The following is a 72,089-nucleotide window of genomic DNA, read 5'->3' as shown; positions in this document are numbered from 1 at the left end:
TTACTTTCAGATATGTCTATGTCTCCGATAGTTAATATTCTAGCAAACAATCCTCTCATCGGTCCAAATTACACCGAATGGAAACGCCATATTATGTATATTCTTGACGCTGATGAGCACAGTTTTGTGCTTACTACTCCACGTCCCGCGCCCTTAACTGATGAGTCCACTGATGCGGAACGAGAAACGCATAAAAGGTGGCACAAGTCAAATAATATGGCCAAGTGCTATATTATGATGACTATGTCACAAACTTTGCAACTCCAGCATCAGGTCATGAATGACGCGGCTGAAATCATGTTAAACCTCAAGGAGGTTTATGGGGAGTCCGAGAGGTCTGCTCGTTTTAATTTGATGAGAGAAATCTTATCTTGTAAGATGAGCGAGGGCAGCTCGGTGCACGATCATGTCATGCATATGACAAATTTGTTTGACAGGCTTGATCTGCTAGGAGGGGGTATCGAAGGCGAAGCCAAGGTCGATATCATCCTCAACACTCTCCCCAAAACCTATGAGAACTTCCGACTCAACGTCGTTATGAGCAAGGCCAACTATACTCTCAATGAGTTATTGAATGCTCTAGTTTCGGCGGAGGGAGTCATGGGCACGCGCAATGGGAAAGAGGTCCTTGTTGCTGCCAAGGGATCTACTTCTTCGTCGAAAGGCGGGAAAAAGAAGTGGAAAGGTCCAAAAGGCAAGCATGACCATGAGGCTAGTGGGAGCGGTAAAGCCAAAGTTGATGGCCCTACCGGCGGCGTGAACAAGCCAACGGCCAAGGGAAAGTGCTTCAAGTGCGGCAAGGTTGGGCATTGGAAGAAAGATTGTCCAGTGCTCAAGGCAAAGGGACAAGGTACGTCACAAGTTTTGGTAACAGAAACATGTTTAGCTTCGTTTTCTACTCATTCGTGGGTAGTGGATACGGGGGCAACTGACCATGTTTGTTACACCTTGCAGGGGTTCAACCCAACAAGGGAGCTAGCAAGTGATGAGATCACCATCTCCATGGGCAATGCGTCGAAGGTCGCAGCTGTTGCTATTGGAGATTTATCTTTATGTTTTGGTGATGACATTTTAGTTTTGAGAGATATTTTATATGTGCCGGAATTTCGGCGGAACATAATTTCTGTTTCAAAATTGTTTTTGAATGGATATTCTGTTATTTTTGATAGGGGTGTTTCTATCATGAGAGATAACAAGACTATTTGTTCTGGAATTTTGAACAACTCTCTCTATACTATTACATGTCCAATTAATAACTCTGTCCATGTTGCATCTACATCACAAATCCTTCCAAATCCGAATAAGAGGAAGTATTATTCTCATGAACAATATACGCATGCGTGGCACCTAAGATTAGGCCACATCAATCTAAATAGGATCCAAAGGCTCGTTTCAAATGGAGTCTTGAAAGATTTTCAAGTTGTTCCATTTAGAACCTGCGAATCCTGTATAGAGGGAAAGATGACGGCAAGGCCTTTTAAGGCCAAGGGGAATAGGGCCTCGCATGTGTTAGAATTGATTCACTCTGACTTGTGTGGACCGATGTCCACTAGAGCTCGTGGAGGGTATGAGTACTTCGTCACTTTCATTGACGATTACTCAAGATATGGGTATATTTACCTACTTCAACGCAAGTCTGAATGCTTTGAGAAATTCAAAGAATTCAAGGCAGAAGTGGAGAAGAGAAGGGGTAAATCTATCAAGTCATTGCGGTCTGATCGCGGTGGCGAATACCTCGGAAACGAATTCTTACAGTACTTGTCAGAATGTGGGATTACATCCCAATGGACTGCACCGGGTACTCCCCAACAGAATGGTGTAGCAGAGAGAAGAAACAGAACTCTTATGGAAATGGTACGATCAATGATGAGTTATGCATCTTTGCCTATTTCGTTTTGGGGATATGCCTTGGAAACAGCGGTTTATTTGCTAAATAGGGTACCGTCCAAATCGGTTCCTAAAACTCCTATCGAGTTATGGTCAGGGCGTCAGCCCAGTTTGAACCATATAAAGGTATGGGGTTGTCCTGCATACGTGCTAGACAAGGAAGCGAAGAAATTGGAACCCAGGTGCGAATTAATGCTGTTTGTAGGATATCCTAAGGAAACGAAAGGTGCTTATTTTTATAATCCTAAGGATCAGAAAGTGGTTGTTAGCACCAACTCACGATTCTTGGAGCATGATTATATAAATGAGCACAAGTCTAGGTCCGAGATTGTCCTTCAAGAAATCGAAGGCAATGGACAGGCGATTCCATCACCCCAGCCAAGTGTGCAAGTGAATGCACCACAAGACACTGCACAAACCATTGTCACAGCTGTACCACCACCGCTTCGTCGTAGTGGGAGGGTTGTAGTTCAACCCGATCGATTTATGTTCTTGGGAGAATCTTCGGATCTACTTCCTGTTGATGAACAAAAGGATGTCGACCCTGATAACTATAGACAAGCGATGAAAGATCAAGATGCAGATTCTTGGTACGAGGCCATGGTTTCTGAAATAGAATCCATGGGTGCTATGGATGTATACGAAAAGACCGAACTACCAGATGGCTTTTTAGCTATAGGTAGTAGGTGGGTATACAAGAGAAAGAGAGATTCGGATGGCGAAGTCGCAGCTTTCAAAGCTAGACTGGTGGCGAAAGGTTATACCCAGGAACAGGGTATAGATTATGATGAGACCTTCTCGCCGGTTGCCATGCTCAAGTCTATCCGAATACTCCTTGCCATAGCAGCCCACATGAACCTTGAGATTTGGCAAATGGATGTCAAGACCGCTTTCCTAAACGGTTTCCTTGAAGAAGGAAGGGACATCTATATGCAGCAACCTGAAGGGTTTGTGAAGAAGGGCGAAGAGCATCTTGTGTGGAAGCTTAAGAAGTCCATTTATGGACTTAAGCAAGCTTCGAGGTCATGGAACAAACGTTTTGACGAGGTCATTAAATCCTATGGATTTACTCGTTGTGAGAACGAAAGTTGCGTGTACCGTTTAGATGCCAATGGTGACGTGGTTTTCCTTGCACTTTATGTAGATGATATCCTCCTCATTGGCAACAATGTTGAGCTATTATCGGACATAAAGAAGTGGTTATCCGAACAGTTTCAAATGAAAGACTTAGGAGATGCAGCGTACATCCTGGGGATCAAGGTCGTTCGTGATCGCCAGAAAAGGATGTTGAGCTTATCTCAAGCGTCTTACATTGATACTGTGATTGCTCGTTTTAGCATGCAAAATGCCAAGAAAGGCTTGCTACCTTTTAGACATGGTATTCCTCTGTCTAAGGACATGTGTCCTAAGACGCCTAGTGAGGTTGAGGAGATGAGGAAGATACCCTATGCTTCCGCTGTAGGTAGCCTCATGTATGCGATGCTATGCACGAGACCTGATATTTGCTATGTCGTTGGCATGGTTGCGAGATATCAGTCGAACCCTGGACCAGGACACTGGACTGCAGTAAAGCATATTCTCAAGTACCTGAAACGGACTCGATATTATAGGCTAGTTTACCAGTCAGACAGTCTATTTCCTTTGGGTTACACCGATTCGGATTTCCAGGCTGACCGGGATGAGAAGAGATCTACCTCTGGTTATGTGTTTACCTTGGGAGGTGGAGCCGTATCGTGGCGGAGTGCAAAGCAGAAGTGCATTGCAGACTCCACCATGGAAGCCGAATATGTAGCTGCTTCGGAAGCTGCTAAGGAGGCTGTATGGTTCCGGAACTACCTCTTGGATCTAGGAGTGGTCCCTAATTTGCCTAAGAGTATCATAATTTATTGTGATAACTCGGGTGCAGTGGCAAATTCCAAGGAACCCAGGAGCCACAAGGCGTCAAAACACATAGAGAGAAAGTACCACATCATACGAGAAATCGTAAACAGAGGAGATGTGCTAGTAGAAAAGATTGATACATTGGAGAACCTAGCTGATCCTTTCACGAAAAGCTTACCGCAAAAGACCTATGACAAGCATGCTCGAGGGATGGGATTGCGGTTGATGCCACCCACTTAGAGAAAAACTTTCAGTATAAGTGGGAGAGATGAAGTGAAGTTTTTGTAATAGCTAGTATTTAGACACATTGTATACTAAAAGTTTTGCTTTAGTATAAGTGGGAGATTGTTGGATTTGTATACTGAAAGCAAGAACTTTATGCTTGTATACAATGATTCCTGTTATTCACTATTCTTATCTCCTATCTGATTGTGTTCATGATTGCATATGTATGTTCTTTATCTCTGTATAAGTAGATTATATGGTGTGTTGTAGATCACAGAAGACCATATAATTGGAATAACCTTAAGAGATATAATATGATCACAGCCGAAATAACTCTAGGACAAGTTATTGGTTTAGGCTGCAGTATAGATGGAAGTAGTTTGTCTTGGCTACTTGTCTATACTGGTACGTCATTACGTATTGATAGGACCACAGTTTGAGATGTATTCTTCTATCTGACTTAAGTGAAGAATCAAGATCTCGGTGACTTATAAATCTTAATACTAATAAGTATTCAGATATATATGTTAACTCGTATATCACTTTGACATACTATGGGCGAGAGTTAAATGCTAACTCGAGTACTCTGTATCTTGGGTGATAGCGGTTAATATATGATATTTGATTATCTGTATTAGTACCCGTATCCGGTATAGGATAATGACATCCCCTTAAGGAGCTCAATAAGGTTTATTACGCTAAACCCTGCAGGTTGATTAAGTTCAGGCGTAATAATAAAGTTTGAGTGGTACTGCTTAAGGAATTATTAAGAGATTAATTAATTTAAGCTGTCAGAGCTCTAATTAATTAATGGATGTCGGACATTTTAAATACGGAGATTTAATAAGTCTAAATACAAGCCCCGACTCATCACCGGCAATAAAGGGGTAAGTCAGTATCGGTTCTCTAGTGGAATGAACTGATATTTATAAATTAATTATGGTCTGGGCTGACCATAGATAAATTAATTTATTTGAGGCCCATCTTTATTCCTTGTATCTGGTCCCTGGGCTGGCCCAATGTCTCCTAGCCCAAGTAGGGCAGAAATCGTCCCTCACAAGAAAAGGAGCGCCCCATACGTATTTAATTATCTATTAAATACAGCTGTCAGCTCTCAGGAAAATACACTGATAAAATTAGGGTTTTTGAGAGCAGAGGGGGCGCAGGAAACGTGAGAGGCATTCTGTCTTGGGAATTTCCATAGCTCGTTGTCCATCCAACGTTGGAAATTGAGCGGGATACAGTCGAGAAGATCAGAGCTGGAGTCTGAATCATTCGACGCGATCATCAACCATCTGTGCATCCGATTCTCAAGTAAGTTTTCCTAACACCTGTGTGCAGCTGTTAAATTCATAGGAGCATGTTAGGAATTAATCGTTGTATGATGAATTAATAATAATCCAAGAAACGATCATCGGGCAATCGAGTATTAATTCAACTTAATATTCCTTCACAGTCAACAACGCTTGCTACACACAGAACAACTCTTTCCTCACTCAAAGACATGGAAAGACTCCATACGAGCTATGGAAGAACATGAAGCCTTCAATCTCATACTTTCATGCTTTCGGTTCTCGGTGTTTCATTCACAACAACGACAAAAGAAAGTTAAACACATTTGATAGCAAGACTGATCCAGGAATTTTCCTTGGATACTCTGAAACTAAACGATCCAGCAAAGCCTATCGAGTGTTTAACTCTCAAACTCTTCGTGTGGAGGAAACACCTCATGTTAATTTTGACGAGTCTACTGATGATTTCAAGAAACAGAAAATTGAAAGAAATGCTGAGAACAATGAAGTTTCCAGAATTAAAATAAAAAGCACCGAACCCACTACAGTGTTGGTGTGGGGACCAAGAAAAGAAGAGGATACTGAAAAGCTTCAGTATCAGAAGATCAGTAAAAGATCAGAAGGTCCAACTGGAATAGGGAACTCCAACAGCTGAAGAACAAGTTGAACCTGCTACTGCAACACCAGTTCAACACTCCCCTGCTCGAGAAACAAATGAAGGACTCAGATCCATCCTGACTGAAGAACCTCCACCCTCACCAGAAGAAATCAAGAAATATCGAAGATGGTTTGAACTCCACTCAAAAGACAACATCATCGGTGAACCATCAGACGGTGTAAAGACTCGAAGATCAATGTGCAACCTCGTCTACGACATAAACCAGAACTGCATCAACGAAGATAATAATTTCAGCTATTTCTTATCGTCTACAGAGCCCAAAGACATTGAAGAAGGTCTGAAGTCCACTCAATGGGTCATCACAATTCAAGAAGAACTCAATGAATTCAACCTAAATTCAGTTTGGGAACTAGTGGATCGCCCAGACGATGCAAAAGTGATTGCCTTGAAATAGATTTTCAAAAATAAGAAAGACGAAGAAGGTCATGTGGTGAGAAACAAAGCATGGTTAGTGGCCAAAGGGTACAGTCAAGAAGAAGGAATCGACTACGATGAAACCTTTGCACCTGTTGCAAGACTGGAAGCAGTCAGGCTTTTCTTAGCCTTTGCCGCTCACAAAGGATTCAAAGTACACCAAATGGATGTGAAGTGCGCATTTCTCAATGGAGTTCTCACCGACGAAGTCTATGTGGAACAACCTCCAGGTTTTGACGTTGTCGGACCAGAAAAGGTATACAAGCTGAAGAAGGTGCTTTATGGATTGAAGCAAGCTCCAAGAGCATGGTATGATACTCTCTCTGAGTATCTAGTTCAACAAGGATTCAGGAAAGGATCAGTTGACAGGATCTTGTTCACTCTAAAAGAAGGAGAGGATCTCCTACTTGTTCAAATTTATGTCGATGACATAATTTTCGGATCCAAATCCGAACGCATGTGCAAGAAGTTTTCTGACATTATGACGAATAAATTCTAGATGTCAATGGTGGGAGAAATGAATTTCTTTCCGGGATTACAAGTCAAGCAGACCAATGAAGGAATACTGATCAATCAGTCAAAGTACGCCAAAGAACTGATCACCAAGTGGCATTCAACACATGAAATCAGTCAAGATTCCAATGAACACCAACTGGAAGGTGGATCTAGGATCGGAAGAAAAATTTGTATCTTCAACCAAATACATGAAGGAATATTAAACTGAATTAACGTTCCACTTTGCCCTATGATCGTTTCTTGGTTATTATTAATTTACCATACAACGATTAAATCCTAACATGCTCCTATGAATTTAACAGCTGCACATAGGTGTTAGGAAAACTTACTTGAGAATCGGATGCACAAGCTGTTGATGATCGTGTCGAAAGAATCTGACTCCAGCTCTGATCTTCTCGACTGTATCCCGCTCAATTCCCAACGTTGGATGGACAACGAGCTATGGAAATTCCCAAGACAGAAATCACCTCACGTTCTTGCGCCTCTCTCTGCTCTAAAAAAAAACCCTAATTTTATCAGTGTGTTTTCCTGAGAGCTGACAGCTGTATTTAATAATACAGAAACTGAGAGGGGGCGCCAGTTATTGAGTGAGGGCCGAAAATCTGCCCTACTTGGGCTAGGAGACATTGGGCCAGCCCAGGGACCAGATACAAGGAATAAAGATGGGCCTCAAATAAATTAATTTATCTATGGTCAGCCCAGACCATAATTAATTTATAAATATCAGTTCATTCCACTAGAGAACCGATACTGACTTACCCCTTTATTGCCGGTGATGAGTCGGGGCTTGTATTTAGACTTATTAAATCTCCGTATTTAAAATATCCGACATCCATTAATTAATTAGAGCTCTGACAGCTTAAATTAATTAATCTCTGAATAATTCCTTAAGCAGTACCACTCAAACTTTATTATTACGCCTGAACTTAATCAACCTGCAGGGTTTAGCGTAATAAACCTTATTGAGCTCCTTAAGGGGATGTCATTATCCTATACCGGATACGGGTACTAATACAGATAATCAAGTATCATATATTAACCGCTATCACCCAAGATACAGAGTACTCGAGTTAGCATTTAACTCTCGCCCATAGTAAGTCAAAGTGATATACGAGTTAACATATATATCTGAATACTTATTAGTATTAAGATTTATAAGTCACCGAGATCTTGATTCTTCACTTAAGTCAGATAGAAGAATACATCTCAAACTGTGGTCCTATCAATACGTAATGACGTACCAGTATAGACAAGTAGCCAAGACAAACTACTTCCATCTATACTGCAGCCTAAACCAATAACTTGTCCTAGAGTTATTTCGGCTGTGATCATATTATATCTCTTAAGGTTATTCCAATTATATGGTCTTCTGTGATCTACAACACACCATATAATCTACTTATACAGAGATAAAGAACATACATATGCAATCATGAACACAATCAGATAGGAGATAAGAATAGTGAAAATAGGAATCATTGTATACAAGCATAAAGTTCTTGCTTTCAGTATACAAATCCAACAATCTCCCACTTATACTAAAGAAAAACTTTTAGTATACAATGTGTCTAAATACTAGCTATTACAAAAACTTCACTTCATCTCTCCCACTTATACTGAAAGTTTTTCTCTAAGTGGGTGGCATCAACCGCAATCCCATCCCTCGAGCATGCTTCTCATAGGGCTTTTGCGGTAAGCTTTTCGTGAAAGGATCAGCTAGGTTCTCCAATGTGTCAATCTTTTCTACTAGCACATCTCCTCTGTTTACGATTTCTCGTGTGATGTGGTACTTTTTCTCTATGTGTTTTGACGCCTTGTGGCTCCTGGGTTCCTTAGAATTTGCCACTGCACCCGAGTTATCACAATAAATTATGATACTCTTAGGCAAATTAGGGACCACTCCTAGATCCTAGAGGTAGTTCCGGAACCATACAACCTCCTTAGCAGCTTCCGAAGCAGCTACATATTCGGCTTCCATGGTGGAGTCTGCAATGCACTTTTGCTTTGCACTCCGCCATGATACGGCTCCACCTCCCAAGGTAAACACATAACCAGAGGTAGATCTCTTCTCATCCCGGTCAGCCTGGAAATCCGAATCGGTGTAACCCAAAGGAAATAGACTGTCTGACTGGTAAACTAGCCTATAATCTCGAGTCCGTTTCAGGTACTTGAGAATATGCTTTACCGCAGTCCAGTGTCCTGGTCCAGGGTTCGACTGATATCTTGCAACCATGCCAACGACATAGCAAATATCAGGTCTCGTGCATAGCATCGCATACATGAGGCTACCTACGGCGGAAGCATAGGGTATCTTCCTCATCTCCTCAACCTCACTAGGCGTCTTAGTACACATGTCCTTCGACAGAGGAATGCCATGTCTAAAAGGTAGCAAGCCTTTCTTGGCATTTTGCATGCTAGAACGAGCAATCACAGTATCAATGTAAGACGCTTGAGATAAGCTCAACATCCTTTTATGGCGATCACGAACTTTGATCCCCAGGATGTACGCTGCATCTCCTAAGTCTTTCATTTGAAACTGTTCGGATAACCACTTCTTTATGTCCGATAATAGCTCAACATTGTTGCCAATGAGGAGGATATCATCTACATAAAGTGCAAGGAAAACCACGTCACCATTGGCATCTAAACGGTACACGCAACTTTCGTTCTCACAACGAGTAAATCCATAGGATTTAATGACCTCGTCAAAACGTTTGTTCCATGACCTCGAAGCTTGCTTAAGTCCATAAATGGACTTCTTAAGCTTCCACACAAGATGCTCTTCGCCCTTCTTCACAAACCCTTCAGGTTGCTGCATATAGATGTCCCTTCCTTCTTCAAGGAAACCGTTTAGGAAAGCGGTCTTGACATCCATTTGCCAAATCTCAAGGTTCATGTGGGCTGCTATGGCAAGGAGTATTCGGATAGACTTGAGCATGGCAACCGGCGAAAAGGTCTCATCATAATATATACCCTGTTCCTGGGTATAACCTTTCGCCACCAATCTAGCTTTAAAAGCTGCGACTTCGCCATCCGAATCTCTCTTTCTCTTGTATACCCACCTACTACCTATAGCTAAAAAGCCACCTGGTAGTTCGGTCTTCTCGTATACATCCATAGCACCCATGGATTCTATCTCAGAAACCATGGCCTCGTACCAAGAATCTGCATCTTGATCTTTCATCGCTTGTCTATAGTTATCAGGGTCGACATCCTTTTGTTCATCAACAGGAAGTAGATCCGAAGATTCTCCCAAGAACATAAATCGATCGGGTTGAACTACAACCCTTCCACTACGACGAAGCGGTGGTGGTACAGCTGTGACAATGGTTCGTGCAGTGTCTTGTGGTGCATTCACTTGCACACTTGGCTGGGGTGATGGAATCGCCTGTCCATTGCCTTCGATTTCTTGAAGGACAATCTCGGACTTAGACTTGTGATTATTTTCATAATCGTGTTCCAAGAATCGTGCGTTGGTGCTAACAACCACCTTCTGATCCTTCGGATTATAAAAATAACCACCTTTCGTTTCCTTAGGGTATCCTATAAACAGCATTAGTTCGCATCTCGGCTCCAATTTCCTCGCTTCCTTGTCTAGCACGTATGCAGGACAACCCCATATCTTTATATGATTCAAGCTGGGCTTACGCCCTGACCATAACTCAATAGGAGTTTTAGGAACCGATTTGGACGGTACCCGATTCAGTAAATAAACCGCTGTTTCCAAGGCATATCCCCAAAACGAAATAGGCAATGATGCATAGCTCATCATAGATCGTACCATTTCCATAAGAGTCCTGTTTCTTCTCTCTGCTACACCGTTCTGTTGGGGAGTACCCGGTGCAGTCAATTGGGATGTAATCCCAAAATCTGACAAGTATTGCAAAAACTCGTTTCCAAGGTATTCGCCACCGCGATCAGACCGCAATGACTTGATAGATTTACCCGTTCTCTTCTCCACCTCCGCCTTGAATTCTTTGAATTTCTCAAAGCATTCAGACTTGCGTTGAAGTAGGTAAATATACCCATATCTTGAGTAATCGTCAATGAAAGTGACGAAGTACTCATACCCTCCACGAGCTCTAGTGGACATCGGTCCACACAAGTCAGAGTGAACCAATTCTAACATATGCGAGGCCCTATTCCCCTTTGCCTTAAAAGGCCTTGCCGTCATCTTTCCCTCTATACAGGATTCGCAGGTTCTAAATGGAACCGCTTGAAAATCTTTCAAGATTCCATTTGAAACGAGCCTTTGGATCCTATTTAGATTGATGTGGCCTAATCTTAGGTGCCAAGTATGTGTATATTGTTCATGAGAATAATGCTTCCTCTTATTCGGATTTGGAAGGATTTGTGATGTAGATGCAACATGGACAGAGTTGTTAATTGGACATGTAATAGTATAGAGAGAGTTGTTCAAAATTCCAGAACAAATAGTCTTGTTATCTTTCATGATAGAAACACCCCTATCAAAAATAACAGAATATCCATTCAAAAACAATTTTGAAACAGAAATTATGTTCCGCCAAAACTCCGGCACATACAAAATATCTCTCAAAACTAAAATGTCATCACCAAAACATAAAGATAAATCTCCAATAGCAACAGTTGCGACCTTCGACGCATTGCCCATGGAGATGGTGATCTCATCACTTGCTAGCTCCCTTGTTGGCTTGAAGCCCTGCAAGGTGTAACAAACATGGTCAGTTGCCCCCATATCCACTACCCACGAATGAGTAGAAAACGAAGCTAAACATGTTTCAGTTACTAAAACTTGTGACGTACCTTGTCCCTTTGCCTTGAGCACTGGACAATCTTTCTTCCAATGCCCAACCTTGCCGCACTTGAAGCACTTTCCCTTGGCCGTTGGATTCTTCACGCCGCCGGTAGGGCCATCTACTTTGGCTTTACCGCTCCCACTAGCTTCATGGTCATGCTTGCCCTTTGGACCTTTCCACTTCTTTTTCCCGCCTTTCGACGAAGAAGCAGATCCCTTGGCAGCAACAAGGACCTCTTTCCCATTGCGCGTGCCCATGACTCCCTCTGCCGTAACTAGAGCATTCAATAACTCATTGAGAGTATAGTTGGCCTTGCTCATAACGACGTTGAGATGGAAGTTCTCATAGGATTTGGGGAGAGTGTTGAGGATGATATCGACCTTGGCTTCGCCTTCGATACCCCCTCCTAGCAGATCAAGCCTGTCAAACAAATTTGTCATATGCATGACATGATCGTGCACAGGACTGCCCTCGCTCATCCTACAAGATAAGATTTCTCTCATCAAGTTAAAGCGAGCAGACCTCTCGGACTCCCCATAAACCTCCTTGAGGTTTAACATGATGGTCGTTGCGTCATCCATGACCTGATGCTGGAGTTGCAAAGTTTGCGACATAGTCATCATAATATAGCACTTGGCCATATTATTCGACTTGTGCCACCTTTTATGCGCCTCTCGTTCCGCATCAGTCGACTCATCAGTTAAGGCCGCGGGACGTGGAGTGGTAAGCACAAAACTGTGCTCATCAGCGTCAAGTATGTACATTATATGGCGTTTCCATTCGGTATAATTAGGACCGATGAGATGATTGTTTACTAGAATGTTAATTATCGGAGACATAGACATATCTGAAAGTAAACAAATAAACATGTAAGAACATGAAACGCATATAGTTCGTAACAATAATATTGTAACCTTTTGATAAAACAATATTAATGAAACCTCCAACGGCTCAAAGAATTCCATGTGCAAGCCACGTTGGGTGGACGTTTACACACGAACTCCTTAACCAGACTATTTACCTAGTCATTTAATTTCCATCCATGTCAACTTAACCTTTTGACAAAGGAAATTAATAGTTGGCACCTTAACTAGACCATATCATCATCAAGAAGGGACTCCTTTGGGAGTTGTACATTGTACTTGATATGATATCTAAGCAATGACCACATTTTAACCTTGAAAATTAAATTCTCGAAATTAGCATACTCACTCGGACCATGCCGCTTTCAATTTAATTTTCTTGGTTATCTTATTTAATTCCATTCTCCAAAGTACTTGTGAAAATTACACAAGTAAGCCACGTTGGGTGGACGTTTACTGCATAACTCCCACTACTTCAATGGTTTAAATATTTTTTATAGAAACCTCTTCTGACAAACTTATGAAAAACAAATATGAAGTAAGCCACGTTGGGTGGACGTTTACTCACATTGCTAATCACTTTGTCTAGAGACCGCATGTGGAGGTCTAAAATAATTTTTAATTACTATAAAAATTATTAAACAGCTTAGTCTTTTTTCTTTCAAAAGGTTTGTACATGCTCAAGCACATAAACCTAAACATGCTTCTCTAGAATGCAACATGTAAATCATGCTCGCAGAATTCTAAAACATGCTTAGGAAAACGATAAACCTACTATCATGCTTGTCTAAACGCAGTTAATAAAACATATTAACAAGCAAAGACGAGAAAAAGCAAGTAAAGAGCATAAGGGATTAACAACCACGACATGCAAAGAACATAATTAAAGAATTAAAATCTTCGTGACCCATTCGTGGAAACCCAACATCTATTCTATTACAAAAAACAGGCCCAAAACAGAATAAAAAACTTGGCCCGAACACATGGGCCCGTCAAGCTAGGGTTTGGGTCCCCTAGGGTTTGAAACGCAGCTAGGGTTTGGAAACCCTAGCCGCCACCACATCCTTCGACCAGCCGCCTCTCCACCGCGCAGCAGCCGCCTGGCGCTGCTGCAGCGCCCCGACGCACAAGGCAGCCCGGCGCTGGCAGCAGCCTCCTCGGCGTGCAGCAGTGGCAGTCGGCAGCACTCGGCCTCGCCCACCGCACGAACGCAGCAGCAGCAGCGAGCTCCGGCGTGGACTGGACAGCAGCAGCGGCAGCGGCAGTGCGTCGCCTGCCGGGCACGCTGCGCGCGCTGTGCGCAGGCACTGCCCCCATCGCTCGCCTCCTCCTCGCCCTGACCCGCACCATCAGCAGCAGACTCCGGCGCCTCGGCGCGCAGATAGCAGCTCGGCAGCAGTGGCCGTGCGACGCCCTCCGGGCACGCAGCGCGCGAAGCGCACACGCGCAGCCCTAGGCGCGCACCGCCCCCGCTCGCCCTAGCCCAGCCTCGCCTCGCCTCGTCTCGGCCTCGCCCAGCGCGCACTCGCCCGTGCAGCAGCAGCGTGCACGGTGCACGATCAGGCGCGCGCGACACACAGCGCGCAAGTGCCCGTGCGCGTGCTGCCCTCGGCGCCGGCAACCGGCACGCCACCTCCGTCTACCTTTCTTAAGTTGTTGATTCGTCGTCGTGCTCGTCTCGTTCCTCAGATTTTACAGATTACAACGGAAAAACAAAAACAATTGAAATCCTAATCTAACCACGGATTTTCTCGTGGTGAAAAACGATTACAACGTCAAACGACGTATTCCACGAATCAACAGACCACGAAGAACAACAGCAGTAAAAACAACATATATATTAATACAGATAATCAAGTATCATATATTAACCGCTATCACCCAAGATACAGAGTGCTCGAGTTAGTATATAACTTTCACCCATAGTAAGTCAAAGTGATATACGAGTTAACATATATATCTGAATACTTATTAGTATTAAGATTTATAAGTCACCGAGATCTTGATTCTTCACTTAAGTCAGATAGAAGAATACATCTCAAACTGTGGTCCTATCAATACGTAATGACGTACCAGTATAGACAAGTAGCCAAGACAAACTACTTCCATCTATACTGCAGCCTAAACCAATAACTTGTCCTAGAGTTATTTCGGCTGTGATCATATTATATCTCTTAAGGTTATTCCAATTATATGGTCTTCTGTGATCTACAACACACCATATAATCTACTTATACAGAGATAAAGAACATACATATGCAATCATGAACACAATCAGATAGGAGATAAGAATAGTGAAAACATGAATCATTGTATACAAGCATAAAGTTCTTGCTTTCAGTATACAAATCCAACAATACAGAGAAATCATTGGATCATTACTCTATTTGACTGCTAGAAGACCAGATATTGCGTATGTAGTCGGGGTTTGTGCAAGATATCAGTCAGATCCAAAGGAAGCTCACATGGATGCAGCAAAGCAGATTCTAAGATATCTCAAGGGCACGCCCAACTTAGGATTGTGGTATCCAGCTGACGACGACTTCAAACTTACCGGGTACTCAGACTCAGATTTTGCAGGATGCAAAATTAATCGCAAATCAACTTCAGGAACTTGTCAGTTCCTAGGCAACAAGCTTATATCTTGGTTTTCAAAGAAGCAGACTTCAGTTGCCACATCAACAACTGAAGCTGAATACGTTGTTGTGGGAAGTTGCTATTCACAACTCCTATGGCTAGTCCAACAACTGAAGGACTACGGGATTGAAGAAAAGGAAGTCCCAATCTATTGTGACAGCTCCAGTGCTATTGCAATCTCTCAGAATCCAGTTCATCACACTAGAGTCAAGCATATCGCAATCCGTCATTACTTCATTCGTGATCATGTGGAAAAGAAGAATGTCTCAGTTGAATGGATTCCGACCGTAGTTCGGAAAGCAGACTTGCTGACCAAAGCTCTTCCAGAAGATAGGTTCAACGATCTTTGTGGAAGGATCGACCTCATCAACCCTGAAGAATGATGGTGATCTTCAAGATTTCAACTGCAGTCACGATGGCTGTTGCTCAGTCAACTGGTGCTCCTCAACTGATGACGTGGCAATCAAAGAATATGAGTCTACATCTAAGGGGGAACTTACTCCAATAAGTCAACCAAAAATAGTAGTATCGACTGACTACAATGATCAGTCGATTAGTAAGTATCTTCAACTTACCCCGTGTATATCAGTTAATTCAGTTATGAGTTTTTAATAGTCTTCAAAAATCTTTCTCTAACTAATCAGTCTCTTTCAAAGACTGTAACTAATTGTTGGAAACAAAAATTGAACTATCCGTGAAGGACAAGTACTTTTAATTGAATTTAAAAATGTTTAAACTTGTCCTGATCCTTTACTTAACTTCTTTCCAACTCTTTTGCCTCTGAAATAAAAATCTTAAAAATCTCATTGATTTGACAAATTGCAATGATTTTTATTACTTTTTCTACCTTTTGAATCTTCCGTCCTCTGCAGTGACGGCGGACGTGAAAATTTTCTTCAAAATTGTTTTAGGCACAACTTTCCAAACAACTTTTCATCTTATCTCTTGGAAATATAGTCTATATATACCTCGTTGCCTTGAATTGTTTTCTTCAACAACTAACATCTTTCCACAGACTCTTCTGTGAGAATATTTTCTTTTCAAAAGTTACAGTAAACTTTCGTTCCGACAATGGAGAGATCAATGACAAGGAAGTCATGGAGTGGGAGAATGACGCTCACACACTTGATCTCATCGTTTCTCCGACGTCAAGCTTGTTTCTACTATCACTTATATCCAGCGATAAATATGTCTTCCCTCGTAATGCCCGGCGCTAAGAAGCTTCTTCGCTTCTGGAGGATACGGTTTGAAGTACCTCTCTCAAAAGTGGACTTCACCTGGTTATCAAGCTCATCTCACATCTTTTGTGAGCTCCCATGGCGTGCAATAACAATGAGCAGTAGCTCGTTGTCAGCCGGCGTAACCCACCGCACGCGGTCTTCTCAACAAAGACCTAGTGCAGGGTCATCGACAGTGTCCATCCTTACGACTGTCACTGATTCGATTTTCCTTTCCCACACACTTCTCAACCTTTTCTCATTCCTCTCTCTCTTAAGCCTCTTATCCTCCCTCTTCGGTTTGCATGATAGTTGCTCTTTCTCTGTCTACCTCTCTTTTTTCCTCTTCCCCACCTCCTACTTTCTTCTCCTCCTCCTTCACCCTTCACTTCTCCATCTCCATCACCTTCCTCTTTGGATCTGTTTGCGAGCTTCTTGAACCCTCACATGGTCCTCGCTTCCTTCTTCAGTCATTCCTTCCTATTTGATGTTGCCAAAAAGGGGGAAAAAACTCAGAGAAAAACCTTCTAAAAAACTGAAGTTGTTAAAGCAAAAGGATCAACAGATGATCATGAGAAAGATTAGCCAGAAAGACCCCGCGTCAACGGACGATAAGTGTGAAAGAAACAAGCTCAGGAACAAGAAGAGGAAGATCAAGATGAAGTTCAAAGGCGCAAATAGGCAAACAGCTGGAGTCCATGGGTGGTGTCCATGTGTTTTTGTTTTTTACTCCTTTGTATGTTTTGCTCTGTTCCTTGTACTTTAACTGACTTCTCATCAGTTATCTTTAATGAAATGAAATGAACTTCTTTTGATCTCAACCTGAAGACAATATCTTTTTGTCCATGCTCTGATTATTTACTTCAGTTTTGTCTTTGTTTAGTTCGTTTGAACTGTTGTGTTTTTCCTTCAAGAATGCAAGTTTATGGGTTATCTTGTTAAGGGGGAATAGTATTCACCCTGTTTAGCAACTTGCTGTTCTTGCTCTGTCTTTTCTTGTCTTAGAACTGTTGTGTGATTTTGGCATCATCAAAAAGGAGAAATTGTTGGGAACTTAATGAAATATCCTAATCCTAGTTTTGATGATACCAAAATCCTTAGGTTTCACTTGTAATATACTAGAACTGTTCGAACTCAAGTGTTAGAGTTCTTAGAGGTAGAAGGTTAGTTGAGGTGGTTGAGCCTTCTGTGCCATAGCCAGTTGAGCTCTGAGTTGTTTTTGCTGATGAGACAAGTTTCAGGCAGGCTATCTTCCCATGATACGACGTAAAGACTTTCTTGTCTGATTCCTCTCAGCACCACCTTCTTCTGGCTGTTTCTCACAGTGAATTCATCTTTCTTGATCTTCACTGCGAATCCGCTGTCACAAAATTGACTCACAGACAACAAATTATGTTTTAGTCCAGAAACATAGCTAACATTACTGATACTGGCGTTACCCATGTCGAGTACACCATAGCCTTTTGTTTCGCCAATTGAGTTGTCTCCAAATGCAACTTTTGATCCAGCTTTCTTAACGTATTGAGTGAGATATTCTTTGTAGCCCTTCATGTGCTTCGAGCAGCCGCTATCCAAGTACCATGTTTTCATCAGGGCTTTAAATTCTTTCTTCTTTTTGTATTTCCTATTTTTGCCCTGCAAGGAAGAGTGACAAACATGGTTTTCGTACCTCAATATCGCATGAATTGTTGTCTTTTTCCCCCTTGAATTGATTGTTAATATGTGTTTGTTTTCCCATTTTGAGTTTTGTTGAGTTTTGATGCTTGGTGTAGCTTTTGGAGTGATTTCAGGGAAAATAAAAGATAAATTAGAGAGTTTTGAAAACATGAGGTTGAATTTCATCTCGAGAGGAATCCCTGACCGCAAACGGCGACCAAATCGGAGTTCGGACGAGGGAAAATGGAGCCGAACAAGCGGACTGCGCATAAAGCCCAGGACCCCGCGGTCCGGGCCGTGGCCACGGGCCCGACCGCGGGCCTCTGCTCCAAAGCAGTCCATAACGTTTTTGGCGAGCACCCGCGGTCCGAGCCGCGGCCGCGGGCTTCGACCGCGGGCTTTCCTCCTTCCAGCCGCGTTTCCGGCCGCGGTGGTCACCCGACCACAGGGAAAAGGCTGGGATCCGCCCTTTGGTGGGCCCAAACGCGATTTTGAGCTAAAACACCTCTTTCCCCCTTTTTTTTCATACCATACATCACACACACCCACTTCATCTTCCCCAACTCTCCAATTCCAAACCCTAGCCTCCATTCTCTACCATTTTTTCTCTCTTCCACACACAAAAAGAACACCAAAATCAAAGAAAGAAGGGGACGACTTGGAAAGGAGCTCATCAAGATTACATGATTGAAGATCAAGATTATAGGATTTGTCTATGAATCTCTATCTCTCTATATCTTTATTTATGTTTTCTTATGACTTGGGATTTATTTTTATTATGAATATGCTTGGCTAAAATCCCTTATCTTAGGGATTAGATTAGATGGATTTGTAATGGATTGATTTCTTTGTTTAATATATATCTTGATTGTGCTTATTGTTATCTTTTCAAGTCCTAGATTTATCTCTTGTATGATTGGTTGGCCACCTTTTGTGCATTTCTAATTTGTGATTTGAATCGGGAGAGGATAATTATAATAGATTAGGAGTTTGATACATATCATCTCAATAAACCGGGAGGTTGAGAGGTGGGTGAGGGCTTATTGATCTTTTGAGCTATTGGGAGTTATAGGTTAGAAATTGACTGGGGACGGCAATTATGACCCGTAATCTACTATTTTAGTCATCCGGGAGGGGGCTAAAACTAGTGGGGAGATCGCCCTAGATAAGTAGGCCATATCAAGATTTATATTGATTTAGATTGAAGTTCATTACGATCCATCGAAATCTAGTCCCTAGGATAACTTTCCTTCGAGTCATTCCCCAATTTATTAACTAAGTTTATATTATTGTTATTTAGTTTGCTTGCTTTAATTTAACTTTGATTTAACCTTCAATATCTCTTCATCTTTGGTTGTCTAAATAGATTGAAAACAACTATTAATAGTATTTAGAAGTTTGAATTCACCAATCCTTGTGGGATACGACCTTGCTTCCCTATGTTGCAACTACACCGTATACTTGCGGCGTGGTGAAAATAATAGCGAACAAGTTTTTGGCGCCGTTGCCGGGGATTGGTTGAGTTTTTACTTTTGATATTATGTAAAGTTGCTTTTGTCTAATTTAGATATTTTTTTTATATATTAGTTTATTTATATGTTTATTTACTTTTGTTAGAAAAAATTGCCGCACAACCGAAGAAGCGACACCAAAAAAATTGAATGGATGATGGAAGGAATGAGTTGGTTGAGGAACTCCAACTACAATTGGCGATGATGCAACTTAAGTTGCGTGTTTTAGAAGCCAAAAGAAATTGTAGGCAACCATTGATCCAAAAAGCCTTCCAACCAACACGTTCTTATGGTGGGTATTATGACGTGGGGTGCAATGCCATGGAGTGGCAATCACCATTGGAGTATGAGGACCATTTCAATAGTTGGAATTATGAAAATTCTTATTCCACTCAAGAAGGCTTCCGAGGGGGAAATCGATGCTATCAAGAGGAGAAATCGAATTCGAAAGACGATCTCCTACAATGCTTCATAACTACACAAGCTTGGATAGAAAAAAGTCTAGCAAAATCGGAGGTTATGCTAGATGAGCAAAGGAGGTCTTTGGCTACCACTATGGAAAATCAAAAGTGAATTGATGATTTGTGCATGGCCATTAGCCTACAAAATGGAACCTTGTATGAGGAACCAATGCCATTGCTAAGTGAAGAGCCTCAAGAAGTTGAAGAAGAGTATGAAGAAGATGAGGATCAATTCTCCAAACCCCTTGAAGTCGAGAGCCCAACTTTTCCAACACAACCTCTACAATTCCAAAAGGATGAAGATTTCACAAGCTTTAAAGAATGCAAAGTCAAAAATTTTGTCGATCCTTACCTCGACACGAGCGATTCTATGAAGGCTTGCTTCTTTCACTTTTATTTATCTTCATCTTTTGATTTTCACTTTGATTTGTCTAATAAGGAATTGTTTGAGTGTGGTGGTACTCTAGATGGTGAACGAGATTACCATGACGTCCGGGATGTCTCAAGAATTGCAAAGCCACCATATTTTTGGGTCGCGGTGGATGGAGCATACAAATTTGATGAGAAATGGCCACCGCCTAAGCCTCCACCTTCCTTGTGAGTACTGATCACTATTTTTATAGCAACAATAACTGCAACTAAACAGTGCAATTGTAGTACGCAAATAGCAAGCAGAGTATCGTATCCACAGAGACTGTAAAACGAAATTGCACTATCTATTTCCTAAACAGACTCTAACAGTAGACAAGTAAAACAATAATGAAGGTGAATTATGAACTAAGATTAACTAAATTAAAACTAAAGAGCATATAAATAACGATTACTTAACTCAAATATATGGAAAACTCTGACCCTAGGGATGTACTTTCACTAATTAACTACATGCATTTAACCTATTGATTCAATTACCAATTTTAATCCAACCCTGATGAAAGATCACTATATTATTCACAAGCGTCTCTAACGACCACCTATGAACGTAGATTAATTAATCCTTTTTCGCATTCAAGACTCCAAGGAATAAATTAACTCCAAATAGCACATAAAGAATAGCTTCCTATAGCTTCACCTATCGCATTCAAGACTCAAGGCTAACACTATATCATGCATTCCTGAATCGGCTGAACAATTATCGCATTCAAGACTCAAACTGAACAGCTAGACATGTAAATCATTGATCAGATAATTCACAAGAGCACAGGCACCAGGAATCATGAATCACAAGTTGGAAGGCAAATTGATATCAATAAATCAAAAACACATAATCAATCAGCTATGTACAAACCCTAGGTTCAGATTAAAAGACTAGCCAGACATAATAAAATCAAACATAAACATAATTAAATTGAACGCAATTGTAAAAACAAATTATATAAAAACCGAATTAAAACGATTGTAGCGGCTTGAATCTTCAATCTTGATCCAAGCCTTGAAAACTGGAAAGCTAAAAAGTTCTAAAGCTATAAAACTGAAATATGAATGTTGGGAACTGAAAAACTAAAGCTGGGAACCCTAGATAGGTCAAAAGAGGACCTATTTATAGTCTTAGGGTGAAAAACCAAGTCCTAAACCGAAAAGAACTTGAAAAATCGTAAAAACGCGGAAGGAAACGGAAACACGCCTAAAAACGACGACCCGTTCGGCGATCGCCGAACTGGTCGCCGAATTCTGGCCAAATCCTTCATGAAAACGGCGACCGCCGTTTTTCTTCCTCCAGGCCAATTTTCAGTCAGGGATTTCGGCGATCGCCGTTATGGTCGCCGTTTTCACTCCTTAAAACGCCGAAATTCGGTGGTCAACTCCCTTTGACCGCCGAACTGCTCCTTTTCCGTCCCGACTCCAGAATCTTCGTCTTTTCTCGATTTTTGGGCTCGATTCTCTCAAAGCTCTTCTCTTCAACATGTTCCTTACACTCCATGCTCCAATATCACTCAATTCTGCATCCAAACAGTCAAAACTACACCCAACCGTGAAATCACGAAATAATAGTAAATGAACTCCAAACTATAATGAAACGGGTGTAAAATCGACTTAAACTACAGAATATAAACCATAAAAACCATGCAAAATGAGTGTTTATCAAGTACGAGACAAGTAGCCATTTTCTTCTTCTTCGTCCAAATTTATTTCTCCTTCGTGTGAAATAAGTTTGGGGGGAGGGTGAAGACGGGTTACTTATCTCATTTATCCGTTGTTTATTATTATTATTATTTTTTTTTTCTTGTTTAGTTACTTTAGTTTAGTTATGTTACAATAATTAGTTTTGTCTATGTTTTTGAGCTTTTCCTTGTCTTTTGTTTTTGAGCTTGATTGTTGAAAAACATGAGTTGGATGAAATGTGTGTTGGGCTTATGATATGAATGTTGCTTTTGAAAACGAAATTGTTGTGTTTCACTTGTTGATTTTGCATGTAGAGTTTGAACTTGTGACAAATGAGCTAAATGTTTTGCCTCCAAGAACTTGAAAATGAGCTTGTAAGATTTGAGCCATTGATTGTCATACATTCACAATCTCATTTTGTTCTTGAGTGTAAATCAATTGAGCATGTATGTTGGTCTCTAGAACTTGCCATGAGTCCTCTCTTGAAAATAAAAGTAGATGTGTTGTTAATATTGAAGTGATTTAAGGCCATCCTTGTTAGCCACTTGACTTAAATTTTGTCCAAATTCTCATGCGATCCTAGTTTACCCTCTTTGTGCCTTATAGCCTTTCTTTGAATTAACCAATGAAAAAGGGGTAGAACTTTGATTGTTGGTGGTTGCTTTGATGAAAATGGTTGGGAAATGATTGAAATTGCTTGTCTAATTTTGATTGAGTGAAAATCACTAGTCCCCTATGAGCTCCAAAAGAAAAGAAAAGAAAAAAGAGCAAAAAGAAATGTTGAATAAAAGAAGCATAAAGGGGAGTGATTTACCTTTTGAATCATGATCTTGATAAGTATTCATATGGTGAAAAAGAAGAAATGTGGGGATATTGGTTATTGATTGATTAGAAAAGAACAATGGTAAATTTGACTTGTTCTTTGTGATTGTTAGATTGTGGGATATGAGTCATTTGCCTAAAAACACCTCACCTCACCAAAGAGCCCTCATTACAATCTTATGAAAGTCCTTTTTGATCATTATTTGTAGCACATTGAAGCATAGAGAGTTAGGACAAATGGCAAGTTTATGGTAGATTGCATACATTGTTTCAATTTGAGTGCAAACACGTCCAATCTAAACACTTGAGAGTTGAGTGCATCATTGAAACATCCACCTTTGTGAGGATTCAAGCTTGGAAGGCTCTAATGTAGAACTCATTGACACTTGTGATTTCTTGAAATGCACGTCTACTTGTGATACTCATTTGAAAAAAAAAATTGAAGCCCTTGAAATGACACCAATTCATTCTCACATGTTTGTTATCTTTTATTTTTCTTCTCTTTGTTGTTTGGGGACAAACAACGCTTTAACTTTGGGGGGTTGACAAACATGGTTTTCGTACCTCAATATCGCATGAATTGTTGTCTTTTTCCCCCCTTGAATTGATTGCTAATATGTGTTTGTTTTCCCATTTTCAGTTTTGTTGAGTTTTGATGCTTGGTGTAGCTTCTGGAGTGATTTCAGGGAAATAAAAGATAAATTAGAGAGTTTTGAAAACATGAGGTTGAATTTCATCTCGAGAGGAATCCGTGAGCGCAAACAGCGACCAAATCGGAGTTCGGACGAGGGAGAACGGAGCCGAACAAGCGGACTGCGCATAAAGCCCAGGACCCCGCGGTCCGGGCCGCGGCCACTGGCCCGACCGCGGGCCTCTGCTCCAAAGCAGTCCAAAACGTTTTTGGCGAGCACCCGCGGTCCGAGCCGCGGCCGCGGGCTTCGACCGCGGGCTTTCCTCCTTCCAGCCGCGTTTCCGGCCGTGGTGGTCACCCGACCGCGGGGAAAAGGCGGGGATCCGCCCTTTGGTGGGCCCATGATAACACTCATTTTTCCATGGTTTTTTAATATTCATATGATGTTAATTTTATAGGAAATTGAGTGTTGGATGATTGTTTTGTGCTTAATTTGCTTTATCTTGTGAAACATGATTCTTACTCGAACTTTGAAGGAATTTGCAGATTTATTGAGTTCGAATTTGGAACAATGTTCTGAAATAGAAGTTGTAGATCGTCTCGATACGAGTTCGTGAGCGCAAACGGATCATAAATCGGAGTTCGGACGAGAAAGTTATGGCTGAAACAAAAACATCGCGCGCAGCAGTAAAAATTCGGCGACCCAGACGGCGACCGCCGGCCAGGTCGCCGAATTCCCTGTTTCAATTTTTGGCCTCCGGTGGAAAATTCGGCGGTCGCCGAATCCATGAAGAAATTGGCCATTTTTTCGGCGACCCAGACGGCGATCGCCGAACGGGTCGCCGTTTTTAGGCGTGTTTCCGTTTCCTTCCGCGTTTTTTACGTTTTTCCAAGTATTTTCGAGCTCAAACACTGTATTTTACCCTGACACTATAAATAGGTCTTCTTTTGACCTATTTAGAGTTCCCAGCTTTAGTTTTTCAGTTCTTAACATTCATATTTCAGTTTTATAGCTTTAGAACTTTTTAGCTTTCCAGTTTTCAAGGCTTGGATCAAGATTGAAGATTCAAGCCGCTACAATCGTTTCAATTCGGTTTTTATGCAATTTGTTTTTACAATTGTGTTCAATTTAATTATGTTTATGTTTTCTTTTGTGATGTCTGGCTAGTCTTCTAATCTGAACCTAGGGTTTGTATATAGCTAATTGATTATGTGTTTTTGATTTATTGATATCAATTTGCCCTCCAACTTGTGATTCATGATTCCTGGTGCTTAATCTCTTGTGAATTATCTGATCAATGATTTACATGTCTAGCTGTTCAGTTTGAGTCTTGAATGCGATAATTGTTCAGCCGATTCAGGAATGCATGATATAGTGTTAGCCTTGAGTCTTGAATGCGATAGGTGAAGCTATAGGAAGCTATTCTTTTTGTGCTATTGGGAGTTAATTCATTCCTTGGAGTCTTGAATGCGAAAAGGGATTAATTAATCTACATTCATAGGTGGTCGTTAGAGACGCTTGTGATTAACATAGTGATCTTTCATCAGGGTTGGATTAAAATTGGTAATTGAATCAATAGGTTGAATGCATATAGTTGATTAGTGAAAATACATCCCTAGGGTCAGACTTTTCTTATATTTGAGTTAATCGTCATAGTTTTTATGCTCTTTAGTTTTAATTAGTTAATTTAGTTCAATAGTCACCTTCAATTTCGTTGTACTTGCATACTGTGAAAGTTTGTGTAGGAAATAGATAGAGTGATTTCGTGTTACAATCCCTGTGGATACGATATCCGATTGATGTTTATACTACAATTACACCGTGTTAGTTGCGGTATTTTTGTGCTAATAAAATTAGTGATCAACTTTTTGGCGCCGTTGCCGGGGATTGTTTAGATTTTACTTTAATATTTCCAATAGGACTTAATAGTACTGCAAGATTTATTTGTTTTTATTTTTATTTTCTGGCTTTTATAAGTTGTGTTTCTGTAGGTTGCATATGAACACACGATCTCACGAGACTCCTCTCTTTGAGTTGAATCCTGAAATCAACAAGACCTTGCGCAATCTAAAGAAGCAAAACGATTAAGTTGAGGATAATACGATGGCTACTCCAGAGCAAATCCAAATTCGAGCTCTGCAAGAGCAGTTGAAGAAGCTGCTTGACGCACAGGAGACGAGAGAGGCTCCGAAACAACCAGCCATCAATGAAGCGTTCATACCACAGTATGTATACCAGGAGCCCCCACGTGTGAACGCTACCAACTTTGAGCTGAAAACGGGTCTGATCACGATGGTTCAACAGAGCCAATATGGTGGACAGGCGACCGAAGACCCTAATGCGCACCTGGCGCATTTCCTGGAGCTGTGTAGCACGGTGAAGATGAATGGTGTCCCTGATGACATTATCCGTCTTCGTCTTTTTCCCTTTTCACTGCGGGATAAGGCGAAGTCGTGGTATCATACGCTGCAGCTGGGAAATAATGTTGTGTGGGAGGACTTAGCTCATGCGTTCCTACGAAAATTTCATCCGCCTGGCCTTACATTGAAATTGAAGATGGACATCGTGCAGTTTCAACAGTACGAGGGAGAGAAGCTAGCGGAGACGTGGGAGCGATATCAGGAGAAGCTCAGAAAGTGCCCAGGTCATGGATTTGATGAAGGCACACTAGTGATAATGTTCTACAATGCCTGCGGGGAGCGTACACGGATGCACATGGATACAGCTGCAGGTGGATCTCTACTTCAGAAAAGCAGTTCTGAAGCGTGGAACATTATTGATAGTATGGCCTCGACGAGCTACCAATGGCCATCTGAGCGTATACAACTGAAGAAGGTTGCAGCTGCGTCTAGTTCTGACCCTATGGCAGCAATGGTGACTCAACAGGCAGCGATGGCTACACAACTGGCAGAGCTGACTGCAAAAATTGGTGAATTGAATGCTGGACGTCATGAGCAAGCTGTGATAGACCCATCAGGCTTGGGAAACGTCAATTATATCAATGACAGAAATTATGGGAATTCCCAGCAAGGACAGCCAGGGATGTATAACAGAGGTCAGCCATATCAGCAGGGTCAGCAGCAGTTTCAGCCAGGAGCACGTCCGCACCCAAATCTTTCCTATGGAAACCCAAACAATGCTGTGCAACCTCCACCAGGATTTTCTGTTTCTAGTGGGGGAGTCATCAATGAGCCAAAGAAGGATTCGATGGAGGACATGATGAAGCAGATGCTCATGAAGATGACTGGGATGGAGGTGAATGTTGGAAATAAAATCTCTAACATGGAGAATAATTTCTCAGCATTATCTAAGCAGGTGCAGATGTTAGAGAATCAAGTTGGTCAAATTGCCAACCAAGCGGCGGCGCAGCACAAGCCGGGCCAATTCCCAAGCAATACTACTGTCAATCCTAAGGGCCATTGCAATGCTATTTTCGAGGGCACTCTGTCTACACAAGAGATGAGGATGAGCAAGGAGCATGAATCTCTGATTGAGGAACCATACAAGGCTCCTATTCCACTTAGGGAGTACATCCCAAAAGCTCCATTCCCCCGTAGGCTGATGAAGAGGGAGGTGCTCGAAGAGCAATGTGCTGTGAAGCCGAGTAAAAAGGTGGATGCCAAGGAAGTCAAGCTGGAGGTCCCCCATTGCAAGAATGAAAAAAAGATTGTCAATCTCGAGGAGACAGAGCATAGACGTACAGTGGATGAGCTAGAGAGACTACTTGAAGAATCGGACCGGCGTGCACAGCCTCAAAGTCTCTCAAAATTGCAGGATCCCGAGGATAAAGAAGAAAAGGCAATTGTTCACACCAAGAAGATGGGGGATGAGGATAAGAAAATCTCGCAGGCGACAGCTGTGAGCACTGAGCTGCCAATGAAGCTACTTTCGAAGAAGAAAGATCCGGGTAGCTTCACCATTGAGTGCGAGATAGGAGGAGAGCTCTTTCCCGAGGCCCTTTGTGATTTAGGGGCTAGTGTCAATGTGATGCCCATCTCTGTGTTCAAGCGGTTGGGAATTGGAGATCTCAAGCCGACCTCGATGGAGATTCAGATGGCGGATAGATCAAGAGTGAAGCCGAGAGGAAAGCTTGAAGACATCTTTGTGAAGGTCGACAAGCTCGTCTTCCCTACGGATTTCTTGGTCCTCGATATTCCTGAAGATGCAAATCCGCCGTTGATTCTTGGTCGATCATTCTTAGCTACGGGGCGAGCTATGATAGATGTGCCCAATGGAAGTGTCGTTTTTCACGCAGCTGATGCACATGAGCCTTCTACATCTGTTCGTGTTAGGCGGTCTGTCATGCCTGCTGCGTTTGATGTTCATTGAGGCTGTGAGGTATCGTCGAGCTCTAGACATTAAATTAAGCACTTGTTGGGAGGTAACCCAACTGTTTTTCTTTGTTTTGTTTTCCTTTCTTTTAGTTTCGTTTTGTTTCTTTTTGTTTTGTCTTGTTCCTTTTTGTTTCGTTGTTTTGTTTGGGTTTTTGGTACAGCGTGAGCTTGGAAGATGCGGAAACTCGCGCCTTGTTCATACCACCACCATGGAGCATGTGTTTCTGTGAGTAGTGACACACATATCATCATCCCTCCAAACTTATTTTCGAACTTATGTTCTGTAATAAGTTTGGGGGAGGGGGTGAGATTAGATATGTGTATCACTTTTATCTTTTTGTTGGCTTTATTGTTTTATCTTGCTTGGTTGGTGGTGTGTGATTGTTTAGTGCTCCATTAGATTTCTGGTGAGATGCCAATGATGATTTCTGTGAAAAAAAAAATTGAATTTGATTTTCTTTGATGATTTAAGCATAATTGGAACTAATTTGCATAATTCTAGAGTGATTTTAACCTTGACTTTTGGACGTTGAATAAACCTGTGAGATTTTGAGCCATAACTGTTTTTCATGCACAGTTTATTCTTTATTGTGAGTTTTGTCATGCATGTGGTGATCTTCTAGAACTTGCCATGGTTTCTGTGTCGAGGTTGCTGTTGTGCCCAGGATTAGGAGATGATTTTAGGCCATCTTTTGTTAGCCACATTTTTTATCCCAAACACTGTCCTTGAATATTTTATCCTTTGTTATCCTCTTTGAGCCTATTTAGCTTTTATTCTTTAGCCGGATGATAGGGGGTGATGTAGTATATGGGGATCCTTATGTGGTGAATGTTCAAAGTGGGTTGTGAAAAAGAAGGGATGATTTTGTGCTACTATTTACTCTTATAAGCTCTAGAAAAGTTGAGGAAAGAAAAAAAAAAAAAAAAGAAAAAAAAAAGAAAAGAAAAAGAAAGAGAAAAAAAAAAGTGTAAAGTCGAGTGTTTATTGAGAAATTTGTTAGAAAATCGACTTTGTTTGTTGGAAATAAATGGAGAGCATAAAAGAGTGTTTAGTTCTGTTTTGTGATGATTAAATCCCTTGGTTGGAGTTGATTATGGTGACATAGTTTGGTGGAAGATGGAATTTATTCCATACTTGCTTTGTGAAGTTATAAGGTTGGTGTTCTTAATTATGTTGAGTCACTTAGCCTATATTTCCCTACCTTAACCAATGTCCCTACATTATAACCCGAAGAAAAAGACCTTTCTGATCTTAGCCCTGGCACACTTTTAGCGATGGAGATTGTAGACGATTGGCAAGCCTATGGTAAGAAATCTGCATTGCATTGAATTCGATGAGAGTGTACACGTCCCGTTCCATCAATTGAGAGTTGAGTGATACACATACCTTGTGAGATTCAATTGTTTGGAATGTCAAGGTTGATTTTGCTATAGATTGTGTTTATTGGTGAATTTTGTGCTTAATTATTGAGGATTTGATAATTCTATCATTCTTTATTATTCGGAGGCATCTATGAGCTAGATTTCTTACCCATTCGTGTTATTGATTTTATTCTTCCCATTATTCGAGGACGAACAATGGCTTAAGTTTGGGGGAGTTGATAACACTCATTTTTCCATGGTTTTTTAATATTCATATGATGTTAATTTTATAGGAAATTGAGTGTTGGATGATTGTTTTGTGCTTAATTTGCTTTATCTTGTGAAACATGATTCTTACTCGAACTTTGAAGGAATTTGCAGATTTATTGAGTTCGAATTTGGAACAATGTTCTGAAATAGAAGTTGTAGATCGTCTCGATACGAGTTCGTGAGCGCAAACGGATCATAAATCGGAGTTCGGACGAGAAAGTTATGGCTGAAACAAAAACATCGCGCGCAGCAGTAAAAATTCGGCGACCCAGACGGCGACCGCCGGCCAGGTCGCCGAATTCCCTGTTTCAATTTTTGGCCTCCGGTGGAAAATTCGGCGGTCGCCGAATCCATGAAGAAATTGGCCATTTTTCGGCGACCCAGACGGCGATCGCCGAACGGGTCGCCGTTTTTAGGCGTGTTTCCGTTTCCTTCCGCGTTTTTTTACGTTTTTCCAAGTATTTTCGAGCTCAAACACTGTATTTTACCCTGACACTATAAATAGGTCTTCTTTTGACCTATTTAGGGTTCCCAGCTTTAGTTTTTCAGTTCTTAACATTCATATTTCAGTTTTATAGCTTTAGAACTTTTTAGCTTTCCAGTTTTCAAGGCTTGGATCAAGATTGAAGATTCAAGCCGCTACAATCGTTTCAATTCGGTTTTTATGCAATTTGTTTTTACAATTGTGTTCAATTTAATTATGTTTATGTTTTCTTTTGTGATGTCTGGCTAGTCTTCTAATCTGAACCTAGGGTTTGTATATAGCTAATTGATTATGTGTTTTTGATTTATTGATATCAATTTGCCCTCCAACTTGTGATTCATGATTCCTGGTGCTTAATCTCTTGTGAATTATCTGATCAATGATTTACATGTCTAGCTGTTCAGTTTGAGTCTTGAATGCGATAATTGTTCAGCCGATTCAGGAATGCATGATATAGTGTTAGCCTTGAGTCTTGAATGCGATAGGTGAAGCTATAGGAAGCTATTCTTTTTGTGCTATTGGGAGTTAATTCATTCCTTGGAGTCTTGAATGCGAAAAGGGATTAATTAATCTACATTCATAGGTGGTCGTTAGAGACGCTTGTGATTAACATAGTGATCTTTCATCAGGGTTGGATTAAAATTGGTAATTGAATCAATAGGTTGAATGCATATAGTTGATTAGTGAAAATACATCCCTAGGGTCAGACTTTTCTTATATTTGAGTTAATCGTCATAGTTTTTATGCTCTTTAGTTTTAATTAGTTAATTTAGTTCAATAGTCACCTTCAATTTCGTTTTACTTGCATACTGTGAAAGTTTGTGTAGGAAATAGATAGAGTGATTTCGTGTTACAATCCCTGTGGATACGATATCCGATTGCTGTTTATACTACAATTACACCGTGTTAGTTGCGGTATTTTTGTGCTAATAAAATTAGTGATCAGCCCAGACGCGATTTTGAGCTAAAACACCTCTTTCCCCCTCTTTTTTTCATACCATACATCACACACACCCACTTCATCTTCCCCAACTCTCCAATTCCAAACCCTAGCCTCCATTCTCTACCATTTTTTCTCTCTTCCACACACAAAAAGAACACCAAAATCAAAGAAAGAAGGGAAAGACTTGGAAAGGAGCTCATCAAGATTACATGATTGAAGATCAAGATTATAGAATTTGTCTATGAATCTCTATCTCTCTATATCTTTATTTATGTTTTCTTATGACTTGGGATTTATTTTTATTATGAATATGCTTGGCTAAAATCCCTTATCTTAGGATTAGATTAGATGGATTTGTAATGGATTGATTTCTTTGTTTAATATAGGGAAAATTGCACCTAAATACACAAACTTTGTCGAAAATCCAAATTTGACGCGAAGTTAGGATTTTACATTTTAATACACCAATTTAAGAAGTTGTTCAATTTTGACACAATTTTGAATTCCGGCGATCGGGATATTGACGTGGCAGCCGGAATCGCCACATCACACACACACACACTCCACCCTCTCTCTCTCACACCCCACTCTCTCTCTTTCTCCACACGTCAGCTTCCCCCCACCCCACCCTCCCCGGTCGGACCCTCCCCCTCCCCCAGAACCGCGTCGCACCGCCGCCATCGAGCCCCCAGCCGCAAACCTTCCCTCCCGCCTTCAGCCACTTCCCCCTCCCAGAACCGAGTCGCACCCGCCGCCACTTCCCTCACCGGCTTCCCCCACCACCATCACTCTCTCTTACCGCCTCTTCCACCGTCGCCCCTGCTCTCCCCACCACCACACCTCTTCATCCACTTCCTTCACCCCTGCCGCTGGGCGGCGACATCTCGGCGGAGCTTCGGCTCCTGCGGAATTTCAAAATCGTGTACCTCCGGAGGCTGAACGGCGACACGGTGGTCGCAATGCGGAAGAAATCGGAGGTGAATTCGGGGGTTGGGCGAGTGATTTGCGGCGGCGAAATTGGGGGTGAGAAGAAGGAAGCTGCATTGAGAGGATTGGAGGAAGTGTATCTCGAACCCCGAGATTTGCTAATAAATCGGGTTTTCGATTCCTACCGGATTTGATGGAGGATGCGCTGGATGGGTACCGGCGGCGAGTGTTCATCGCCGATGAGGACGGCGCGGTAGACTGGTTCTACAGCAATTAGGGTTTAGGGCAGGGGGGTAGGGGGAAGCTGACGTGTGGAGAGAGAGAGAGAGTGGGGTCTGAGAGAGAGAGGGTGGAGTGTGTGTGTGTGTGTGTGACGTGGCAATGACGTGGCGATTCCGGCTGCCACGTCAATATCCCCGTCGCCGAAATTCAAAATTGTGTCAAAATTGAACAACTTCTTAAATTGGTGTATTAAAATGTAAAATCCTAACTTCGCGTCAAATATGGATTTTCGACAAAGTTTGTGTATTTAGGTGCAATTTTCCCTTTAATATATATCTTGATTGTGCTTATTGTTATCTTTTCAAGTCCTAGATTTATCTCTTGTATGATTGGTTGGCCACCTTTTGTGCATTTCTAATTTGTGATTTGAATCGAGAGAGGATAATTACAATAGATTAGGAGTTTGATACATATCATCTCAATAAACCGGGAGGTTGAGAGGTGGGTGAGGGCTTATTGATCTTTTGAGCTATTGGGAGTTATAGGTTAGAAATTGACTGGGGACGGTAATTATGACCCGTAATCTACTGTTTTAGTCGTCCGGGAGGGAGCTAAAACTAGTGGGGAGATCGCCCTAGATAAGTAGGTCATATCAAGATTTATATTGATTTAGATTGAAGTTCATTACGATCCATCGAAATCTAGTCCCTAGGATAACTTTCCTTCGAGTCATTCCCCAATTTATTAACTAAGTTTATATTATTGTTATTTAGTTTGCTTGCTTTAATTTAACTTTGATTTAACCTTCAATATCTCTTCATCTTTGGTTGTCTAAATAGATTGAAAACAACTATTAATAGTATTTAGAAGTTTGAATTCACCAATCCTTGTGGGATACGACATTGCTTCCCTATGTTGCAACTACACCGTATACTTGCGGCGTGGTGAAATAATAGCGAACAAAGAGTTAATTTAGGTATCCAATCAATGTTTGGGTCCCTTCAATGTCAGTTTGTGAACCCATATCTGCTTCAGAACTGGTCTTGGCGTTGATCTTTTACGGTTGGCTGGTTGTCTGACTGAAGTGGCTGGTGCTTCAGTTGGCACATGAGCTTTCTTCTATTGAGCTTTCTTCATAGGAGCCTTACTTTTGCAGGAGCTTTGTCTGGTGAAGTGTTGAGGTCTCCTTTGCTCCATTGTGTATCTCCTTTGAGACACAGGAGTTGTCCTTGACTGATGGAGTCTTGACTGATATTGTGGAGCATGAGATTGATGATGTCCAGTTGCACACTATTGTGAATAAACTCGAGCTCGTCTGGACTTGTCACTGTTTTGTCTGCATGGTTGTTGTTCTCTCCGGAACTGAACTGGCTTCAGTTTCTGATTGTTCCTGTTGTTCTTCCCCCTGGACTGATGAGGAAGACTCTGTTTCTTTACTCCATTGGCATGCTGTCGTTTCAGTCCCGATGTTCCTTCCCCATACTTTGACTGAAATCTGCTCTCCAGTCTTCTCAGTAGGATGAACTGGTTGAGGGTCTCCTTGGCTCTTCTATAGCTTTGTGGAGGAGGAACATTTCTTCTTGCCATCAGTTTTCTCTTCTGAATTTCCTCCATGTCATGATCCCTGGACTCTTCCGAAGTGTTGTCTTCAGGTGTGTCAGTCACCTCTTATACTTTCCACAAGAGCTTTCGATGGAAAGTTGGTCATCATAGGAGATTTCATCATACAGTCCTTGCACTGTTTCCTCCAGTTTGTGTTTGAGCCTCTTGATTTCATGAGATGCTCTATCACATTCTGATGTAGAAATTCTGAGCTTTTCTTCCAGTCGACTATTCTCCATGATCAATGCATCAAGAGAGGTTTCATCTGGAAAGTAGATGACTGTTTGATTCTTGATTCGCTCTTTACTGATCTCCTTTTCCATTTTCTGATTATGATTCAGGAGATCTTAGAACATTTTTCTTAACTGACAATGATCAGTCATGATCTGATCATACTCTTCAGTTTCGTTGACTGAGCTATCTACAAATTCTGAGTTGTCTCTTGTAAGTTTTTTAGAACAGTTTACCTCTGGCCCATTCATTCCGTTGTCGTAGCTGTTGTCGGCCACGCTTTCGGTGTCGTTGGCCATGAGGGCTTGACTCTCATCATCTGAGCTGGTGGAGTTGAAAGCGGACGATTCTGATGCATATTCGGAAGATCCTGCATCGTCAGCAACCATTGCTTTCTTTTTCGCATATTTGCGATCCCTCCTAACCTTCATTTCTTTGCGCTCAGTTTGTGATAGTTCTGGGCATTCTGACTTGTAGTGCCCGAGCATTGCACCAGGTTTTATCGAAGCAGATTGAGTCAACAAATGATGAGATGTGGTTCTTTCTGTGCGGAGCACGAGTCAACTTTTCCCCTCGGAGACTACGCAAAAGTCACTGGGCTCAATTTCGGTCCAATGACATTTGATGCGACATTACAGCATGACTGTAGAATCGTGGATGCTTACCGAAGATTTTGCGGTGGGCGAAATATCACCATACCCGAGCTCATTATACGCGTGTATGATTTGATTCATCGAATAGATGACGATGATGAGAGCATGTACCTTCGTGCACTGTGCTCGTGTATGTGGCTCACACCTTTATTTTTTTATCGGATATGCGTGTAGAGCCGTGGGTTTGGGTGCTAGTGGATGATTTGGAGGCATTTGATAGATTTTCCTGGGGCGCGTATTCATATAAAATCTTACGCCATTATACGATAAATGTAGGAAGGGGCGAGAAGTATCCCTTCTACGGTCCTTCATGGGCTTTATTTGTTTGGGCATTGGAGCGCGTCCCAGGCTTTGGACGGATGGTGGCAGCATCTAGTGGTGATCCGACAGCACACACTAGATTTTTGAGATGGACTTTTAGGGGTAAGCCCCAGCTTCACGGTTTACAAGATCTATTTGAGGGACAGGTAATAAGTTATTTCAACTTTAGTTTTTCACCGTACTGGTTTTTACTTATGTTCTAAAATATTATTTATGTTGCTTTCTATGGTGGTGTCTTGGATTTGAACCCCGATGAACATGAGATGGAGAGTGACTAATGGATATCAGCGCTGACACCGGGCGAACTCTCGGTGAGATACAGATCCCCCAATTTTCACAACGCACCAGGGCCCATGTTGTGGATGAGCGTGGGGACGAGGAGGAGGTAGCTAGTCAACCTCGTATGACTCACACCCATAGTGTTCGGGTCCTTGTGACGGATGCTCGAACCCAGGAGCCGCCTCGTCATTCTGTTGATCCGAGAAAGCAGCCAAGGGCATATATTTCTTCATCGTCGAGTGGATCTCGGCCTGTATCCAGTCCCAGCGAGGGTGAGGTTGACCGTAAATGGGTCAAGACGCTAGTCTGTAAGGAGCTGAAGAGATTCTTTAACAAATTATACGATAAACTGAAGGGCAAGGGTAAGGGCAAGAGCAAATATTTTCGAGGGTCAGAATCCCCTGATGATTACCATTGACGGTCTCCTCCAAGGAACACAGCGAATGGTGACGACAAAGACGGTCCCCACTCTTCCAGTCCCCTGCGATGACAATCCTCGCCCTTCAGAGACCCGAGATTATGATCCACGCCCTTCAGATTATGATCATCGCCCTTCAGAGACCCGAGATTATAGTATTCCTTATTCGGACTATGTGCAGGATCAATGCTACTACACACCGGCTATACACAATTTTGACTGGTCAGCCTTTGTCCACCCTCATGAATCTTCCCCCTTCCTGCGACCGGAGTATAGGGCAGAGGGTCCGATATAATTTGCTGAGCCGATTACTACTGTTCCACCATTGATGCGGGGAGAATCTAGTTTATCAGGGGCGTTTCAGACGGAGGAGCCTGAGCCACAAGGGCGTCGTTTGAGTTTGACAGAAGCGCCACATGCAGATCAGCCACCTCGTCACAGCCAAAGGGACAGACGTCCGTCTTCCTTCCGAAGATCGCCTTGGGTTAATAGCCCAGTTCCACGTCCAGTGACTAAATACTGCAGTGAGACATATGAAAAGTGGATGGATTCTTGTCGAGGTGGTAAGATTCTTGGGGTGTTTGTCAAGGAGAGTGGTGGTGTGCGGGTATATGACGACTTCGAGCGGGTGGAGAATTCCCAGAAGGAATTCACAGCTGGGGTAACTAATCTATTGATTTTAACTTTGTTATATTATTTTATACTAACCTATTGATTTTAACTTTGTTGTAGGATATTGACTTGTACTTTATGACGTTGAGACATAGGCTTGCCAACTGCGGGGATATACTTGATGGAGTCAATAGTGATAACACAGCCACAGTAGACACGGATTGATTTGTAAGTAAATTGTAATTATTTTTATGTTTTCAATGGTACAGATATAAATTAAACATTATTTATTTGATTTGCAGATATACCTGAAGAAAGGAGTGGGAAGCTTTATTCGAGGGAGCGCAGGCAAGTGAATATACTCCCATTGAGTGGCATGTATTGACCCATACCAATGTAGCTGACGAGTGGGATCCTCACATAGACTAGATCTCCGCTGTACATGGAAAAGCACTTCCAAACCGTGAAGTTACTCCCGGTCAAAAAACTGGATGGATTAAGGCCTCACATGTAATGATTAAAGAAACATCAGATAATAATTTGTGGTTTATCGTAGTTTTAAAATAATTAATTGTGGTTCTTCATAGGTTATCATCCCGGTTATTATTGACCACCATTTTCTCGTCTGTCGTATTCGGATGGGTGAAGCCCTTTGCGAGCTGTGCAACCCAGTAACGCACAATCTTGATGTCGCTTGGCGAGCTTACCGAGTAACGTAACTACTACCTATTCTAAGATTGTTGTCGCGTGTCCTTCAATGGTCCAAATGGCTAGATGACACATTCGTTGATGCGACAGTGACAAAGAAGAAGTGGCCAGTAATGGAGTTGGTGTTCGCTCCACCTGAGGATCAGTTTCAGCAGGAGGACGCTGTCAGCTGCGGGGCTTTCATTTGCATGTATGTCGAACGACTGATATCTGGCTCTCCATCCATTGAGTGGGGTAATAGAAACATGGTGGCTTTTAGGAGCAAGATCGCTAGAGCTATATTTGGATTGTGTGAAACTTGGAAGCATAGATGCACTAGACTTGGTTTTGCTTAGTGTTGTTTATTGTTAAATTCATATGTGGGTTTTTGGCTTAATAAATTAACTTTATTTCCAGTTAATCATTTCATATTATCGAATAATACGACAATTCAATCAATATCATCCACTGGTACAACACACAAATACAAAATATTACTCCTTGTTCTCACTAGCCCTGCCGACGCACGTTCTCTTGGTGTGTCCTCCTTAATGGCAGATGTTGCACTTCTTAGTTTACGACGCCTTATACTAGAAGACTGCTCAGCTTGTGTACTGCTGTCTTCACCACCACCTCGATGTCTACTTTCTTTTGGGCGCCCTACTTGTCCAGTGACAATCAGAGGTAATACAAAACTCTGAGCGATGTACTCAGGAATCAACCACTGGTCTCTTGGCGGAAGATGATTAACAGAACCAGAGTAACAATCGATAAAAAATTCATTCGTGTAGTAATCGTCTACATACTCTGCGATAGTATCACCTGCCTCACTATAAGAACAACATCCGTCAATAATCAATACAACGAACATTAAAACATATTTACAATTACATGAACCCACTAAGGAAATAATTCTCATACCTTATTGCAGCAATTAAATGAGAACAGAGCAGTTGGTCTAGCTCAAATGCTCGACATTCGCATTTTTTCTTCTCCAGATCTACCTTAAAGCTCTTGTCACCAGTTTGCACCTTATACTTCCGGGCACTCAACCTTTGTGCAGTGTATCGACAACTTTTTAGGACTTAAACAGCTACTTTTGACCCGCCTCAGTAGACAAGGGTTCCTCACTTTGTTGTGCAGCTCTCAGACGCTCGCTGAACCATTTCTCAATAACAAGTCCGATTGCCTCTAACATTGAGCAGATAGGAAGTCTTCTTGCCCACAACAATCTCGCATTAAAACTTCAGCAGCATTTGATGTCAAAAAACTATATCGTCGCACAGGACACATCAAACGAGCCCACTTTTCCGGCCCAAGCTCCATTAGTCTATCGTACGCAGCTCTCTACATAATCTTTAGGGCGTTCATAGCCCTAGTGAAGTCAGATTTCTCGTACGCAAATGCAGCTTCTCGATACAACTCTATCACTGCCTTACTGTAATGTTTCATGTTATTTTGAAAATGGTAGTAGCATAAGCCGTGGGTGGCATTTGGTAACTCATTCTTGATATTATTGGCAATGGAGATATGCTGATCAGAGACAATCAAAAGTGGATTGGCTTGCCCATAAACTCATCAGATGCGCGACATGAAATATATCCACGATTCATCGTTCTCTTTCGGGCCAACACCATACGCGAGTGGGAATATACTTTCGTTGTCATCCTTGGTCACTGCAACAAACGAAATACCCTTATTCTTGCCCTTCAAGTGTGTGCCATCGACTACAATCACTGTCATAACTTGAACATGAAACAACCAACCGCAGCTCCAAGAGTAACAAATAAGTGTTTGAATCGGCCATTGTTCGCTATTTTATTTAACACGCCGCAAGTGTACGGGTGCAATTGTGTACAGTAGCAAGCAAGGTGGTATTCCACAAAAACTGAATTAACCAATTCCTATCCTAAATTATTCTACTCTATCTGGACAAAAGAAATTAAAAGTTTTGTTTTTAAAACTAAAAAAATAAATAAATACTGGAAACCAAAATAAATCAAGCTGTGAAACAGATAAGAGAAGATTTCTCAAGGCAAAGGTTTAACCAGATTCACCTAACTAACATGTTCAATTCAATTAATCAGATGATTCCTAAGGCAATCTCTAAGCTAGTTCATACCCACTCCCGTGGCATACAAACCGTTGATTACATGCAAGGTTATCATCCCTGGATCACACTTCTAACATGTAACTCCTAAAAGTTCCTAGGATTAATGCCCTCACAATTATCAATTCCTTTTAGAATTAAAATAAATATGTTATATGTTCTTAGTTCAGGTAATAATCATCATCTCCCGATCTCAAATTAAAACCTATGATTATGCTAAATTGGTGATCAAGCAATAAAGCAAACAATTATAACAAGAACATAAAAAGGAATAACAATCTCAATTAATTGAATCAAACAATCAGAAATTCAAATCATGTCTACTCCCTAAACCCTGGGAAAAGGGATTCTAGCCACACATAGACATATGAACTAGAATCAATATCTCAATAAAACAGAAAAACATTCAACAATAAAACCGTAGCGAAATCGAGAATCTTCAGTTCTTGCTCTTGCTCCGTTCTCCGTCTCTCACAGCTCTCAGGAAAAGTAAAAAATATGATAGATGGTGATAAAAGTTACTTTCAATATGTTTCTGGGGAGTATTTATATGCCCTAGGTCTCAAAATATAGGTCAAAACCGTGTAGGATCCAAAAATAGCTGAAATAGTAGAAAAATCGCGCAAAAACTGTGCTATCACGCGGCCCGAGGCGCGGCCGCGCGCCCAGCCCGCATGAGGCGCCACGAGGTTCTGACAGTTTTGCGCAGAAATTTTGTTTATGCTCGTTCTCCCTCGTCCGAACTCCGATTTACGATTCGTTTGCGTTCACGAACTCCTATTGAGACGAACTACAACTTGTATTTCATCCAATTCTTCCAAATTCTGCTTCGTTATTTCTGAAAATTCGTTCAAACGACAAGCAAGTGACAAGCTCGTGACCAAAAACCAATATAAGCTCAAATAAATCATAAAACACACAAAATGCTCATAACTAAACATCAAATATGACACACCAAGAGGTAAAAATGCATGTTTATCAACCCCCAAACTTGAACTATTGTCCATCCTCGAACAAAACAAAGATGAACCAAGAATGAATCAACAAGAGGGCAGAGAAAGGTGGATAACATTATGGCTTCAGATTTGTCAATAAAAATACCAGCATGCATTTGTATTTCCTATCATCAAGATATTACACTCATGACAAACTTCAAATTATGGTCTCAATGACTTGCAATCCTCGCCAAAAAGATATAGAAAATAAGAACTCTCAACTCTCAAGTGTATCAATTAACATGGACGTGTATACGCTCAGTTCAAGCAGAACAAGTACTCAACCATAAGCTTGTCAATCGTCTCACCTCTCCACCACTCAATGTGTGCTCTTATAACCAAGATCAAAAAGGTCTTCATTAAGGGTTGTAATGTAGGCTCTTTGGTAAGGTAGGATATGTTTGGCTAAGTGACTAAAAGATACTCCTCAATGTAGTACAATCACCAATCGTATAACATCCTTACTCAACAATCATCCTCCTATTCCCAACAACCAACTTTTTCAATGTAGAATCCATCACAACACCTCAATTACTTCTCATGATATTATGATTTTCTAAAGCATCCTATGTACCTCTTTTTTTTCTTTTTTTCTCTTTTTTTTCAATTATTTTCCCTTTTCTTTTCTTTTCTTTTTTTTTTCTTTTCTCCACCGTTCTTTTTTTTTCTCTTTTTTTTTTCTTTCAACAACTTATAGGGTACTAGGATTTTCAATTTAAAACCACAAAACATAACTCATGATCATTCATCTCCACAACCCAATTATCTCCTATCAAATAATCTCCAAGCTCCCACCCATAGCTAAATCAAAAAATATGGAAAAATAAGGCTCAAAGAGGGTGAACTAGGATCATATAAAGATATAGGACAAATATGGGATAAATAGGCTAGCAAAGATGGCCTTCTATCATCTCAAAGTTATTAAGAACACTATGTGACCTCGAGGGAGAAACCAAGATAAGTTCTAGTGAGAAACATGCATGCTCGAACAATCACTCAAGAATAAAAAATAAGACTGTAAAAATAGTGACAGTCAAGGCTCAAATCTCACAGCTTATATCATTGATTGCAAACACATAGAGACCCCGCTTATCATTCATCATTCATGCTCAATCTCAACAATATCGACACAAACGCATGCAATTTCACAAGTTTCAAACAGAAATCATCATGAACCAGTTATCCAACCAATCTCTACACTACTCACATCATCATCAAGGTAATCATAACAGAGAAACCACCAAAGCAAGACTAAACAACTCAACGACGAAATAAAAACAACCAAAAATAAAAGTGCACCCACAAAGACACATCCCCCCAAACTTATTCACCACCAATGAGAATAAGTTTGAAAATGATTTGTGGGGCACAAAACAAACTAACAAATGAAAAGAAACGAACTAACCAAAAATTGGGTTGCCTCCCAATAAGCGCTATTTTTAACGTCATTAGCTCAACAGAATAGCAAACTCTTCAAGGAGGCTTGTACATACAGTGCTGCGACCAGCTGCTCCCTGCTCCACTTTTTCCAGCCATGCTCCCTTCCTGCGAATTCTGATCACCTGGGTCCTGCCAAGAAAACTGATCCTCATCAAATGTATTAAAAACATCAACACTTACCTTGCCCGGATCTTTAACTTTCTTGGGCACTTCGTCCTTGTGGATGCGGTATGGTTCATAGACATAGAAAGTTTAGCTTTCATCATGAACTCGCAGCGTGAGCTCTCATTTCTCCACATCAATCAAAGCTCTTCCCGTTGCAAGGAACGGGTGCCCCAAAATCAGTTGGATTTTGTTGTCATCCTCAATGTCTAAAACCACAAAATCGGCAGGGAGAATAAAATCCCCCACCTTCACGAGCACGTTCTCCACAATTCCACGAGAATAAGTGACCGACCTGTCCGCCATCTGCAGCCTCAGAGAAGTATGTTTCAATTCCCCAATCGCCAGTTGCTGAAAAATAGATAGAGGCATGAGATTTATGCGCGCCCCCAAGTCGCAGAATGACCTTCCGAAATGCTGGCCTCCAATAATGCAGGAAAGTGTGAAACTACCCGGATCTTTGACCTTCGCCAGCAGCTTCCTCTGTAGAATCGCGCTACATTCTTCATTGAGATTCACCGTCTCAAACTCTCCCAGCCTCTTCTTCCTCGAGATAATGTCCTTCAGGAATCTAGCATACTGCAGCATCTCCTGCAGTGCTTCCACCAAAGAAATATTAATATGCACTTTCCTGAAGATCTCTAAGAACTTGGAGAACTGCTCTTTCACCCTCTCTTTCTTATGGCGCTGAGGGAAAGGTATGGTCACAATTGCTGGCGAAGTAGCTTTTTGCTTTTCAACCTTCTTTCTACCAGAAACCTCAACAGTGACCTCCTCAGCTTTTTCCTCAATCAGCCGTGCACTATCATACTTTACCGTCATGGCCCCTTCCTGTGTAGTCCCGCTCGGCAGATCAACCATCTTAAAATGATGTTGGGGAAACGGCATCCACCCCGGAGGACGCAGATGAGGTGGAAGTCGTCGGCCTTCCTCATGGACTCTCCACGAGAGCTCTTCTTTCTCCATCTCATCAGATCTATGGCTGCCTTCAGAGGTGACTTCACTCTTTAATCCAATTTGGACGCCCTCCATGATGAAGCTGTTGGGATTCCCATACGCCCAATTCCAATTTGGACGCCCTCCATGATGAAGCTGTTGTCCACTATTATATCCGCTCTATTACCCATGCTGAAAGTTCCCATAGTTTCTACTGTTGATGTAGTTGGTGTCTTCTACGCCTGTCGGGATCTCTATAGCCGGCTCATGATTTCCAATAGTCAAAGCTGTAATTTTCGAAGTCAGCTCTGCCAGCTGAGTAGCAATCAACGCCAAAGGGTCCGAACTGGAGGTAGCAGCAACTTTCTTAAGGTGAACTCTCTCAGATGACCATTGATAGCTCGTGGTGGCCATGCTCTCAATGATCTCCATTGCTTCATAACTCCCCTTCTTAAGCAAGGAACCACCTACAGCTGTATCCATGAACATCCTGGTGCGCTCCCCGCAAGTATTATAGAACATAACTACTTGCGTGCCTTCATCAAATCCATGGTTTGGGCATTTTCTGAGCTTCTCTTGATATCTCTCCCAAGTCTCCGCCAGTGTCTCTCCTTCAAACTGTTGGAATTGGAGAATGTCCATCTTTAACTTCAAAGTTAGCCCGGGAGGATGAAACTTTCGCAGGAAAAGATCCGCCAAATCCCCCTATATTGGATTAGCTCCCAGCTGTAGAGTTTGATACCACGACTTTGCCTTATCCCTGAGTGAGAATGGAAAAATGCGGAGTTGTATAATATCGTCAGGGACTCCATTCATCTTAACAGTGCTGCACAGCTCTAAGAATTGCGCCAGATGCACATTGGGATCCTCCACAGCTTTGCCTCCATACTAGTTTTGCTGCACCATCGTGATCAAACCAGTCTTGAGCTCAAAATTGTTTGCGTTAACTCTTGGAGGATCATGAAACTGATAGTGCGGAGTGAACGCCTCATTAATGGAAGGCTGCTTCTGAGCCTCGCGGTTTTCCTGCGCCTCAATCAAACGCTGCAGTTGCTCCTTGAGAGCACGGACTTCTTCTGCGGTAGCCATAAAACTACCTAGCAAACTTCAGAACCAAAAATCAGGACTACAGGAAAAAAACAGAATTTAAATAAACAGAAAAAAAAATCCAGATTAGTATCAAATAATTAATAGATAGTACTGATAAAATCAGTCCCCGGCAACGGCGTCAAAAACTTATTCGCTATTTTATTTAACACGCTGCAAGTGTACAGGTGTAATTGTGTACAGTACCAAGTAAGGTCGTATTCCACAGAGACTGAATTAACCAATTTCTATCCTAAATTATTCTACTCTATCTGGACAAACGAAATTAAGAGTTTTGTTTTTAAAACTAAAAAAATAAATAAATACTGGAAACAAAATAAATCAAGCTGTGAAACAGATAAGAGAAGATTTCCCAAGGCAAAGGTTTCAACAGATTCACCTAACTAACATGTTCAATTCAATTAATCAGATGATTCCTAAGGCAATCTCTAAGCTAGTTCATACCCACTCCCGTGGCATACAAACCGTTGATTACATGCAAGGTTACCATCCTTAGATCACACTTCTAACATGTAACTCCTAAAAGTTCCTAGGATTAATGCCCTCACAATTATCAATTCCCTTTAGAATTAAAACAAATGTGTTCTATGTTCTTAGTTCAGGTAATAATCATCATCTCCCGATCTCAAATTAAAACCTATGATTATGCTAAATTGGTGATCAAGCAATAAAGCAAACAATTATAAGAAGAACATAAAAAGGAATAACAATCTCAATTAATTGAATCAAACAGTCAGAAATTCAAATCATGTCTACTCCATAAACTCTGGGAAAAGGGATTCTAGCCACACATAGACATATGAACTAGAATCAATATCTCAATAAAACAGAAAAACATTCAACAATAAAACCGTAGTGAAATCGAGAATCTTCAGTTCTTGCTCTTGCTCCGTTCTCCGTCTCTCACAGCTCTCAGGAAAGTAAAAAATATGATAGATGGTGATAAAAGTTACTTTCAATATGTTTCTGGGGAGTATTTATATGCCCTAGGTCTCAAAATATAGGTCAAAACCGTGTAGGATCAAAAAATAGCTGAAATAATAGAAAAATCGCGCAAAAACTGTGCTGTCACGCGGCCCGAGGCGCGGCCGCGCGCCCAGCCCGCATGAGGCACCACGAGGTTCTGACAGTTTTGCGCAGCAATTTTGTTTATGCTCGTTCTCCCTCGTCCAAACTCCGATTTATGAGACGAACTACAACTTGTATGTATTTCAGCCAATTCTTCCAAATTCTGCTTCATTATTTCTAAAAATTCGTTCAAACGACAAGCAAGTGACAAGTTCGTGACCAAAAACCAATATAAGCTCAAATAAATCATCAAACACACAAAATTCTCATAACTAAACATCAAATATGACACACCAAGAGGTAAAAATACATGTATATCAGCCATCAGGGCCAACTTCGCACTCCACCAATGCCACATCGTACTTGATGCGTATACCATACTCATGTTGCAGCTCCAGCTAGATGGCCTTCAGCTTCAAGATCTCACAATCGTCATGTATTTTTTATGCTAAATATACTGCAACGACTTTCGCGTGGGCCTTTATTTGCTTTATGCGCCCTAGATCACCATCGCATGAGTGCTCATTGGTGAACTTATACACACCCTAAATTGATCCATCTTGAGACGATGCACTGAGCTTGAAGGGGAACTTATCTGAATGCCTGCATTTGAAGTAAATACGTCTATTGTCTCATTTGGTGACAGAAGATTCCTTGCCTTGCTTCATGTTCCACAAACCTATTGGATTTGTATACTGAAAGCAAGAACGTTTTATGCTTGTATACAATGATTCCTGTGTTCACTATTTAATCTCCTATCTGATTGTGTTCATGATTGCATATGTATGTTCTTTATCTCTATATAAGTAGATTATATGGTGTGTTGTAGATCACAGAAGACTAGATAATTGGAATAACCTTAAGAGATATAAAAATGATTACAGCCGAAATGACTCTAGGACGAGTCGTTGGTTTAGGCTGCAGTATAGATGGAAGGAGTTTGTCTTGACTACTTTTCTATACTGGTATGTCATAACGTATTGATAGGATCACAGTGAGATGTATTCTTCTATCTGACATAAGTGAAGAATCAAGATCTCGGTGACTTAATAGAATCTTAATACTAATAAGATTTCAAATATATATGTTAATTCGTATATCACTTTGACTTACTATGGGTGAGAGTTATATAGTAACTTGAGTACTCTGTATCTTGGGTGATAGCGGTCAATATATGATACTCCCTCTGTCCCACTTCAATTGGCACATTTGCCTTTTTTCTTTGTCCCACTACAATTGGCACTTTCACTTTTTCTACACACATAAAAGAAGTGGACCCTACCTACTTTACACTCTTTATCCTTTATTCTTAATCTCCGTGCCCACTTCAAAAGTGCCAATTGAAGTGGGACGGAGGGAGTATTTGATTATCTGTATTAGTACCCCTATCCGGTATAGGATAATGACATCCCCTTAAGGAGCTCAACAAGGTTTATTGCGTTAAACCCTGCAGGTTGATTAAGTTCAGACGCAATAATAAAGTTTGAGTGGTACTGCTTAAGGATTACGAAGAGATTAATTAATTTAAGCTGTCAGAGCTCTAATTAATTAATGGATGTCGGATATTTTAAATACGGAGATTTAATAAGTCTAAATACAAGCCCCGACTCATCACCGACAATAAATGGGTAAGTCAGTATTGATTCTCTAGTGGAATGAATTAATACTTATGAATTAATTATGATTTGGGCTAATCATAGAAATTAATTCATTAGAGGTCCATCTTTATTCCTTGTATCTGGTCCCTAGACTGGCCCAAAGTCTCATGTGCCCTAGTAGGAGAATTTTCGCCTATCACAGTTACTGGTGTCCTAGGACTGTATTTTGTCTTTAAATACAGCTGTCTGCTCTCAGGAAGAAACACACGATATTTAGGGTTTCGAGCGAGCAGCAGAGGGGCGCAACTTTGAGAAGGCTAATTTCTCCTTGGGAACTCTCACAGCTCGTTGTCCATCTTTATTCCTTGTATCTGGTCCCTAGACTGGCCCAAAGTCTCTTGTGCCCTAGTGGGAGAATTTTCGCCTATCACAGTTCCTGGTGCCCTAGGACTGTATTTTGTTTTTAAATACAGTTGTCTGCTCTCAGGAAGAAACACACGATATTTAGGGTTTCGAGAGAGTAGAAAGGGCACCACTTTGAGAAGGCTAATTTCTCCTTGGGAACTCTCACAGCTCGTTGTCCATCCAACGATGAAAGTTGAGCGGGATACAGTTTAGAAGATCAGAACTGGAGTCTTTCAACTCAATCATCGACAGCCTCTGCATACAATTCTCAAGTAAGTGTTTCTAACTCCAATGTGCAACACTTAAATTCATAGGAGCATGTTAGGAATTAATCGTTGTATGGTGAATTAAGATATCCGAGAAACGATCCTATTGGGGCTATAATCCTTCAAGACCGACTGCAATGATCAGTTCATCTTTGCTATTAAAATAAGAATTCTTTGACAGCTCCCGAGGTAGTAGCTAATAATCTTCAATCCCAAAAATGCTCATTTGCTTGTTGACAGTAAACGTTGGATTTGGGACATCCCATGAAGGCCAATCCGTTGATTGATGATTACACCAAGTGACCGAGGGTTCAACGATTTCTTGCGCGGGTGAATCTCCAGTTGAGATGTCCAAATAAGCATATCGTTGGATTGCTTCCAATCCATCCCCACTTTGGAATATTGCGTTACATTCACCTCCATATGCGGAAGATTGAGGGAAATCAAACGAAGGAACATACTCATCCACTAGACTCGTCTTCGACAACAAAAATCTCAGGGAAATGTGGTTGGGACGCCAACAACAGAAGCAAATCACTTTCATCAGTAAAAAGATTTTTACTTGCAACCCTACCATTTAATCTCATCGTCAAATAATATAAGTTGTAATTAGTGCTCAATGAATTTTCCAACATCAGGTGATTTATCATGTACAACTTAGTAGTCATGGTGTCTCCAAAAATATACAAAACCTTAGAAGAGCCGATGATGTACTCATAACCATTGAAGGCACCTCCATAATTAACCGTAAAGTATCTCCCATATTCATCCATCTACAGAAAAAATAATCAATAAATAAATATATGATGTAAAGGGAACGAAATATGAAAATACAACATATAACATGTTAAAATGCTCGAAAAACATATGTCCACCCGGGAACGTGTCCGAGAAAATGTGTTCGATCGTGTATTACAGAATTTGTAATCACACACGGCCGGACACATTTTCAGAGATACTTGTCCGGGCAGACAGATGGTTTTCGAGCATTTTAACATGAATTATGAAGAAATATATGTACATTACTAAAATTTAAGTAATAATTACTAATTAATACTTTAGAACATGCTAGAATGTGCTCTAATTCACATATATTCCTTAAAACATAGCTTTAAATCATAAAGTATGCTATTATATGTTAATAATTCACATAAACATCATACGATCAAACAAAACATTGAAAATATACAATAACCAACTTAGCCCTTCTTTAATTACATTTTAAATGTAAAATAACATACCTTTAAATTTGGGATGCGAGAATTCACAAATAATAGCTTCACCACTTGGAAAATATTATACTTTTTGTTGAGTTTGAGTGTTTTTACAGTTTGCAATGGAGTGTGTCCGTCGAGATCTCATATATAAACAAAGATTCCTTCATTTTCATGTGAATTTCAATGAAATTAGAGTATTTGACGTGAATACTTTACTGACAAGGCTATTTCACATCATATTTGTCATTTATAATCAATTATTATAAAAAAAATCTATCCGACTGGCCGGTCGGACACAAGGTTGTCACGGCCGGACACTGGTTTTTTTCGGTCGGACACATGTTTTTTTTTACCGTCGTGTGTTTTGAGTGCCAATCTTGATTGTGTTAATTTTTAATATTTATATTCCATTGATTAATTAGCCTATGATTTAATTCTAAAAACTTTGATTTTATTCAAAAATAAATTAATATTTGATCGTGTACACCATCTTTCACTTTTTCCAACACTTACGTGACTAAAATCAGTGTTTAATTTCATGACATGGATGTTTTTCTTACACTTTAACAACTTTTGTCATAGATGTGTAAGACTTTTTGTTGAAAACAATGCATACCCATCGCAATTCCGTCTTTTTTCATCGCTTAATCAGGTTCCGGAAGAGAGCTCAAAGGATTGAACACCTCAAGATTGGGGGTGTCATGGTTTATGATCAGAATGTCATTCAAGATCACATTATTGATTTCTTTTCTAGTCTTTTTAGGGATGATGTTCCGTGCACAGTTGATAGGGGCATGCTTGAAGCGATCATTGATGATTGTGTGACTGAGGAGCAGAACGGAATTCTCACTAGTATTCCGGATGATAAGGAGATTGCGCCGTCTGTCTTTGGGATGGATGCTAACAGTGCGCCAGGTCCGGATGGGTTTTCTGGTGACTTCTTTCACAGCTGTTGGAGTATTATTAAAGCATATGTGGTTGTGGCCATTCGTGCTTTTTTTCTTAATAGTTATTTGCCGGCTGGGTGTAATGCGAGCACGCTGATTCTTATTCCTCAAAAGGACGCAGTAGATACTATGGTTGATCTCCGGCCTATCATTCTCTCCAATTTCTTCTTTAAAATTGTTTCGAAGATTTTAGCTATGCGTTTAGGAGGGATTGCCTCTCTTTGTGTCTCTCAGAATCAGTTTCGGTTCATCAGTGGTCCATCCATTCATGATTGTATTGCTATGGGGTCGGAGGGCTTTAGTTGCATGAATAGAACGGGTCGGCGTTCCAACATGGCGAGTAAGATTGGCATCCACAAAGCTTTTGATACAATGAGTTAGGATTTTATCTTACAGGTGCTTCGGGTGAATGGCTATCACGAGAGGTTCATTCGGTGGATTTCGATTATTTTTAGTTCTGCTCGTATTTCTATTCTTTACAATGGACAGCTTAGTGGGTATTTTGCTTGCTCCCGTGGTGTGAGGCAGGGGGACCCCCTTTCGCCTATTCTTTTTGGTATTGCTGAGGATGTGCTCAACCACCTTTTCTTGAATTATGTGCAGTCGAGGTATCTGATTTCCATGGATTTTAGCCGCTCTGCGCACTTCCCAACGCATCTCCTTTATGCGGATGATATTCTGATTTTCTGCAAAGCTTCTGTGAAGAATGCTCGGAAAATCAAGGAGATTTTGGATTTGTATGGAGATCTTTCTAGGCAGATCTGCAGCCTGGAGAAGTCTCGCATTTTTTTCGCAAATAGAGTTTCACCGGCGCTGAAACATGGTATTTTGCGCAATCTTGGGTTTTCTATGGGAGGGCTTTCGGTTACCTACTTGGGAGTTCCTCTTTTTGTTGGTCGGATTAGGGCTTCGTATTTTGCTGCCATTCATGATCGCACTTTCAGAAATTTGCTCGCTGGAAGGGGCTTCATCTTTCTATGGCTGGGCGCATTTGTTTGGTTCGTTCTGTTATTCAGAGTTCTGACACTCATTCTATGATGATTTACAGATGGCCGAAGTCTCTGATTTATAGTCTAGATCGATGTTGTCGTAATTTTATCTGGTCCGGAAGCATTGATACGAACCCTTCTTGCTCTGTCAGTTGGTCACGTGTGTGCAGCTCACGTGTGGAGGGAGGGTTAGGAGTGCGTTCTTTCTCTGTCATGAATACCAGTTTTTTGATGAAAATGGCATGGCGTATGGTGCAGGGCAAAGATTTTATGGCCGATATTTTAAGAACGAGATATCTCAACTCTTTCAATTATGCTAAGCATAATCTAGGGTCTTCTCCTGTGTGGACGAGTGTTCATGATCATGTGAACCAGTTGGTTGACGACTCCTATTCGTATATTGGTTCGGGAGCTAGCACGATGTTCTGGTGTGATGACTGGCTAGGGTATAGATTGACGGACAAGCTGCAGGTACCTCACTTCATGCATGACTTTTTGAAGCAGGCCGTGGATGATTATTTTTTTGATGGGATATGGAATTTCACTGAAGATTTTATTATTACCTATCCTGATATTGTCATTGATATTTTATTGCTTCATGTGGGTGGTGACGAGGACACGCGATACTGAAAACATTCGGTTAGTGGAGAGGTGACGGCTGCCACGGCTTACGCGCATACAAGCCATGATTTCCCTAAAGTTTCATGGGGGACATGGATTTGGGAGCGCTTTATTCCAAAAAGACGTTCGCTTGTGTGTTGGCGTATTATCCATCAGCGTTTGCCGACTATTGATGGTCTTATTCGTCGGGGTTTGCATGGTCCCAATCGTTGCGTCCTTTGTGGGAATGCTGAAGAACCTATCAATCATTTGTTTTGGGAATGTGATGTTATTAAACCAATGTGGGGTGAGTTTTTAGATTGGTTTCAAAAAATGGATTTTATGCAATGTGCGGATATTCACAACTTGCTTGTTATGGCTTGGTCTTCGGAATTTAGTTCTTTGATTCGTTCTTTTTGGAAGGCTAGTGTCATTAATTTATTGTGGAAAATCTGGGATTGCCGCAGTCGGGTTATCTTTAAGGAGTCGGATTTTCATGCGAAGATGATTACTAGCTATCTCAAAGTTACTTTTAAGGAGTTGGATTTGAATTTTAAAAAGTTGGGCCATTCCAATAACTCTTGGTCGGATTATCTTATTCTTCGTAGTCTTGGAGTACCTACCAGAGCTATGCCCCCGCCTACGTTGATCGAGGTTCATTGGTGGCCTTCGGTTGTTCGTTGGATGAAGGTGAATACAGATGGGTCAGCTCATGGGTCGCCAAGTAATATTGCGGCTGGAGGGGTTTTCCGAGACAGCTGGGGTTGGGTACGCTGTTGTTTTCACTTTGGGTGGTCTTGGGTTTGCCTTTGAAGCTGAGTTGTTGGTTCTTATTCACGCAATCTCAATTGCTCATAATCGAGGTTGGCTTTATCTTCGGGTTGAAGCAGATTCGGAGTATGTGGTCCGGCTTCTTCACTCTAGACGAGTGGATGTTCCTTGGCGTTTTGTTGCTCTCTGGAAACAAATGCTAGCCAAACTGTTCGATTTTCACTTGCAGGTGTCGCAAATTTTCCGTGAGGGAAATCGAGTTGCGGATATTATGGCTAATCAGGATCGACTTGATGGATGGTGGCCCTATGCGATTGAGGAAATTAAGTCGGCAGTTGTTATGGATATGGCGACTCATAGTGCGGTTCGCATTAAACGTTGATGAGGACAGTCAATGTTTTCAGCTCAGAAGCCTCTGCATACTAGAGCAGAGCAACTCTGATTCCAGAGCTGATCACTTCAAAGGTCAGAGCAGAGACCACAGCAGAGACCAGAGCAGCGCAGCTCATTTCAAATGGCAGGGCATAGACCAGTAGATACCAGAGCAGAGCAGCCCATTTCAAATGGCATGGCAGAGATCAGAGCATAACAACTCTGAGGTCAGAGCAGCGCATAAGACATAGCATATTAGAGGGGCAGAGCAGAGCTGTTCTGAGGGCAGAGCAGATACTAGAGCAGAGCAGCTCAAAAGATCAGAGCAGAGACCATAGCAGAGAAGCTCAAAAGGTCAGAGTAGAGACTGGAGCTACGTCAGAGCAGAGACCAGACCATGAGGTCAGAGCAAAGATTACGGCAGAGCAGCATAGAGGACAGAGCAGAGTAGCTCTGATGTCAGAGCAGATACCAGAGCAACGCAGCTCCACGGTCAGAGCAGAAAACACAGAGTTAAGGGAAGAGTTCAGAGCAGAGCAGAGCTTTGATTTAGCAGTCCCAGGCCTGAGAAGAGGCCAGAGCTTGCAGCTCAAAGATCAGATCAGAGCTCAGAGGTCATTGCAGAGATCAGAGCTATTGGTAGGCAGAGGGGTGTTTGCGGTGACGGCGTATAACCGGCCATGTAGCTACCCTTGCTGCTTACCTGTGGTTTACGTCTTCTTGGTTTGTGCATTTGTGGATGGTTAGTTTTTGGCAACGGAGTCTCACCGGCCAAAACATTTTAACTCTGGTTTTAATCCTCCGTAGCTTTTGACTTGGGTTCACAGCAGTGGGGTGCTTAAAGCGACGGCATATAACCGGCCGGGTAGCTATCCTTTCTACTTTTTGTGGGGTTTGGTTGTGTCGCAGCCCGCAGACCCGACACTAGTAATAGTGGGGTACGAGTATCGATACGACTATTTTTAAAGAATAAAAGATAAGAAGAACTAGGTGAACGTCATGCGGAAGCTCACGTAAAAACATGCTAAGGAAAAACTTCATAAAATTAGCCCAAGGGTAAAATCGTCAACATTGTCATAACTTTTTAATTATCAGGAATTTCACGAACAAAAACAAAACGCGTATAGTTTATTTTTCATAAGGAAGCATAATTTGCAGAGTATCGCAGCAAAAGGCGAACCGATTATATGTATGAAGACACATAACCGTGAGTGTATTGCTTGATCTCAAAAGAAACTAAGTAATTCAAACATCAAGACTCTATTATCATAGAGGCAAAATAGTAATTTAATTTACATCATTTGAAACTCTCCCCCATCAGCACCAGTCCAATCTCACTCCCAGCTTAGCCTGCACATTTAGAAATACATGCAGGGCGTGAGTACATAATACTCAGTGGGCAAATGCCGAAAAACAAGAAAGGTGCTCATAGAGCTATAGGTTTGAAGCTTGCCATATCTCAGCAACACACAGAAATAAATTAGTATTAAAAGAATCTGTGCATGCAGTTTTCATAATTAACATCATAAATAAGTGTCTGCAGACAAAGTATACGTCATGTATGTACCGCATCTACAACTCATCATTATAATTAAGGTACTGAGAAGTAGGCCTCCCTCTCAAGTACCGTGACCGGCCGACCCGAAGACGGCTCACAGTCACCTCTGTGCACAAAATCCCGCTTGTGGCAGGACCGAATTCGTCTCATCAGTAGAGGGTAACACACAAGCTCAACATCAAAAATTGGCAAGTCAAACAGTTCTCAAATATCATTTATCTCAAAACATTTGTTAATCTCATAACATCATTATATCATTAAATCAGTTTAGAAAACTCGGATAATATGTTTATACTCAAAATATTGCCCACCTGAAGTCCTTCGCTTATTCTGGAAAGAAATCAGGCAACTTACTTCTTCGTCTCGCTCGGGCCTTCATACGTCATCATCACATCGTCATCGTCATCGAAGGTTCATGTGATAAAACAAACCTTAGTCAGAAACTCAAATTCTAAATCCAATCTCTTCTTTACTCTAACTTCTCACTCAACATCTATTTACCCGTTAAAACTCAATCCCTAGGTATACTTGGCTTCTAAGGATTCACACGTCCAATTTTCGACTTAACTCTCAACTCGACTCAAACTTATAGCAAACAAGCACATAAACAAGTATAAACACTTAGGCATATTAAAACACACATAGACAAGTCGAAAACAAGCTTTACTCTGCACTGACTCAACTTTAAAACCTCACCAGACTCTGTACAGACCTCTCCTGGGGTCGTAACTCATACCAAAAGAAACCTCTTCGAGTCTAGTTTCATTTAAAAAAAGTAGGATCAAAAACTCCAAGTATTTTAGGAGATATGACTGTTTTACTACAGTCTACCATATCGGCAGTTTTTAGCAACCGAAAAGTTTGATTTTTGAAAAATAGTAAACGTTGTCAAAACGGTCTGAAATTTTGTGGGTACTTAGCTAAGACACTCAGGTCTCAACCATAAAAATTTGGGTTCCCGAATGCTAAGGAAAGCTACTGGAAACGATGACTCTATTGGCTACTCACCGAACAATTCGACAGAATGTAGCAGTCTTAGTTTTACATTTTATAAAAATATCAAACGAAGTCCAAATGACTTGAAATTTTACCGGTGTGCTCAAGACTCTCAAATATACCTACCATAAAATTTTCAGGGTGTTTGGGTGTCAAGAACCCCTCGAAAACAGTAGGTCAGTGGGTCGTGAAAAACGACTCCGAAACATACACACAAGCAAACATGCTCAACTCAACATTTATACAAAGCAAATACATCAAAACTCATTTTAAGCACTTAAAGCACTTAAAAACATTCAAATACATCAAAATACTCGTAATACTCAATCTCGACTCTTTTCTTTCATCATCCACTCAAATCTCATAGAAAACACTTCAACGAACATATCTAACAAATTCCTTCTCAATTTCATGCTCGAAATTTCTCAAATACTCAAATATGATCATTCTCATCATATAACTCATTATTCTCATATTTACTCTCTTTTTATCGTAAAAACTATATTTATTACATCTTTATGAAAATCCATGTACCAACATAAAACTCTTAGCAAAACATGGATAAAATTCTCATAATGATCATAGAGCAAATAAACCTCATTTTATAAAGCATCAAACTCACATCATACAAAAACTCAAAAATCATACAAACTAAACTTAGCCAAAATTTTATTTAGCCTACAATAGACTTAATCAAAAATACAAAGACACTACAATCATGCTTAAAAACATATATCCCAAGCAAAAACACTTAAATAACACATAGACTAAAAAGTCCTAATTTTTACTAACTAACTCTTTGAAATTTTTACAAACACATACAAATCTTTAATCTACTCATAGATCTTTCATTTTTAACCAATTAATCTCACATCAAAACCATCAATTCACAAATAGGGGCATATATACACATATCCCTAATTTTAGCAAACTAACTTACATCAAAACTCCAATTGACATCATATACTTAAATTAATCCATCAATCATCATCATCTACACCTCATAGACTCATTTATATCATCAATTCATCATTTAACTCATTAACTCAAAAGTTACCATTTTTGGGGTAAACTAACTTCCATCAAAGATTTCACATCTAAAGACACATATTTCACAACATATATCAAACATCAATACACATCATATAACTCTCATTTTTCACCCCCAAACAAGAAAAGAAAAAGAAAAATTTTTGAAAGGGTGGAGACCCTTTTTTCGAAAATTTGGAAAGGAAAAGGAAGGGGTGATTTTCTTGCTCATCTTTCAAAAATACACTCACATAACATCTTCCAAACAAGATTTTAGGAAGGACATGGTTACTCACCCAAGTTCTTACCAAAGTTTCTCACTTTCTCACTCTACTTTGGAGCTTCTTCTTCAAGGATTTTCTTGATCAATTTAGGATAGATAGTGTTTATGGAAAGTTTTAGAGTGATGTGAGGTGTTTGGTAATTTTGTTGGAAGCTTCGAAGGTTTGCTCTAATGGAGGAAAATGGTGGAAGTGTGAGGTGAAGAAGATGAGTGTATGTATGTGTGTTGGGCGAAAATTTGTAGTGAGGGAGAGAGGGGTGGCCGAAAATTTAGTGAGGGAGAGAGAGGTTTGGCTTTTGCAAGATTGAGTTTGATCTTGCATATCTTATGCAATATTTGGTAATTAATGGTCTTCTCTCTCTAATCTTTTCTCTTCTCTCTCTAATCTTTTCTCTCTCTCTCTCTAATCTCTCTCTAATCTCTACACTCTCATCTCCACTCTCTCATCCTCTATACTCTCAATCTCTACTCTCTCAATTCCATACTTAGCAAAATTGAGACATATAACATATGGTATGGGGAATTAAATAAAGTGTGAAGGGTGATTAAATAAAAATCACAAAACTATGGTAAAGTCACTCATTAATAAAATACCATAGTATAATTATTCATGTGACCAAAATAATGATCATAGCACTATTATTAGTGCACTCACTCAATTATAATATTCCTCTTCGTAGGAAAAAATAATTTTAAAAAAAATATTATGCCCGGAAAAATTTTCATAAACCGGCGTCATTCGATTTCTCGATAAAAATAACCCATACTTGCTTTGGAAACTCAATCAAAATTCCAAATGCTAAGGTCTCGAATAAAAATCATAATAACTCGGTCACAGTGACACACATCACGAAAATCACATAATCGATTAGTCACGTAATTTCACATAATGTCACATCAAGGCAGTCGGCAAACACAAACAATCTAGACATCTCTCGGACCGACTCTTATCATCAGGGTTCTCACTCTTTCTTCCTCGACTTTAGGTCAGACTCATTATACCTATTCTCTTTAATAGGTCAATCAAACTCTGATAACTCAGTATCTGTTAAATTTATTCCCGGTAATCGGAAATAAAATCTCAACTTAATTCAATCAGCATCTCTATCTCAGCTCATTTCTCGAATCTCATCATTCTAACTCTATCCTCGGTTTAGTCACTCGTATCTCTATTTAAAAGACAATCTGTCTTATCTAATCATAAAAAAAAAAAAGTCTCGCAATCTCGACATCTCAGTTCTCTCAATAGTGTTAAGACACTATCTCACATCATAGGAAAAGTACGGGGTGTTACAGGTTGGGTGGTTGGTTGTGGGGGTGCTTACGGCGACAGCGTATAAGTTATAACCGACCTTGTACCTTCCCTTCTTTTGGTTTGGGTTCATTTAAGGTTGGCATTGGCAACGACGTCTCACCGGCCTTTTTGCCTTCCGTTCTGTTTGGGTTTTGGTTTTCATGGGATTAGAGCCGAGATTGTTTGGGGACGATGGTTAGGCCGGAGTTCCGGAAACTTTCTCTTCCGCTCTTTCCTTCGTTCTTTTTCGCCTTGTAGACGAGTACTCTTTTTTCTTTTTACGATTTTTCCCTTTGGGTTTTCCATAAAAATGTTTTAATGAGGCTCGGCCCTTAGTCTGTTTTTCATGTGCTTTCAAGGGTTTTTTTAGGTTTTTTCTTTTCGTTTTTATATAAAATCGTAGTTTAATAATATCAAACTTAAGGATTTGGGCATTTTTGCCTATTAACACTTAAAATTATCCAATTATTTTTTTTTTCTTATTTTGCATACTCTTCCATTTTCGGCCAAACTTTGTGTTTCAAACGACGTCGTCTCCACCCAACTATGCACTACGATCTTAATTAGTTCTATGATTTCACGCGGTCATATCAATGCCACACGAGCATGTTTATATCTAATGAACATATTTATGTTATGTACCACACTAAAAAGTTATAGAATATGAAAAATTAAACTAAATTAATAATTGAATAATTTTAATAGGCCTGGGAAGTTCAGGATCGGGTAATCGGGTACCCGATACCCGACCCAAAAAAATCGGGTATCGGGTACCCTATACCCGATCCTGAATTAATTCAGGATCGGGTATTTAGGGGCCGAAATAATCGGGTATCGGGTATACCCAATCGGGTATCGGGTATACCCGAATTACCCGATATTTTAATTAATAAATTTTAAACTATTTAATTAAATTAAGGGCAAAGGTGCAGATTGGTCCCTGAACTCGACCCCCCTAGAGCGTTGACCCCCCCACACTCGACCCAGGCGCAAAAACCTCCCCCATAGTGAAAATTATGCAACTTAATCCACGAACCAACAGCCCGCTTCACGCCGTTTCTTCATTATATATTTTTTTTATTATTATTTCAAATGGGTCCCACAACCAACCAATTGCGCGGGTTTTATTAAGAAAGGCAGAATGTGAAGAGTTTCCTTCACATTCGAATACTCAAACTTTGGGAGATGAAATCGGAGAAGGAGCCGACGATTCTTGGCGAAATTCTTCACAGCAATCTTTTGTTCGACTACAATAAACACATAAGCATCTGTCGAAACTAGGTAAGTGATGGCTAAACTTCAAAGTATGGTTGTCTTTTTTACAGAGCATGCAAACCTAAGTTGTTTTCTTCTTGTTTGTGTTATTGTGCAGCATGTCGAATCCTATAGTTTTTTTTTATTTTCCATTGGAGGGGTCTTTGGAAAATAGATGATGAAAATGGTGAATGGATGTATGATGGTTATAATCATAAAGAAATAAAAGACACAATAAAAAGTATGACTTTAGAAAGAATCCTTGCTGAATTTGAGGAATGTTATGGTTCTAAACCAAAAGCAGTTTATGCGTTAGATGAAGACTACACCATAGATAAGGGTCTAATTCCCCTAAGAGATCCCATCCATTGTGCTAAGGTTATTGATTACCTAGAATTACTTGGCCACGAAGAGATTCAGTTTTTTGCAGATCATGAGCACAATCCTATGCCTACTTTTATACATCGTGAGATGTTCTTAGAAGAGAATGACAAGGAGAGGGCAGAGGGTGCTGAGAGACCTGGTGATGGGGTAGATGAAAAGGAGAGGGCAGAGGGTGCTGAGAGACCTGGTGATGGGGTAGATCAAAAGGAGAGGGCAGAGGGTAATTCACTACCTGGTGATGAGGCAGTAGGTATTGATGATATTGATTTCAATGATAGTTGGGTAGAAGATGAGGCAGCTGAAAATGAGGGTGTTGAAAATGAGCAACCTCGGAGTGGTGAGGCAGTTGAAAATGAGGAAGTGGAAAATGATGAAAACTCAAGTGTATACAGTGAAGAAGAATGGGATAGTGATGAAGATTACAAGAGTATAGATCAGCTTGTAGGGACTATTGAAGGAGGGGAAATGGGTGACTTTGAGTTAGGGATGACCTTTGCAGGGGCAAAGGAGGCTAGGGAAGCCATCAATGTTTATGCTGTCAAGTTTGGTTACAAATTAAAGTGGGTGAAAAATGAGAAAGCTAGGATTAGAGTAGTATGCATCAATGAGAAAGAATGTCCATTTTTTATGCATATCTCTAAGGATGGGGATGTTGAGGGCCTAGCTGTGAAGACCCTAGTTCCAGACCACACCTGTAGCAAGCAAAGAGAAGTCCCTGCAGCCAGCCAATCATATCTGGCCAAATATTTTAAAGAGGCAGTTTATAGGAACCCTAAATTTACTTCCAAAGACATGCAAGGTCATATGAAAGACCATCTCAAGTTGCATGTAAGTTTGCATAAGTGCAAAAGGGCAAAGAAAGAGATAATCTGTAAGTTAGAGGGTAGTTACAAGGAGGAATTCAATAGGCTGTATGCATATTGTGAGATAATTAAAACTTCAATGCCTGGTAGTAAAATGGAACTTCAGCTTTCTACTGAGCATATGCAGAATGGAAGGAGAGTATTTAAAAGAATCTTCGTGATGCTAGAACCATGTAAGTTGAACTGGCTTGGTGGGTGTAGGAAGTTAATATCTCTATATGGCTGCCACTTGAAGGGAGTGACTTTTGGGTGTATGTTGACTGTTGTGGGTAAGGATGGGAACGATGGCATAGTTCCCATAGCTTGGGCAGTAGTCAACAAGGAAAACAAGAACAACTAGAGGTGGTTTATGATGTTGTTGAAGCAGGAACTCAATCTGCAAGAAGGTGATGAAGTCACAATAATGTCAGACATGCAAAAGGTATTATTCTCAAGTTCCCATAAGTTAATATCTATTGTGTGATTCGAATCATGTTTTAACTTGTATCTTGCATAGGGATTGATGGAGGTTGTCAAGGAAATCACACCCCTTGCTGAGCACAGGTGGTGTGCAAGGCATATATATGCAAACTGGAGCAAGAAATGGAGGGGAGAAGAGCTCAAGAAAAGGTTCTGGATTGCAGCCTGGAGCTCTTACCCGATGGAGTTCAAGGTGAACCTGGCAAAAATCTCAGCAATCAACAAGAAGGCAGCTCAGGATCTTCTTCAATACCCTCCTGAGAATTGGTGCAGAGCTTTTCAAAGCTCTAGGTGTTCAACATACATGGTGGACAACAATATCAGTGAGTCCTTTAATTCAAGCATTTCAGATGCTAGGCATAAGCCAATAGTATCAATGCTAGAAGATATTAGGCTAATGGTTATGTCTAGGATAAAGGATAGGAAGTTAGCTGTGAATCATTGGAAAACTGAATGGTGTCCCAATGCCATTAAATTTCTTGAAGAAAACAAGAGTGCATCGATGGAATGTAATGTACTGTGGAATGGAGATCATGGATATGAAATAAGTGATGGAGAAGACAAGCATATAGTCTTTGTAGATACTAGAAAATGTACATGTAGGTTGTGGGAATTAATTGGAGTACCCAGCCCTCATGCAATAGCTGCATTCTACTCAAGTTCCCTTGACCCTCTCTCTATCATGAGCTAATGGTTCCATAGGGATATGTACAACAAATGCTATGAACATACCATTCAACCAGTTCCTGGTCAAAAATTCTGGAATGTCAACTGGAAAGATGAAGGAATATTAAATTGAATTAATACTCTAATTGTCCGATGATCGTTTCTTGGATTATTATTAATTTATCATACAACGATTAATCCTAACATGCTCCTATGAATTTAACAGCTGCACATTGGTGTTAGGAATACTTACTTGAAAAGTGTATGCAGAGGCTGTCGATGATCGAATCGAATGACTCCAATTCTGATCTTCTGAACTGTATCCCGCTCAGCTTTCACCATTGGATGGACAACAACTGTGAAAGTCCCAAGCCAGAAATCTCCACACGTTTCCTGCGCCTCTCACAGCTCTCAAAAACCCTAATTTTATCAGTGTGTATTTCCTGAGAGCTGACAGCTGTATTTTATAATAAAATACAGAGAGAGGGGGCGCCAGTTTAGGGTGGGGCGATTTCTAGCTCTTCTAGGGCTAGGAGACTTTGGGCCAGTCCAGGGACCAAATACAAGGAATAAATATGGGCCTCAAATAAATTAATTATCTATGGTCAGCCCAGACCATAATTAATTTATAAATATTAGTTCATTCCACTAGAGAACCAATATTGACTTACCCCTTTATTGCCGGTGATGAGTCGGGGCTTGTATTTAGACTTATTAAATCCCCGTATTTAAAATATCCGACATCCATTAATTAATTAGAGCTCTGACAGCTTAAATTAATTAATCTCTTTGTAATCCTTAAGTAGTACCACTCAAACCTTATTATTGCGCCTGAACTTAATCAACCTGCAGGGTTTAGCGCAATAAACATTATTGAGCTCCTTAAGGGGATGTCATTATCCTATATCGGATACGGGTACTAATACAGATAACCAAATATCATACATTGACCGCTATCACCCAAGATACAGAGTACTCAAGTTACTATATAACTCTCACCCATAGTAAATCAAAGTGATATACGAATCAACATATATATTTGGAATCTTATTAGTATTAAGATCTTATAAGTCACCGAGATCTTTGATTCTTCACTTAAGTCAGATAGAAGAATACATCTCACTGTGGTCCTATCAATACGTAATGACGTACCAGTATAGACAAGTAGTCAAGACAAACTACTTCCATCTATAACGCAGCCTAAACCAATGACTCGTCCTGAAGTCATCTCGGCTGTGATCATTTTTATATCTCTTAAGGCTATTCCAATTATATGATCTTCTGTGATCTACAACACACCATATAATCTACTTATAAAGAGATAAGGGACATACATGTGCAATCATGAACACAATCAGATAGGAGATTAAACAGTGGTAACAGGAAACATTGTATACAAGCATAAAACGTTCTTGCTTTACAGTATACAAATCCAACAAAAGATGCCATTGAGCTGCCACCGGTGGAAAAAAGGGTGGGAAGAGCAAAGAAAAACAGAGTGAGGGCTCCAAATGAGCCTAAGCTAAAGCATAAGCTTTCAAGAATGGGAAGGACACAACACTGCAGTATCTGTCGAAGTTCAAGCCACAAGAAAGACTCATGCCCTCAAAGGCCTAAAGAGGTATCTCCTTTTATTCCTATGCAGTTAATTTTGCTATGACTGCGGTTACTTACTAATTTCTTTCATAAATACAGATAAGCAACAGATCAGAGGCTTCTACTTCAACAAAAACCAGTAAGAAAATGGCTGGATTAGGCCTTTATGTCAATCTTGACAGTGGGAAACCGATCCTTAATGTAATTTTCACTATCCATGACTTTATAACAATGACTTTGATTTGTAATGTTAAACTAACTAGATATTGTATTGGTTACACAGCCTGGAGGATCACAATCAATTGTCATAGATGAAGGCACACCGAAGGAGGCAGATCCAAACACAAGGTTCCCTATACCTAATGAAGCTAAGGTAAAGAAACAGAAGAGGAAGAGAGGAGAGAGCACATCAACTGCAGACTCTGTGAAAGAAAAGAAACATCAAAGAAAGGCATTTAAAGCACCAAGAGGAAAGACAGAATCTGTGAATGAAGAACCCATGCTTAGAAGAAGTCCTAGCGGAAAAAATGTCATTTCAACACTTGGATCCAGAACCACTTGTTGAAAAGGCATTTTCAATTGGATTTTGCTAGTGTTTTCTTTTGTTTTTATCAAAACAGAGTGTTTATGGATGTTGAAAGACAGTTTGTGAACTTGTGTTTATGTTTATTATGTTTATGGATGTTGGAAGGCAGTTTTTGATCAAAACATATGATTATGCTTATGGATGTTCATGAATTTCAGAATATGCTTGTTGTATTCATTCTGTCTTTTCCAATAAGTGTGGATGAACTTATGATTATGTCACTCATTCAACCAACAGGCTGCACTTATGATTATCTCATTCTTTTCATATAATTTTGATCAAATTGGAATAGAAGATAAATTTCATTACTTCATTTCAAACCAAAGCAAGATACATCACTTAGGCATAACTACTTTCAAGCGCTTCATCATCACAAACCAAGATATAATCAAAACTATTATAAGAAATCGACTTTTCCTTCTAACAACCCTTGACTCTTCTTTCCAAGCTTCAACTTCAGTCCGAAGATGACCAATTTCTGCTTCAATATCCATGGGTGGGGTCGAATTTTCATGCATCTTCACAAGCTTCATATTTTCATTCTTCAAATGGTTAATAACTTCCCTAGCTCTCTCAGACATTGGTTCATCATACCAATCAAAAAAACCACAATTTTTGGTCTGCAAAAGATATGAATCTGTGTTATTTCTACCAATATACCACAACCAAATGAGTGATGAAAACAAGTGACGTACCTTCCAATTTCTACACCCATAGAACCTTCTCCCCGGAATATCGTTCGTCCATGAAGTCATTCTCAAAGCTTTCAACCTCTTGCTTCCAATTTCGCAATGACAATACATCACCTCAGATTCGTTCTCCATCTGCCGGCGACCGTGCGACGAACAAGACCTGAAACCTGAGTTCGAACTCATGATATAGTTCGAATACTAATATCCTGAAGAAACCCTCACCCAATTCCGCAAGAAGACGTTGATTTCTCTCAATTTGTGGAAGAACCATTCGAAAATTAGGGTTCTTGCTATTTCAACTCTAAATTGTAATTACATTACCGTTGCAATTGGTTGGTTGTGGGACCCTATTTGAAATAAAAAAATATATATATAATGAAGAAACGGCGTGAAGCGGGCCGTTAGTTCGTGGATTAATGTTGCATAATTTTCATGGACTATGGGGGAGGTTTTTGCGCCTGGGTCGAGTGTGGGGGGGGTCAACGCTCTAGGGGGGTCGAGTTCAGGGACCAATCTGCACCTTTGCCCTTAAATTAAATATGAAAACTAAATGACTAAACCCTGGCCCCTGTTCTGTTTCGGCGTCCTCCCCAATTCCCAAATCATCCCAATTCCCAAACTCCCAAGTCCCAGCCGGCCCTAATCTCTCACTCCAGAGTCCAGCCCCGCCCGCCGCCCGGCCACCCCACTCGCCACTCCAGTCTCCAGCCCGGCGTGGGAGGCAACGCCCCTCGCAAGTCGTCCCAGCCTCCCCAGTCCCAAACTCCCACGAGGCCGCAACTCCCACCGCGACCCTCGCCCGTGGCCCCAGTCAGCAGTCGCCCCGCCGTTCGCCGCCAGCAGCAGCCGTGCAGGTGCAGCCTTCGAGCTCCGACGACAGCTTCTACAGGTGAGCTTCTTCTTCTTTTTTTTTAATACAGATTTCGAATTTATTTCCAAATTTCCTTGTCATTGATGTCAATGTGGTTAGAGAGACTTGTTAGTTGTTAGAATTCGTTGTCATTTCCAGAATTCATTTCCAGAGAAGCTTGTTAGAATTAGAGAGACTTGTTAGAATTGTGTTTTGACTGTTTTCTATTAACAAACTTCTTTGACCGGGTAATTTAGGGTACCCGAATACCCGACTCGGGTATTCGGGTACCCGATTTTGTTTTCGGGGTCGGGGTCGGGGTCGGGTATAGGGTTTTTGTGATTTTCGGGTTCAGGTACCCGATTTTTTTGGGTAGGGTACCCGAACCCGACCCGATTCCCAGGCCTAAATGTTAATGCAGAAATTTTAAAATTTTATATGTAAAATGATAGTGTTTTGAAAATTCAGTAATTTATATATAATTAATCCTTTAATTAATTGATCTAAACAGCAATATCTATCGATATTGTATTGTACTTTAACATATACTAGTATATAATGTTAAAATATTGTATCGTTTTATTTAAAGATCACAAACACTATAGGTAGTCACGCAAATAAAGAATCGATGTCGGATTACAAATCAAATTAATTTCCCCACAAATTGTAATTGCTTGGAGTTTTCTGAAAAATACCAAATATTTTGATGCTATTTAAATGCATTTGCCACTAACATGATGTTTGAGCTTCATTCATCCATTGAGACAACCACGAATTACCTTACTCGTGATATTCTAGAAGTTGGTATGTCGGCTGGAGAACTCAACACACATGCTTTATTTTATGTCCCAACCCTTTTGACTGTTTTTTCAATAATGGCCTCATTTATATAAGGATGAATTTGGTATAAAATCATAATAAATTTTTAAATTTTGATTTTTCTCACAGTCTTTCATTTTTGTTTCAAAATTCATAATAATTTTTTTTTTTGAAATTTTCCACGATGACAGATTCCGATCAAAAATTTAAATGACGTGGCAATACAATGTAATTATATAGAAATTATGTGACATGACAATCTAATTGTCTCCTGCGTTTTAACGGTGCTTGATCATGTTAGAGCTGCGCTTCGGGCGGCCGTTAAAACGTGGGGGCATTTTGCTTCAATTTTGAAACGTTGAGGTAGTAAACAACGTCAACTCTGACGTTAGGGTGTTAAAGGCGATATGGGTGTCAACATTGAGGGAAAAAGTGATACTTAACCCTTAAATATGCCACATCATTCAAATTCGGAGCCACGTCATTCAAAAAATTCGCTGGAAAGTCACACTATGAAAATTCCAAAAAAAATGATTTATTTTGTATTTTGAAACAAGAATGAAAGTTTGTGGGAAAAACTAAAATTTGAAAATTTATTATGATTTTAAACTAAATTTACCCTTTATATAAAGATTCAATCTTTCAATAAGTTTATAAGAGTATACTGAAGTGATAGTATTTCGTACACCTAAAAAGATCTCACGTGGCATATTTAATATGGACATATTATATTGTTCAAATAATCATGCAAGATCCTTTCAGACTTCATATCAGAATTTTAATTTTCTTATTCGATAAGAAGTATTATCATGTTTTTTAATATGAAATAGTAGAAAGAATACATTTCTACTTATAATTAATATTATTTTATTTGATAAAATAAAAAAATATAAATATAATAAAGTGAATTTTGAAAATAGTCACTTTGAAATAATAAAAATTTTCACTCAAATAAAAAATTTAAAAATTGGCTACACTTACCGTTTTATCCTCCACATAAAAAAACTTAAAAATTATCCACGAATTCACAACCAAGTCGAATTCACAACTAGCACTTGCATCAAACTAGTTGTTAATTCTAGTTTTAATTAAAACTCGAATTCACAACCAACAGTAACGATTCAGTTGTGATTCATCAAACTGGTTGTGAATTCTAGTTTTAAAATTCGAATTCACAACCAACACTAACGATTCAATTGTAAATTCTAATTTTAATTGTGAATCATAGATCTAGTTGAAAATTCAAGAATATTAATTAATTATTCAAAATAAAATCAAATAAAATTTGTTAATGGCATAGTGGGCTAGAATTGGAAAAGGGAATTCAAAAGTAGTCTCATCGTCAAACATCAGTGAACCTGCAAATGTGATCTCTTGACTTTGGATTTTGATGGAATAGTTATAGGAGTAGAAGGCATTCCATAAACCGACCTCCCACGCCTGACGCTCGGGATGATGACCACAATCCTCCCACACCTAATTAATTACTCATTTTAATACGTGTAGTGGTAGGAGGTTAATGTTCAAGATCTGAGCTCTTAGGTTTGAGTATCGTGCGATCTTTCAAACTTTTTTATTTACTTATGTAATCATTTTTTACATTATAGCAAAATAAATCATATTCTACGTGGCATCGTATAATCACTTCATTCTAATTTTCCTCAATTCTCATTCATTTTTATTTATTTATACATTTCTAATCAATTTTTACATTTAAAAATTATTAAATAATCATATAAATTTATAGATAAATTCTATACTATTAAATAATCATATAAAACTATTAGATAAAGTTTGTACTATTAAATAATTGTATAAAATTATACTCAATGACCAACTAAGAACTCATCATGCCTCACAATCCACCTTTTTTTCACCCAAAAAATTTAACTTAATAAAATGATGGCATCCATAATAGGAATCCTTATACCCACTTAATTGAGATTGTTCCAAGTGTGACTAAAACTTAAATAAAGTATACCAATAAATTAATCCACGAAAAACAATCAATTCAAATGTCAGTTCATTTTTTAGAAAATATATTTTTCAACTAAATGTCATAAATAAATAAAATGCATGCCTATGCCCAATCTATCTTCTATATATATATATATAATAGCAAAATAAATTTTATCATACAGTGGCGCCGTATAATCACTCTATTTTAATTTTCTTCAATATGCATTCATTCTTATTTTTTTTCTAAATTTTTAATCAAATTCCATATCTAAAAAAGATTTATATTTGTATTTTATTTTATTATATAATATTAGTTTAAGTTTATCACATCATACTCACAAATTAATATGTATATATATAATACGTTTATATATAGATGTATTTACTTAAATAATTAACTATATATATATATATATATAATTGAATATGATTTCAAATTTGACGATGTTGTTTAAAGTTTGAGACGAGATTATTCTCATAACTTACTTATAGTTTCACAAATTATAGATAAAATGATACTCACAAGTAAGTTATAATCTTCAAGCTCCATACAAGATGATGCCCAAAATTCAAATGTGGTATTTCAAACTCCAAAGAATATGATTTTCAAAAATTTAACGTTCAAATGTCATATGTGGTCTTTAGAGCTCCATATGATTTTCTGGTCTTATTAGGTCCATATGAGACGATACTCAGATGACATATGTTTAGTTAAATTATTTCTTATCCGTCAAATTTAAAGAATTTGAACAAACTTAAAACTCCCTACGTCCCCCAAACATTTTCCTAAGATATGATGACACGGATTTTAATAAAAGTTAGTCATGTATTTGATAAGTTGAGAATGAGTCCCACAAAAAGTGAAATTATAAGAGTGATAGTTAATGAAAGTGGAGAACGAGTCCCACAAAAAGTGAAATTATTTCCAAAAATAGGTTAGGAAGATGTTTTGGGGACGAACCAAAATAGGAAAAAAAAGGAAAATGTTTGAGGGACGGAGAGAGTAAATATTATCGATATACGATTAACAGCATATGCGACACATCAATCGTACATCATATCATACTTTAAATTTACATATTTTTTTTCTTCTAAAATTTTCAATCCCACATCAACTTTTTATAAACTTCATCAAATGAATATTTATATAAAAATGTATGTCTATTATCACAACCTACATTTAATTAGTGAAAGTGATTAAGATAAATATTAGTATTTCAAATATTGTATTACTAATTTAATTTGATCATATCAAAATTAATTAAAGAAATAATTTATATGTAAATTATTTCATATGCTATAGTAATAAAAATAACATAAAATAATTATAAATAATGACATAAAATGATTCCCGTCCCGTCGAATTTCGACGGATTTGACGCTAGTTTATAAAAAAATACTCATTTTAATATAGGGAGACCTTTTATCACTATTTTACTATAACTTGTGTTAAATTTAATATGATATATAGTATTTTTTTGGACGAGGAATTATTTTTTAAATGCATGTCAAACTATTGCGAAATTTGAGTTGTCAGAAATATCAATCGAAAACTATAGTTTGTCAAACGTAGGGACGTCGTTAGGATAACATTCAATTATTACCCTTGATTTTTTCTATTCAAAAATTAAGACTGGCCTAGGAATAGGTCCACCCTCAACTATTTATTCTTATTATAGATTGGAAAAAAAATTAACCTGTTTGATTGTATAGTCATAATCGACGAAGTAACTAAATCTATTATAATCATTTGGTGAAGACAAAATCTAAATGGCTGAGCGTGAGCGCAGTCTTATCATTTTACTACAAGATTATATATCACACACACGCAGAATGCGTATCAGATGCTACTATTTACCGAGTTTCTCTCTCTATTTGATTTTCTTTTATAATCATATTGAAAAGCTTGGGTCAAATTGTTTGACGACTCCAGATTTACTAACTCAAATCTTCGGATTCAAGCTTATTTTTAAATAGTTTATTTTTAATTTTGTTAATATTTTATTTTCTTCAAATTTAAATTATAACCTATCTTATTATCTTACACAAGACTTAGAAGGTGTTTGGCCGAGCTTATAAGTTCTTCAAAACAACTTATAAGTTGTTTAAGAGCTTATAAGCTCATTGGAAGTTTTTGGCAAAATAAGCTTATAATTAAAGAGCTTATAAGCTGTAAATTTAAGCTCTAAAAGCTTATAAGCTCCTAAAAAAATAAATTCCTCCATCCCAACTTATTTTCTCATTTTCTTGTAAGCAACATTCATTTTACAAAAATAATTCAACTATAATTTTTTAAATTTATTATATACTATCATTTTAATTTCATCTATTTTCGATTTTCTCTCTCTAATAAAAATCTTATAAGCAATAATCTTTTTATAAAAATAATTTTACTATTATTTATTATTATCCCTCATATACCATTACAATTTTGTATCACTTCAAACCATGATTTTCTCTCTTTAGCTCACAATATTGTTTATACTTTATAAGCTCAATTATTTAAATATTTTGATTCTTATAAACTATTAGAGTTTATAAGGTCTCTAAAATAAGCTAGAGCCAACCACCCTCTAATTGATAAAATGAGAATTGGGTAAAGATTAGAAGTATCACTAAGCAACAACTAATTCGATTTACTCAAATCTTTTTCGAAACTGAGATTAACGCATAAAAGTCATATACTAGCTATGTTTATGCAAGTCTTAGAGCATCCGCAACGCATTATACGATCCCCTCTACTTACTCGAGTAGAGATCGTGTAATGCATTGCAGGCTCCCCTTACACGAGGGTTACATGATAGATCGTGTGACCCGATAATGAGTGTGAATTCGGCGCGTGTTTTCACGCGTGTAATAAAATCAGCTAAAGCATGTAAATTTAAATGAAAAGCATGCATAATCAAAACTAAAAAAAATATAGGCTATTATGTAACTTCAATGCGGTCCTCCTTACTCAATGTGGTCCCCTCGTCAAGTAAGCTATTATGTAATCTCAATGCAGATGCTCTTATCTATATATATATATATATATGTAAAGTCGTTTTATATAAAGATCGTAAATTTATTTTGTACGTAGCTAGGTGATTAATATAGAGGGTGAAACAGTAGTATTATGTAAAAGATTAATTGGGGGTGGGGGCATTAAATAGGGTGGGGTGGCAGAAGGAATGATGGAAATTCCATCAGAATATGATAAATATGTCCAAGAAACTACAGAAGATACAGTAGTATTTATTTATTATTAGTAGCTACACTGCAATGCCTTTTGTCTTTCCTCATAATTATTCTCTGCATTTACCAATTGCATTTCCATATTATTGCCAAATCACCCTTCTTTCTCTGTCCTCCCAACTTCAGGCAATTCTTGCACGCATCAGGATTCCTGTCTCTCTCTCTCTCCCTCTCTAAATATTTCAGTTTTCTATCTAGTATCACCATATTAATAGTTTGGGTAAGAAATATTCCACCAAACTTCATGTACATATAACTATACATGATCTGTCAGTAACAGTTAGCTAGATAGCTTGTAATATAAATATAATTAATTAATGTCGTGAACATTTCAAAATAGTGTTAAAAAAAATACTCATATTGTAACGTGAAAAAAAAAAACTAAAAAACTAGCATGTATATCTCAATTATATCGGTATATATAGTATATTCGATTATAATTAAAACCCCCTACTTCCCCCAAATAGATATATAGTTTTTGAAAAATGGTCAAACATAAAATCGAGTTTAATTAGTTAAGAGTAAAATAAAAGCAGATAGTTGATGAGAATCTGAAGACTGCTAAACGCTTGAAATTGAAAATGAAAATGAAGATTTGGTTGATAGAGGCTCATCTCATCTCATCTCATGCAACATTAATATATTAAGGTGATAGTAATATAGTATTTGAAATACTAATTAATAAGTAGGGAATATTGATGAAAGATTGAAATGAGAGTTTTGACCTTGTCATGTCAATTTCAAATAAGAGAAATTGGGTCTATTCGTAGGGTTGGAAAGCAGCCTACATGGCTTCACCGTCGAGGCCGCCGGTCAATTTTTTTGGCCTTTCACTCTATTGCTCTTGCATGCTCACATGTTTCTCCACTTCTTTTTAAGTTTATTTCTCTTATTATTAAATTATCACAATTCATTTCATGTCGAATAGGGCACACTTGTATTGCATAATTGGGAAAAATCTGAACCATTATTTTTTATATAATTTACAATTGTCATAAAAATACTACTATAACTGTAATATATAAAGATATAGTATTATCTTAGAGAATCATTATTATATGTGTAAAGAAACATTATCATTTGTATCTGCAAAGAGGAAAATTTGTGTACTATAAAAACGTATGATTCATAGTTTGTGGCATTGTTATAGTTTGAGTTGAGAAGGTGATTCAAATTCTACAAGTAGAAAAATTATTGGTCATTCTTGTTGGTTTGGAAGAGTTTATATATAATGGAAAATATTACTCTCTCTGCCCCACTAAATGTGGCATGTATTTATTTTAGGTCATCCCACTATAAGTGGCCTATTTCTCCAAATAGAAAAATTTAAAGGCAGCACTCAAATGTAGCCAAAACCTTTTAGTCATAAGAAATTTTAGCCATACAAATAAAAATATGAAAATAATAGCATTTCTGACCAAAATATCATTTTAGTGTGACAGTATAAAATATACTATTACACACTTTTTCACAATTACACACTTTTACGTTATTACACTTTTATGAAAAAGTGTGTAACAGTGTAAAATACTATTACACGATTTTTGCGATTATTACATAATTTTTAAAAAGTGTGTAATAGGGTATTTTACATTGTTACACACTTTTTCGCAATTACACACTTTTACGTTATTACACACTTTTGTGAAAAAAGTGTGTAACAATATT

The 72,089-nt window shown here is 39.5% G+C and overlaps 2 protein-coding genes and 1 long non-coding RNA gene across 3 annotated transcripts; 1 reads left to right on the top strand and 2 right to left on the bottom strand.

Annotated features, from left to right (window-relative positions):
- Positions 1 to 48,921: 48,921 nt before the first annotated feature.
- LOC130994167 (uncharacterized) lies at positions 48,922 to 50,786 on the top strand. Its single transcript, XM_057919199.1, has 5 exons — positions 48,922 to 49,441; positions 49,564 to 49,592; positions 49,657 to 50,174; positions 50,216 to 50,303; positions 50,415 to 50,786. Exons 1-5 carry the CDS (start codon positions 48,922 to 48,924, stop codon positions 50,784 to 50,786), a joined length of 1,527 nt encoding a protein of 508 aa, XP_057775182.1.
- A 2,222-nt stretch (positions 50,787 to 53,008) lies between these two features.
- Positions 53,009 to 54,193, bottom strand: LOC130996218 (uncharacterized). Its single transcript, XR_009092440.1, has 2 exons — positions 53,769 to 54,193; positions 53,009 to 53,249 (listed from the first exon to the last, which is right to left on the bottom strand). It is a non-coding gene; the product is annotated as an uncharacterized LOC130996218 (long non-coding RNA).
- Positions 54,194 to 63,202: 9,009 nt separating this feature from the next.
- LOC130994166 (uncharacterized) lies at positions 63,203 to 63,691 on the bottom strand. The gene is made up of 2 exons (XM_057919198.1): positions 63,563 to 63,691; positions 63,203 to 63,487 (listed from the first exon to the last, which is right to left on the bottom strand). The coding sequence occupies exons 1-2, from the start codon at positions 63,689 to 63,691 to the stop codon at positions 63,203 to 63,205; spliced, it is 414 nt and encodes a 137-aa protein (XP_057775181.1).
- Positions 63,692 to 72,089: the final 8,398 nt, after the last annotated feature.

This window comes from Salvia miltiorrhiza, chromosome 7 (genome assembly GCF_028751815.1).
Source record: "Salvia miltiorrhiza cultivar Shanhuang (shh) chromosome 7, IMPLAD_Smil_shh, whole genome shotgun sequence".
Lineage (NCBI taxonomy): Eukaryota > Viridiplantae > Streptophyta > Magnoliopsida > Lamiales > Lamiaceae > Salvia > Salvia miltiorrhiza.
The sequence above is the reverse complement of the archived record's forward strand: the minus strand, read 5'-3'. Positions and strand labels throughout refer to the sequence as shown.

Bases quoted from the DNA above. Each gene is read 5' to 3' on its own strand.
- LOC130994167 (XM_057919199.1), top strand. From the start codon at position 48,922: ATGGTTTATGATCAGAATGTCATTCAAGATCACATTATTGATTTCTTT. The intron at 50,175-50,215 runs GTTATTCAGAGT...GATGATTTACAG, and splicing joins GCATTTGTTTGGTTCGTTCT to ATGGCCGAAGTCTCTGATTT. The intron at 50,304-50,414 runs GTCAGTTGGTCA...CGTATGGTGCAG, and splicing joins ATACGAACCCTTCTTGCTCT to GGCAAAGATTTTATGGCCGA.
- LOC130994166 (XM_057919198.1), bottom strand. From the start codon at position 63,691: ATGGAGAACGAATCTGAGGTGATGTATTGTCATTGCGAAATTGGAAGC. The intron at 63,488-63,562 runs GTACGTCACTTG...TATCTTTTGCAG, and splicing joins ATGGGTGTAGAAATTGGAAG to ACCAAAAATTGTGGTTTTTT.